Source organism: Anomaloglossus baeobatrachus, chromosome 6 (assembly GCF_048569485.1).
Source record: "Anomaloglossus baeobatrachus isolate aAnoBae1 chromosome 6, aAnoBae1.hap1, whole genome shotgun sequence".
In the NCBI taxonomy this organism is placed as follows: Eukaryota; Metazoa; Chordata; class Amphibia; order Anura; family Aromobatidae; genus Anomaloglossus; species Anomaloglossus baeobatrachus.
This window is the reverse complement of record NC_134358.1, coordinates 427,395,607-427,465,800: the sequence shown is the minus strand read 5'-3', so window position 1 is coordinate 427,465,800 and position 70,194 is coordinate 427,395,607. Positions and strand designations below refer to the sequence as shown.

Sequence of the window (70,194 nt, the reverse complement as noted above, 5' to 3'; positions counted from 1 at the left end):
AGAAAAGGTGGAGAAAAATGTAGAAAAGTGGAGAAAAAATGGAGAAAAGTGGAGAAAAAGTGGAGAAAAAGTGTAGAAAAAGTGGAGAAAAATTGGAGAAAAAGTGGAGAAAAAATGTAGAAAAAGTGGAGAAAAAGTGTAGAAAAAGTGTAGAAAAGTGTAGAAAAAATGTAGAAAAAGTGGAGAAAAGTTGAAAAAAGTGGAGAAAAAATGTAGAAAAGTGGAGAAAAATGTAGAAAAAGTGGAGAAAAAGTGGAGAAAAAGTGGAGAAAAAAGGAGAAAAAGTGGAGAAAAAGTGGAGAAAAAGTGGAGAAAAAATGTAGAAAAGTGGAGAAAAGGTGGAGAAAAAATGTAGAAAAAGTGGAGAAAAATGGAGGAAAATGTGGAGAAAAGTGGAGAAAAAGTGGAGAAAAAATGTAGAAAAAGTGGAGAAAAATGTAGAAAAAGTGTAGAAAAGTGTAGAAAAAGTGTAGAAAAAATGTAGAAAAAGTGGAGAAAAAGTGGAAAAAAGTGGAGAAAAAAATGTAGAAAAAGTGGAGAAAAATTTAGAAAAAGTGGAGAAAAGTGGAGAAAAGTGGAGAAAAAATGGAGAAAAAGTGGAGAAAAGTGGAGAAAAATGGAGAAAAAGTGGAGAAAAGTGGAGAAAAGTGGAGAAAAATGGAGAAAAGTGGAGAAGTGGAGAAGTGGAGAAAAAGTGGAGAAAAAGTGGAGAAAAAATGGAGAAAAAGTGAAGAAAAAGTGGAGAAAAAGTGGAGAAAAATGGAGAAAAAGTGGAGAAAAAGTGGAGAAAAGAGGAGAAAAAGTGGACAAAAAGTGGACAAAAGTGGAGAAAAAGTGGAGAAAAAATGTAGAAAAAGTGGAGAAAAAGAGGAGAAAAGTGGAGAAAAAGTGGAGAAAATGTAGAAAAAGTGTAGAAAAAGTGGAGAAAAAATGTTAGAAAGTGTAAAAAAGTGTAGAAAAAGTGTAGAAAAAATGCAGAAAAGTGGAGAAAAAGTGGAAAAAAGTGGAGAAAAAATGTAGAAAAAGTGGAGAAAAAAATGTAGAAAAAGTGGAGAAAAAGTGGAGAAAAAGTGGAGACAAAATGTAGAAAAGTGGAGAAAAAGTGGAGAAAAATGGAGTAAAACGTGGATAAAAAGTGGAGGAAAATGGAGAAAAGTGGAGAAAAAGTGGAGAAAAAGTGGAGAAATGGAGAAGTTGGAGAAAAAGTGGAGAAAAAGTGGAGAAAAAATGTAGAAAAGTGAAGAAAAAGTGGAGAAAAAGTGGAGAAAAAGTGGAGAAAAGTGGAAAAAAAGTGGAGAAAAAGTGGAGAAAAAATGGAGAAAAAGTGGAGAAAAGGTGGAGAAAAAATGTAGAAAAGTGGAGAAAAAGTGGAGAAAAAGTGGAGAAGAAGTGGAGAAAAAATGGAGAAAAAGTGAGAAAAGTGGAGAAAAGTGGAGAAAAGTGGAGTAAAAATGTAGAAAAAGTGGAGAAAAAGTGGAGAAAAGTGGAGAAAAAATGTAGAAAAAGTGGAGAAAAAGTGGAGAAAAGTGGAGAAAAGGTGGAGAAAAAATGTAGAAAAAGTGGAGAAATTTGGAGAAAAAGTGGAGAAAAGGTGGAGAAAAAATGTAGAAAAAGTGGAGAAAAAGTGGAGAAAAAGTGGAGAAAAAGTGGAGAAAAAATGGAGAAAAGTGGAGAAAAGGTGGAGAAAAAGTGGAGAAGAAGTGGAGAAAAAGTGGAGAAACAGTGGAGAAAAGTGGAGAAAAAATGGAGAAAAAGTGGAGAAAAGGTGGAGAAAAAGTTAAGAAAAAGTGGAGAAAAAGAGGAGAAAAAGTGGAGAAAAAGTGGAGATAAAATGGAGAAAAAGTGGAGAAAAAGTGGAGGAAAAAATGTAGAAAAAGTGGAGAAAAAATGTAGAAAAAGTGGAGAAAAAGTGGAGAAAAAGTGGAGAAAAAAATGGAGAAAAAGTGGAGAAAAAGTGGAGAAAAAGTGGAGAAAAAGTTAAGAAAAAGTGGAGAAAAAGAGGAGAAAAAGTGGAGAAATAATGGAGAAAAAGTGGAGAAAAAATGGAGAAAAAGAGGAGAAAAAGTGGAGAAAAAGTGGAGAAAAAGTGGAGAAAAAATGTAGAAGAAGTGGAGAAAAAGTGGAGAAAAAGTGGAGAAAAAATGTAGAAAAAGTGGAGAAAAAGTGGAGAAAATGTGGAGAAAAAATGTGGAAAAAGTGGAGAAAAAGTGGAGAAAAAGTGGAGATAAAATGTAGAAAAAGTGGAGAAAAAGTGGAGAAAAAGTGGAGAAAAAAATGTAGAAAAAGTGGAGAAAAAATTTAGAAAAAGTGGAGAAAAAGTGGAGAAAAAGTGGAGAAAAAATGGAGAAAAAGTGGAGAAAAAGTGGAGAAAAAGTTAAGAAAAAGTGGAGAAAAAGTGGAGAAAAAGTGGAGAAAAAATGGAGAAAAAGTGGAGAAAAGGTGGAGAAAAAATGTAGAAAAAGTGGAGAAAAAATGGAGAAAAAGTGGAGAAAAAATGGAGAAAAAGTGGAGAAAAAATGTAGAAAAAGTGGAGAAAAAGTGTAGAAAAAGTGTAGAAAAAGTGTAGAAAAAATGTAGAAAAAGTGGAGAAAAAGTTGAAAAAAGTGGAGAAAAAATGTAGAAAAAGTGGAGAAAAAATGTAGAAAAAGTGGAGAAAAAGTGGAGAAAAAGTGGAGAAAAAATGGAGAAAAAGTGGAGAAAAAGTGGAGAAAAAGTGGAGAAAAAATGTAGAAAAAGTGTAGAAAAGGTGGAGAAAAAATGTAGAAAAAGTGGAGAAAAAATGGAGAAAATGTGGAGAAAAAGTGGAGAAAAAGTGGAGAAAAAATGTAGAAAAAGTGGAGAAGAAGTGGAGAAAAAATGTAGAAAAAGTGTAGAAAAAGTGGAGAAAAAGTGTAGAAAAAATGTAGAAAAAGTGGAGAAAAAGTGGAAAAAAGTGGAGAAAAAAATGTAGAAAAAGTGGAGAAAAAATTAGAAAAAGTGGAGAAAAAGTGGAGAAAAAGTGGAGAAAAAATGGAGAAAAAGTGGAGAAAAAGTGGAGAAAAATGGAGAAAAAGTGGAGAAAAAGTGGAGAAAAAGTGGAGAAAAATGGAGAAAAAGTGGAGCAGTGGAGAAGTGGAGAAAAAGTGGAGAAAAAGTGGAGAAAAAATGGAGAAAAAGTGAAGAAAAAGTGGAGAAAAGTGGAGAAAAAATGGAGAAAAGTGGAGAAAAAGTGGAGAAAAAGAGGAGAAAAAGTGGACAAAAGTGGACAAAAAGTGGAGAAAAAGTGGAGAAAAAATGTAGAAAAAGTGGAGAAAAAGAGGAGAAAAAGTGGAGAAAAAGTGGAGAAAAAATGTAGAAAAAGTGTAGAAAAAGTGGAGAAAAAATGTAGAAAAGTGTAGAAAAAGTGTAGAAAAAGTGTAGAAAAAATGCAGAAAAAGTGGAGAAAAAGTGGAAAAAAGTGGAGAAAAATGTAGAAAAAGTGGAGAAAAAATGTAGAAAAAGTGGAGAAAAAGTGGAGAAAAAGTGGAGAAAAAATGTAGAAAAAGTGGAGAAAAAGTGGAGAAAAAGTGGAGAAAAATGGAGAAAACGTGGAGAAAAAGTGGAGGAAAAATGGAGAAAAGTGGAGAAAAAGTGGAGAAAAAGTGGGAAATGGAGAAGTGGAGAAAAGTGGAGAAAAAGTGGAGAAAAAAATGTAGAAAAAGTGAAGAAAAAGTGGAGAAAAAAGTGGAGAAAAAGTGGAGAAAAAGTGGAGAAAAAGTGGAAAAAAAGTGGAGAAAAAGTGGAGAAAAAGTGGAGAAAAAATGGAGAAAAAGTGGAGAAAAAGTTGAGAAAAAGTGGAGAAAAAGTGGAGAAAAAGTGGAGAAAAAATGGAGAAAAAGTGGAGAAAAGGTGGAGAAAAAATGTAGAAAAAGTGGAGAAAAAGTGGAGAAAAAGTGGAGAAGAAGTGGAGAAAAATGGAGAAAAAGTGAAGAAAAAGTGGAGAAAAAGTGGAGAAAAAGTGGAGAAAAAATGGAGAAAAAGTGGAGAAAAAGTGGAGAAAAAGAGGAGAAAAAGTGGACAAAAAGTGGACAAAAAGTGGAGAAAAAGTGGAGAAAAAATGTAGAAAAAGTGGAGAAAAAGTGGAGAAAAAGTGGAGTAAAAATGTAGAAAAAGTGGAGAAAAAGTGGAGAAAAAGTGGAGAAAAAATGTAGAAAAAGTGGAGAAAAAGTGGAGAAAAAGTGGAGAAAAGGTGGAGAAAAAATGTAGAAAAAGTGGAGAAAAAGTGGAGAAAAAGTGGAGAAAAAATGGAGAAAAAGTGGAGAAAAGGTGGAGAAAAAGTGGAGAAGAAGTGGAGAAAAAGTGGAGAAACAGTGGAGAAAAAGTGGAGAAAAAATGGAGAAAAAGTGGAGAAAAGGTGGAGAAAAAGTTAAGAAAAAGTGGAGAAAAAGAGGAGAAAAAGTGGAGAAAAAGTGGAGATAAAATGGAGAAAAAGTGGAGAAAAAGTGGAGGAAAAAATGTAGAAAAAGTGGAGAAAAAATGTAGAAAAAGTGGAGAAAAAGTGGAGAAAAAGTGGAGAAAAATGGAGAAAACGTGGAGAAAAAGTGGAGGAAAAATGGAGAAAAAGTGGAGAAAAAGTGGAGAAAAAGTGGAGAAATGGAGAAGTGGAGAAAAAGTGGAGAAAAAGTGGAGAAAAAAATGTAGAAAAAGTGAAGAAAAAGTGGAGAAAAAGTGGAGAAAAAGTGGAGAAAAAGTGGAAAAAAAAGTGGAGAAAAAGTGGAGAAAAAATGGAGAAAAAGTGGAGAAAAGGTGGAGAAAAAATGTAGAAAAAGTGGAGAAAAAGTGGAGAAAAAGTGGAGAAGAAGTGGAGAAAAAATGGAGAAAAAGTGAAGAAAAAGTGGAGAAAAAGTGGAGAAAAAGTGGAGTAAAAATGTAGAAAAAGTGGAGAAAAAGTGGAGAAAAAGTGGAGAAAAAATGTAGAAAAAGTGGAGAAAAAGTGGAGAAAAAGTGGAGAAAAAGTGGAGAAAAAATGGAGAAAAAGTGGAGAAAAAGTGGAGAAAAAGAGGAGAAAAAGTGGACAAAAAGTGGACAAAAAGTGGAGAAAAAGTGGAGAAAAAATGTAGAAAAAGTGGAGAAAAAGTGGAGAAAAAGTGGAGTAAAAATGTAGAAAAAGTGGAGAAAAAGTGGAGAAAAAGTGGAGAAAAAATGTAGAAAAAGTGGAGAAAAAGTGGAGAAAAAGTGGAGAAAAGGTGGAGAAAAAATGTAGAAAAAGTGGAGAAAAAGTGGAGAAAAAGTGGAGAAAAAATGGAGAAAAAGTGGAGAAAAGGTGGAGAAAAAGTGGAGAAGAAGTGGAGAAAAAGTGGAGAAACAGTGGAGAAAAAGTGGAGAAAAAATGGAGAAAAAGTGGAGAAAAGGTGGAGAAAAAGTTAAGAAAAAGTGGAGAAAAAGAGGAGAAAAAGTGGAGAAAAAGTGGAGATAAAATGGAGAAAAAGTGGAGAAAAAGTGGAGGAAAAAATGTAGAAAAAGTGGAGAAAAAATGTAGAAAAAGTGGAGAAAAAGTGGAGAAAAAGTGGAGAAAAATGGAGAAAACGTGGAGAAAAAGTGGAGGAAAAATGGAGAAAAAGTGGAGAAAAAGTGGAGAAAAAGTGGAGAAATGGAGAAGTGGAGAAAAAGTGGAGAAAAAGTGGAGAAAAAAATGTAGAAAAAGTGAAGAAAAAGTGGAGAAAAAGTGGAGAAAAAGTGGAGAAAAAGTGGAAAAAAAAGTGGAGAAAAAGTGGAGAAAAAATGGAGAAAAAGTGGAGAAAAGGTGGAGAAAAAATGTAGAAAAAGTGGAGAAAAAGTGGAGAAAAAGTGGAGAAGAAGTGGAGAAAAAATGGAGAAAAAGTGAAGAAAAAGTGGAGAAAAAGTGGAGAAAAAGTGGAGTAAAAATGTAGAAAAAGTGGAGAAAAAGTGGAGAAAAAGTGGAGAAAAAATGTAGAAAAAGTGGAGAAAAAGTGGAGAAAAAGTGGAGAAAAGGTGGAGAAAAAATGTAGAAAAAGTGGAGAAAAAGTGGAGAAAAAGTGGAGAAAAGGTGGAGAAAAAATGTAGAAAAAGTGGAGAAAAAGTGGAGAAAAAGTGGAGAAAAAGTGGAGAAAAAATGGAGAAAAAGTGGAGAAAAGGTGGAGAAAAAGTGGAGAAGAAGTGGAGAAAAAGTGGAGAAACAGTGGAGAAAAAGTGGAGAAAAAATGGAGAAAAAGTGGAGAAAAGGTGGAGAAAAAGTTAAGAAAAAGTGGAGAAAAAGAGGAGAAAAAGTGGAGAAAAAGTGGAGATAAAATGGAGAAAAAGTGGAGAAAAAGTGGAGGAAAAAATGTAGAAAAAGTGGAGAAAAAATGTAGAAAAAGTGGAGAAAAAGTGGAGAAAAAGTGGAGAAAAAAATGGAGAAAAAGTGGAGAAAAAGTGGAGAAAAAGTGGAGAAAAAGTTAAGAAAAAGTGGAGAAAAAGAGGAGAAAAAGTGGAGAAATAATGGAGAAAAAGTGGAGAAAAAGTGGAGAAAAAGAGGAGAAAAAGTGGAGAAAAAGTGGAGAAAAAGTGGAGAAAAAATGTAGAAGAAGTGGAGAAAAAGTGGAGAAAAAGTGGAGAAAAAATGTAGAAAAAGTGGAGAAAAAGTGGAGAAAATGTGGAGAAAAAATGTGGAAAAAGTGGAGAAAAAGTGGAGAAAAAGTGGAGATAAAATGTAGAAAAAGTGGAGAAAAAGTGGAGAAAAAGTGGAGAAAAAAATGTAGAAAAAGTGGAGAAAAAATTTAGAAAAAGTGGAGAAAAAGTGGAGAAAAAGTGGAGAAAAAATGGAGAAAAAGTGGAGAAAAAGTGGAGAAAAAGTTAAGAAAAAGTGGAGAAAAAGTGGAGAAAAAGTGGAGAAAAAATGGAGAAAAAGTGGAGAAAAGGTGGAGAAAAAATGTAGAAAAAGTGGAGAAAAAATGGAGAAAAAGTGGAGAAAAAATGGAGAAAAAGTGGAGAAAAAATGTAGAAAAAGTGGAGAAAAAGTGTAGAAAAAGTGTAGAAAAAGTGTAGAAAAATTGTAGAAAAAGTGGAGAAAAAGTTGAAAAAAGTGGAGAAAAAATGTAGAAAAAGTGGAGAAAAAATGTAGAAAAAGTGGAGAAAAAGTGGAGAAAAAGTGGAGAAAAAATGGAGAAAAAGTGGAGAAAAAGTGGAGAAAAAGTGGAGAAAAAATGTAGAAAAAGTGTAGAAAAGGTGGAGAAAAAATGTAGAAAAAGTGGAGAAAAAATGGAGAAAATGTGGAGAAAAAGTGGAGAAAAAGTGGAGAAAAAATGTAGAAAAAGTGGAGAAGAAGTGGAGAAAAAATGTAGAAAAAGTGTAGAAAAAGTGTAGAAAAAGTGTAGAAAAAATGTAGAAAAAGTGGAGAAAAAGTGGAAAAAAGTGGAGAAAAAAATGTAGAAAAAGTGGAGAAAAAATTTAGAAAAAGTGGAGAAAAAGTGGAGAAAAAGTGGAGAAAAAATGGAGAAAAAGTGGAGAAAAAGTGGAGAAAAATGGAGAAAAAGTGGAGAAAAAGTGGAGAAAAAGTGGAGAAAAATGGAGAAAAAGTGGAGCAGTGGAGAAGTGGAGAAAAAGTGGAGAAAAAGTGGAGAAAAAATGGAGAAAAAGTGAAGAAAAAGTGGAGAAAAAGTGGAGAAAAAATGGAGAAAAAGTGGAGAAAAAGTGGAGAAAAAGAGGAGAAAAAGTGGACAAAAAGTGGACAAAAAGTGGAGAAAAAGTGGAGAAAAAATGTAGAAAAAGTGGAGAAAAAGAGGAGAAAAAGTGGAGAAAAAGTGGAGAAAAAATGTAGAAAAAGTGTAGAAAAAGTGGAGAAAAAATGTAGAAAAAGTGTAGAAAAAGTGTAGAAAAAGTGTAGAAAAAATGCAGAAAAAGTGGAGAAAAAGTGGAAAAAAGTGGAGAAAAAATGTAGAAAAAGTGGAGAAAAAATGTAGAAAAAGTGGAGAAAAAGTGGAGAAAAAATGTAGAAAAAGTGGAGAAAAAGTGGAGAAAAAGTGGAGAAAAATGGAGAAAACGTGGAGAAAAAGTGGAGGAAAAATGGAGAAAAAGTGGAGAAAAAGTGGAGAAAAAGTGGAGAAATGGAGAAGTGGAGAAAAAGTGGAGAAAAAGTGGAGAAAAAAATGTAGAAAAAGTGAAGAAAAAGTGGAGAAAAAGTGGAGAAAAAGTGGAGAAAAAGTGGAGAAAAAGTGGAAAAAAAAGTGGAGAAAAAGTGGAGAAAAAGTGGAGAAAAAATGGAGAAAAAGTGGAGAAAAAGTGGAGAAAAATGGAGAAAAAGTGGAGAAAAAGTGGAGAAAAAGTGGAGAAAAATGGAGAAAAAGTGGAGCAGTGGAGAAGTGGAGAAAAAGTGGAGAAAAAGTGGAGAAAAAATGGAGAAAAAGTGAAGAAAAAGTGGAGAAAAAGTGGAGAAAAAATGGAGAAAAAGTGGAGAAAAAGTGGAGAAAAAGAGGAGAAAAAGTGGACAAAAAGTGGACAAAAAGTGGAGAAAAAGTGGAGAAAAAATGTAGAAAAAGTGGAGAAAAAGAGGAGAAAAAGTGGAGAAAAAGTGGAGAAAAAATGTAGAAAAAGTGTAGAAAAAGTGGAGAAAAAATGTAGAAAAAGTGTAGAAAAAGTGTAGAAAAAGTGTAGAAAAAATGCAGAAAAAGTGGAGAAAAAGTGGAAAAAAGTGGAGAAAAAATGTAGAAAAAGTGGAGAAAAAATGTAGAAAAAGTGGAGAAAAAGTGGAGAAAAAATGTAGAAAAAGTGGAGAAAAAGTGGAGAAAAAGTGGAGAAAAATGGAGAAAACGTGGAGAAAAAGTGGAGGAAAAATGGAGAAAAAGTGGAGAAAAAGTGGAGAAAAAGTGGAGAAATGGAGAAGTGGAGAAAAAGTGGAGAAAAAGTGGAGAAAAAAATGTAGAAAAAGTGAAGAAAAAGTGGAGAAAAAGTGGAGAAAAAGTGGAGAAAAAGTGGAGAAAAAGTGGAAAAAAAAGTGGAGAAAAAGTGGAGAAAAAGTGGAGAAAAAATGGAGAAAAAGTGGAGAAAAAGTTGAGAAAAAGTGGAGAAAAAGTGGAGAAAAAGTGGAGAAAAAATGGAGAAAAAGTGGAGAAAAGGTGGAGAAAAAATGTAGAAAAAGTGGAGAAAAAGTGGAGAAAAAGTGGAGAAGAAGTGGAGAAAAAATGGAGAAAAAGTGAAGAAAAAGTGGAGAAAAAGTGGAGAAAAAGTGGAGAAAAAATGGAGAAAAAGTGGAGAAAAAGTGGAGAAAAAGAGGAGAAAAAGTGGACAAAAAGTGGACAAAAAGTGGAGAAAAAGTGGAGAAAAAATGTAGAAAAAGTGGAGAAAAAGTGGAGAAAAAGTGGAGTAAAAATGTAGAAAAAGTGGAGAAAAAGTGGAGAAAAAGTGGAGAAAAAATGTAGAAAAAGTGGAGAAAAAGTGGAGAAAAAGTGGAGAAAAGGTGGAGAAAAAATGTAGAAAAAGTGGAGAAAAAGTGGAGAAAAAGTGGAGAAAAAATGGAGAAAAAGTGGAGAAAAGGTGGAGAAAAAGTGGAGAAGAAGTGGAGAAAAAGTGGAGAAACAGTGGAGAAAAAGTGGAGAAAAAATGGAGAAAAAGTGGAGAAAAGGTGGAGAAAAAGTTAAGAAAAAGTGGAGAAAAAGAGGAGAAAAAGTGGAGAAAAAGTGGAGATAAAATGGAGAAAAAGTGGAGAAAAAGTGGAGGAAAAAATGTAGAAAAAGTGGAGAAAAAATGTAGAAAAAGTGGAGAAAAAGTGGAGAAAAAGTGGAGAAAAAAATGGAGAAAAAGTGGAGAAAAAGTGGAGAAAAAGTGGAGAAAAAGTTAAGAAAAATTGGAGAAAAAGAGGAGAAAAAGTGGAGAAATAATGGAGAAAAAGTGGAGAAAAAGTGGAGAAAAAGAGGAGAAAAAGTGGAGAAAAAGTGGAGAAAAAGTGGAGAAAAAATGTAGAAGAAGTGGAGAAAAAGTGGAGAAAAAGTGGAGAAAAAATGTAGAAAAAGTGGAGAAAAAGTGGAGAAAATGTGGAGAAAAAATGTGGAAAAAGTGGAGAAAAAGTGGAGAAAAAGTGGAGAAAAAGTGGAGATAAAATGTAGAAAAAGTGGAGAAAAAGTGGAGAAAAAGTGGAGAAAAAATTTAGAAAAAGTGGAGAAAAAATTTAGAAAAAGTGGAGAAAAAGTGGAGAAAAAGTGGAGAAAAAATGGAGAAAAAGTGGAGAAAAAGTGGAGAAAAAGTTAAGAAAAAGTGGAGAAAAAGTGGAGAAAAAGTGGAGAAAAAATGGAGAAAAAGTGGAGAAAAGGTGGAGAAAAAATGTAGAAAAAGTGGAGAAAAAATGGAGAAAGAGTGGAGAAAAAGTGGAGAAAAAGTGTAGAAAAAGTGGAGAAAAAATGGAGAAAAAGTGGAGAAAAAATGTAGAAAAAGTGGAGAAAAAGTGTAGAAAAAGTGTAGAAAAAGTGTAGAAAAAATGTAGAAAAAGTTGAAAAAAGTGGAGAAAAAACGTAGAAAAAGTGGAGAGAAAATGTAGAAAAAGTGGAGAAAAAGTGGAGAAAAAGTGGAGAAAAAGTGAAGAAAAAGTGGAGAAAAAGTGGAGAAAAAATGGAGAAAAAGTGGAGAAAAAGTGGAGAAAAAGAGGAGAAAAAGTGGACAAAAAGTGGACAAAAAGTGGAGAAAAAGTGGAGAAAAAATGTAGAAAAAGTGGAGAAAAAGAGGAGAAAAAGTGGAGAAAAAGTGGAGAAAAAATGTAGAAAAAGTGTAGAAAAAGTGGAGAAAAAATGTAGAAAAAGTGTAGAAAAAGTGTAGAAAAAATGCAGAAAAAGTGGAGAAAAAGTGGAAAAAAGTGGAGAAAAAATGTAGAAAAAGTGGAGAAAAAATGTAGAAAAAGTGGAGAAAAAGTGGAGAAAAAGTGGAGAAAAAATGTAGAAAAAGTGGAGAAAAAGTGGAGAAAAAGTGGAGAAAAATGGAGAAAACGTGGAGAAAAAGTGGAGGAAAAATGGAGAAAAAGTGGAGAAAAAGTGGAGAAAAAGTGGAGAAATGGAGAAGTGGAGAAAAAGTGGAGAAAAAGTGGAGAAAAAAATGTAGAAAAAGTGAAGAAAAAGTGGAGAAAAAGTGGAGAAAAAGTGGAGAAAAAGTGGAAAAAAAAGTGGAGAAAAAGTGGAGAAAAAGTGGAGAAAAAATGGAGAAAAAGTGGAGAAAAAGTTGAGAAAAAGTGGAGAAAAAGTGGAGAAAAAGTGGAGAAAAAATGGAGAAAAAGTGGAGAAAAGGTGGAGAAAAAATGTAGAAAAAGTGGAGAAAAAGTAGAGAAAAAGTGGAGAAGAAGTGGAGAAAAAATGGAGAAAAAGTGAAGAAAAAGTGGAGAAAAAGTGGAGAAAAAGTGGAGAAAAAATGGAGAAAAAGTGGAGAAAAAGTGGAGAAAAAGAGGAGAAAAAGTGGACAAAAAGTGGACAAAAAGTGGAGAAAAAGTGGAGAAAAAATGTAGAAAAAGTGGAGAAAAAGTGGAGAAAAAGTGGAGTAAAAATGTAGAAAAAGTGGAGAAAAAGTGGAGAAAAAGTGGAGAAAAAATGTAGAAAAAGTGGAGAAAAAGTGGAGAAAAAGTGGAGAAAAAATGGAGAAAAAGTGGAGAAAAGGTGGAGAAAAAGTGGAGAAGAAGTGGAGAAAAAGTGGAGAAACAGTGGAGAAAAAGTGGAGAAAAAATGGAGAAAAAGTGGAGAAAAGGTGGAGAAAAAGTTAAGAAAAAGTGGAGAAAAAGAGGAGAAAAAGTGGAGAAAAAGTGGAGATAAAATGGAGAAAAAGTGGAGAAAAAGTGGAGGAAAAAATGTAGAAAAAGTGGAGAAAAAATGTAGAAAAAGTGGAGAAAAAGTGGAGAAAAAGTGGAAAAAAAAATGGAGAAAAAGTGGAGAAAAAGTGGAGAAAAAGTGGAGAAAAAGTTAAGAAAAATTGGAGAAAAAGAGGAGAAAAAGTGGAGAAATAATGGAGAAAAAGTGGAGAAAAAGTGGAGAAAAAGAGGAGAAAAAGTGGAGAAAAAGTGGAGAAAAAGTGGAGAAAAAATGTAGAAGAAGTGGAGAAAAAGTGGAGAAAAAGTGGAGAAAAAATGTAGAAAAAGTGGAGAAAAAGTGGAGAAAATGTGGAGAAAAAATGTGGAAAAAGTGGAGAAAAAGTGGAGAAAAAGTGGAGAAAAAGTGGAGATAAAATGTAGAAAAAGTGGAGAAAAAGTGGAGAAAAAGTGGAGAAAAAAATTTAGAAAAAGTGGAGAAAAAATTTAGAAAAAGTGGAGAAAAAGTGGAGAAAAAGTGGAGAAAAAATGGAGAAAAAGTGGAGAAAAAGTGGAGAAAAAGTTAAGAAAAAGTGGAGAAAAAGTGGAGAAAAAGTGGAGAAAAAATGGAGAAAAAGTGGAGAAAAGGTGGAGAAAAAATGTAGAAAAAGTGGAGAAAAAATGGAGAAAGAGTGGAGAAAAAGTGGAGAAAAAGTGTAGAAAAAGTGGAGAAAAAATGGAGAAAAAGTGGAGAAAAAATGTAGAAAAAGTGGAGAAAAAGTGTAGAAAAAGTGTAGAAAAAGTGTAGAAAAAATGTAGAAAAAGTTGAAAAAAGTGGAGAAAAAACGTAGAAAAAGTGGAGAAAAAATGTAGAAAAAGTGGAGAAAAAGTGGAGAAAAAGTGGAGAAAAAATGGAGAAAAAGTGGAGAAAAAGTGGAGAAAAAGTGGAGAAAAAATGTAGAAAAAGTGGAGAAAAGGTGGAGAAAAAATGTAGAAAAAGTGGAGAAAAAATGTAGAAAATGTGGAGAAAAAGTGTAGAAAAAGTGGAGAAAAAATGTAGAAAAAGTGGAGAAAAAGTGGAGAAAAAATGTAGAAAAAGTGTAGAAAAAGTGTAGAAAAAGTGTAGAAAAAATGTAGAAAAAGTGGAGAAAAAGTGGAAAAAAGTGGAGAAAAAAATGTAGAAAAAGTGGAGAAAAAATTTAGAAAAAGTGGAGAAAAAGTGGAGAAAAAGTGGAGAAAAAATGGAGAAAAAGTGGAGAAAAAGTGGAGAAAAATGGAGAAAAAGTGGAGAAAAAGTGGAGAAAAAGTGGAGAAAAATGGAGAAAAAGTGGAGAAGTGGAGAAGTGGAGAAAAAGTGGAGAAAAAGTGGAGAAAAAATGGAGAAAAAGTGAAGAAAAAGTGGAGAAAAAGTGGAGAAAAAATGGAGAAAAAGTGGAGAAAAAGTGGAGAAAAAGAGGAGAAAAAGTGGACAAAAAGTGGACAAAAAGTGGAGAAAAAGTGGAGAAAAAATGTAGAAAAAGTGGAGAAAAAGAGGAGAAAAAGTGGAGTAAAAATGTAGAAAAAGTGGAGAAAAAGTGGAGAAAAAGTGGAGAAAAAATGGAGAAAAAGTGGAGAAAAAGTGGAGAAACAATGGAGAAAAAGTGTAGAAAAAGTGTAGAAAAAATGTAGAAAAAGTGGAAAAAAAGTTGAGAAAAAGTGGAGAAAAAGTCGAGAAAAAATGGAGAAAAACTGGAGAAAAAGTGGAGAAAAAATGGAGAAAAAGTGGAGAAAAAGTGGAGAAAAAGTGGAGAAAAATGGAGAAAACGTGGAGAAAAAGTGGAGAAGAAGTGGAGAAAAAGTGGAGAAAAAATGTAGAAAAAGTGAAGAAAAAGTGGAGAAAAAGAGGAGAAAAAGTGGAGTAAAAATGTAGAAAAAGTGGAGAAAAAGTGGAGAAAAAATGTAGAAAAAATAGAGAAAAAGTGGAGAAAAAGTGGAGAAAAAGTGGAGAAACAATGGAGAAAAAGTGGAGAAAAAGTGGAGAAAAAATGTAGAAAAAGTGGAGAAAAAATGTAGAAAATGTGGAGAAAAAGTGGAGAAAAAATGGAGAAAAAGTGGAGAAAGAGTGGAGAAAAAGTGGAGAAAAAATGGAGAAAAAGTGGAGAAAAGGTGGAGAAAAAGTGGAGAAGAAGTGGAGAAAAAGTGGAGAAAAAGTGGAGAAAAAGTGGAGAAAAAGTGGTGAAAAGGTGGAGAAAAAGTGGAGAAGAAGTGGAGAAAAAGTGGAGAAAAAGTGGAGAAAAAGTGGAGAAAAAGTGGAGAAAAAGTGGAGAAAAAATGGAGAAAAAGTGGAGAAAAAGTGGAGAAAAAGTTAAGAAAAAGTGGAGAAAAAGTGGAGAAAAAGTGGAGAAAAAATGGAGAAAAAGTGGAGAAAAAGTGGAGGAAAAAATGGAGAAAAAGTGGAGAAAAGGTGGAGAAAAAAATGGAGAAAAAGTGGAGAAAAAGTGGAGAAAAAATGTAGAAAAAGTGGAGAAAAAGTGGAAAAAAAAGTGGAGAAAAAGTGGAGAAAAAATGTAGAAAAAGTGGAGAAAAAGTTGAGAAAAAGTGGAGAAAAAGTGGAGAAAAAGTGGAGAAAAAATGGAGAAAAAGGGGAGAAAAGGTGGAGAAAAAATGTAGAAAAAGTGGAGAAAAAGTGGAGAAAAAATGTAGATAAAGTGGAGAAAAAGTGGAGAAAAAGTTGAGAAAAAATGTAGAAAAAGTGGAGAAAAAGTGGATAAAAAGTGGAGAAAAAGTGGAGAAAAAATGGAGAAAAAGTGGAGAAAAGGTGGAGAAAAAATGGAGAAAAAGTGGAGAAAAGGTGGAGAAAAAGTGGAGAAGAAGTGGAGAAAAAGTGGAGAAAAAGTGGAGAAAAAATGGAGAAAAAGTGGAGAAAAAGTGGAGAAAAGGTGGAGAAAAGGTGGAGAAAAAGTGGAGAAGAAGTGGAGAAAAAGTGGAGAAAAAGTGGAGAAAAAGTGGAGAAAAAGTGGAGGAAAAATGGAGAAACATTGGAGAAAAAGTGGAGAAAAAGTGGAGAAAAAGTGGAGAAAAAATGTAGAAAAAGTAGACAAAAAGTGGAGAAAAAATGTAGAAAAAGTGGAGAAAAAGTGGAGAAAAAATGTAGAAAAAGTGGAGAAAAATTGAAGAAAAAGTGGAGAAAAAGTGGAGAAAAAGTGGAGAAAAAGTGGAGAAAAGGTGGAGAAAAAATGGAGAAAAAGTGGAGAAAAGGTGGAGAAAAAGTGGAGAAGAAGTGGAGAAAAAGTGGAGAAGAAGTGGAGAAGAAGTGGAGAAGAAGTGTTTGTTCATGCCAGATGGGAGATAAATAATTTTTTACCGGCGCTGTCATTTACTGTAACGTGATCATCGGTGTACGGTGTATACCTGTGATCATGTGAGCGGGGACCGGAAAAACCGTCCTGAATCGTGATCTCCAGGGTCTCAGCTAGCCCAGAAACCCCGGAGATTTTCTGACGCCGAGGGGCGTTATTCACTTATTTCTGCCTGCTGTTTATAAACGGCAGATCAGAATAAGGCTACATTAACACGACCGATCCATTTTTGCGGTCTTCAAAAAACAGTCCGTTTTTTTTCACGTATGCATCCGTGTGGCATCCGTTTCCGTTCCGTAGACGGTCCGTATGTCATCTGTTTGTCATCCGTGTGCCTTCCTTTTTTTTGTGTACTGCAAAAAAACTGAAGGAGGGTATGCATAAATTTACTCAGGATCCATAGCTTCATCCTACATGAGGCGGTCACATGTTCACTCCAGTGCCATTTTCTACTGCTTTTCACAGCGTAGAGCGCTCTGGTGATTTTCCTGTGCTTGTACACTTCATATCAGTCTTTTCTGTCATTATAATGGCAGAAAGACACATAATGTCCCACTCTCCTGCATTTTGTAATTTTGCACCCTTTGGTGCCTTTCATGTGGCACTAAGGGGTGCTTAGCTTTGTATTTAGCCAAAAAAATGAAAAAAAAAAATGACGTAGGGTTCCCCCTAGTTTTGAAGCCAGCTAGGGTAAAGCAGACGGCTGCAGCCTGCAGACAACAGCTGGCAACCTCACCTTGGCTGGTAATCCAAAATTGAGGGCACCCCACGCTGTTTTTTTAAATTAAATAAATAATTTTAAAAATAAAAACACGTAGGGGTCCCCCCAAAATTGGATCACCAGCCAAGGTAAAGCAGACAGCTGGGGTCTGATATTCTCAGACTAGGGAGGTCCATGGTTATTGGACTCTCCCCAGCCTAAAAATAGCAGGCCGCAGCCGCCCCAGAAGTGGCGCATCCATTAGATGCGCCAATCCTGGTGCTTCGCCCCAGCTCATCCCGCGCCCTGGTGCGGTGGCAAACGGGGTAATATATGGGGTTAATACCAGATGTGTAATGTCACCTGGCATCAAGCCCTGCGGTTGGTGAGGTCAGGCGTCTATCAGATACCCGACATCACCAACCCAGTCAGTAATAAAAAAAAATAGACGACAAACACATTTTTATTTGAAAAAACACTCCCCAATACATTCCCTCTTTAACCAATTTATTAGAAAGAAAAACAAATCCAGGTCTGGTGTAATCCAAGGGGTTGCCATGACGATCCACACTGTCCCAGTGAATGAAGAGCAGGATGTTCCCCATTGGCTGGGAGAGCAGTGCAGTGACCTGAGCTAACATCAATGGGTCAGCCCAAGTCACTGCAGGGCATGACAAGTGCTGCTGTCAGCGAGGTACATTACCTGCGCTGATCTCCAGCACACTGACAGCACCTGTCACTGAGTTCAATGACCGGCGCCTTCACACCAAGTATCGTGAGAGGCCCGTGACGTCACCGCTAGTCAGTCTCGGGTCGGAAGCAAGAGAAGGTGATGTGACAAGCGGCGGCCATGGAGGACAGTGACAGCGCTGAGGTCGGGATGGCGGGACTTCATCACCGCAGGTAAGCAGAGCGGGACCATGTGTGTGTGTGTGTGTGTGTGTGTGTGTGTGTGTACGTGTAAACATGCCGCGGGCAGGAGGGGGCGGAGCGAGCTGAGCGGGGAAGTGTCGGCTTCCTGCACGTAACTAGGATAAACATCGGGTTACTAACCAAAGCGCTTTGCTTGGATACCCGATGTTTATCTTGGTTACCAGCTTCTGGCAGGCTGCCAGCGATGGCTCCTGCACACTGTAGCTGTAAAAAGCCCTGCTTTTTGCTGCTAGAACCGTTCTCGAACGTATCTAGAACTATCGAGCTTTTGCAAAAAGCTCGAGTTCTAGTTCGATCTAGAACAGCCCCCAAAATCACTCGAGCCCCGAACTGGAGAACCTCGAACCGCGAACCGCGCTCAACTCTACTTATTAGTGCCTGCTCCAAATTTGCTAGTGAACTAGCTACATAGGTTTAGTTATAGGCACCTTTTCGTGCCTGCTCCAAATTACCCAGTGAACCACATTTCTAGGTATTGCAACTTATTAGTGCCTGCTTCAAAATACCCAGTGAACCACGTTTCTATGTATTAGTACTTTTTAGTGACTTCCCAATATTACCATCTCAGGAAAAAAATAAAGAATTTATCTTTTGTATCAGGGATCTGACAGGTGTGGGCATAGGGTTGTGGAACACCTGTCTCCAAGGGGAAGGGGCATCAACCATGAGTGGTAAATGATGACGAAGTTGTGGTGGAAGGGTGAATAGGTGGGGTGTTTGAGCGGTGTGTGTAGGACATTCTAATGTTAGTCAAAGCTCTACTGAGCAAACACCGGCTCATCCTATCCCAATGAGAAATGAGAACAACTTTCATTACTGGACAGCCTACTCCACTAGATTTCTTTGGAAGTCGCACATCGCTTCAACTTCAAAATGAGTATGATAGGCAGCATGTGCTAGAGTGGATGGCAAGGACCACATCAAATGGTCTGTCCTCCTCTTTCTGCACCTGCATCACACACAGTTCATTCATCAGAGGTGCCATCCCAATTACACTTGTTTCCCCCTGCGTCACAAATCTCCAAACAGCAAACAGACTGTGGGGAACCACACATGGGCGAGTCTGCAGAATTGTTCACACATTATATCCCATGGGCATCAAAGGTATGCTCCAAACATTCCCAGACTCAAGAGGATAAAAGCAACTGCACTGATGCTCAAAATCTTTAGCAGTTGGATTCTGGCCTAGACAAAGTAGGGTCCAAGCAGAATCCCGACCCTCGTCAGCTGACATTAACCCCAGATGGTGAAGGTGATGATGATGAGACTGAAATACCTGAGTGATTTCAGGTCAGGAAGAAAAGGAGTGGGACAAAATAGAGCATGATGAAGAAATTGTAGATCCCACTTGGTGTGAACCCAGAGGCTCGCAGCTGAGTAGCTCAAAAGATGAGGAGGAGAAGGAGGAAGACGAGGAGGTTACATTGGTGACTCCATGACAAACACCTAGTGATGCAACCATGAAAAGCACTGCATCCTCAGCCACAACTCTGGCCATGGCCAGCGGTGGTCATGGGTCTGTAGATCGCAGAAAGGGTTGCCTAGCCTGGGTCTTTTTTGAGACCACAAAGGATGACCCAACTTTTGTTATCTGCCAATGTTGTAAACAATGACTTATTAAATTAAATTAATTTGACCACCACATGCATTAACCGGCACATGTGTAACCAACATGCATTACTCTGGGGATATTACAGCGCTAAAATGCGTACTACCAGGCCTACCCAACCACTGGCCACCCATTCAAGCAGGTCTAATGCTTCTTCCTCCTTCTGTATCACTATCAAAACTATTCTCACACAGGTCTCCAACCACAGAACCTCCACTTGTTTACCCGCTACAGTCAGAGTGAGTGAAAGCCCATCAGCTATTACAGAAGTGACCATACCTGGGGTTTTTGACCCATGTGAGACAACAAGCACTCCACATATCTCTCAATCCACCATTACATCTCTATTTACACCTCCGTCACAGTCCACCGCCCAAAGTCGTGTACACCTCACTCCATCCTCTCTGTGCTTTATCCTTCAAGCCACACATCCAAGCCCTCTTCACCTCATGCAGACTTTAATTCAAAAATGTCTCCCAGATCCGTGTTTTCCTTAACCAAGAATCAGCAAAAACATTAGTGCATGCCCTCATCATCTCCCGCCTCGACTAGTGCAACCTCCTGCTCTCTGGCCTCCCTTCCAACACTCTTGCACCCCTCCAATCTATCCTAAACTCTGCGGCCCGCTTAATCCACCTCTCCCCTCGCTATTCCCCAGCCTCACCACTCTGCCAATCCCTTTACTGGCTTCCCATCGCCCAACGACTCCAGTCTAAAACATTAACCATGACATACAAAGCCATCCACAACCTGTCTCCTCCTTGCACTGTGACCTAGTCTCCCGGTACCTACCTGCACGCAGTCTCAGATCCTCACAAGATCTCCTTCTCTACTCCTCTCTTATCTCCTCTTCACACAATCGCGTACAAGATTTCTCCCGTGCCTCCGCTATACTCTGGAATGCTCTACCTCAAAACATAGCCTATGACGCTCTCGAGGTCCAGACGTGTGAGTGTGCAAAATTTTGTGGCTGTAGCTGCGACGGTGCAGATGACAATCCCGGACATACACACATACATACATACACACATACAGACACATATACACACATTCAGCTTTATATATTAGATTATAGAATGCTGTATACAAGGACTCACTGGTGAAACAGAAAAGAACAGTACTGTACAACGACTCAACTATCAACGAAACCTATAGGTCGGGGTTCAGGGTTCCCACCACATCTCCAGGTATGGTAATAGTACATCTGCTGATCAAGGGATATATTCTTAGCCATTTAGGCACATTGATTCTTTGGTACCTTGGATCAGCGTCTGTTTGTATCTTTACCTCTGTAAAGTACCCTATTATGGGCCACTTTTTTATAGGTGAGCCCTAGGCTGTGTATATGTTCATATTACCTTTATATATGTACTTTTACCTGCCGTATGTTGTGGTGAGAGCGCCACCTGGTGGCATAAACCATCTGTCTCTACTTTTTATCGCTTTTTTGCTATTTGTATGGAAAAAAACCTTTTCTTATATAAATAAAATTGAAGTGTTTTTGCAACTGAGTCGTTGTACAGTACTGTTCTTTTCTGTTTAATTATTTATCTGTATATGGCTCGATCCATATTTAAAAGATGGCACGGGATTGGTCGTGTCTTTTGGTATTCTGTACTTAAGGACTCACTGGTGCAGCCCGCAGTTTCTAAGGGAAAATTCTGGTGACTGGTTACCTTTAAAGCTGAGAATGAAGGCTTTTTCCAAATACCTTCTGTAGCCAATTCTGCCTGTTAGCAGCACCACTGCAATACCAGGTATTGCCATCAGCAATACCGACGGGGGCAGAATCCCGGAGGAGCTCCCCCGAGTAGCAGCAGAGACTTGGTTTACTCCTGTGTCAGAGTCTGCATAATGATCGCATCGACATCCACACGGCCTGATTGAGTACGCTGACCTCTCCTGAATCTGCACACCTGCCCTGCACCACGCTCCCCTACATCTCCACCATCCAGAGTCCCGGGCCTACCCTACCCATGGAGGGAACGTCATCTGGCTGCCCCGCTCCATCTCCCCGGGTACTCCCATTGGCAGCGGCGGTACTCCCCTGACTGCGAACCATGGGTGGCGTCACGAACACTAACCCCCCTGTAAATAGTCTCCTTTTTATTTTTGAGTGGCTGTAAGCTCCCGGATCCGGAGACCCTCGAACCACAGCAAACCCGGATCCGAGCAGATATTCCACACAGATTTAACTAAATTGGCCAAGTAATGTGCTCCGTCTGTCTCTTTCCAGTTCTGTCTCTTTCCAGGTCTGTCTCTTTCCCCGTCTGTCTCTTTCACCGTCTGTCTCTTTCCCCGTCTGTCTCTTTCCCCGTCTGCCTGTCTCTGTCTGTCTCTTTTTTTGTCTGTCTCTATCTCTCTGTCTCTTTCCCCATCTGTCTCTTTCTAGGTCTGTCTCTTTCCCAGGTCGGTCTCTTTCCCCGTCTGTTTCGTCGTCTCTTTGTCTGTGCCTTTTCCTGTCTGTCTCTTTCCCTGTTTGCCTGTCTCTGTTTGTCTCTTTCCTTGTCTGTCTCTATTTTTCTGTCTCTTTCCCCATCTGTCTCTATCAAGGTCTGTTTCTTTCCCCATCTATCTTTGTCTGTCTCTCTGGCTGTCTCCTCCTTCCCTGTCTGCCTGTCTCTGTCCCTGTCTGCATGTCTGTCTGTCTCTTTCCCCATCTGTATCTCCCCATTTGTCTCTTTTCCCATCTGTCTCTTTTCAGGTCTGTCTCTTTCCAGGTCTGTCTCTTTCCCTGTCTGTCTGTTTCCCTGTCTGTTGTTGTTAACAAAATAGAATGTATTAACATTCCCGGGATAGAATGTATAAATAGAATGTATTAACGCCCGGGATAGTAACTGTCTCTCTGTTTCTCTCCCATTCTCTGTCTGTCTCCCCCTCTGCATATATCTCTCTGTCTCTCTATCTCTTTGTCTGTCTGTCTCTTTCCCTGTCTGTCTCTGACTGTCTCTGTCTCTTTCTCCTTCTGTCTCAATCTCTTTCCCTGTCTCTTTCTCCTTCTGTCTCAATCTCTTTCCCTGTCTATCTATCTCTTTCCCTGTCTGTCTATCTATCTCTGTCACTTTCCTTGTCTGTCTCTTTCCCTATCTGTCTCTTTCCCTCTCTTTCCCTGTCTGTCTCTTTCCCTCTCTTTCCCTGTCTGTCTCTTTCCCTCTGTCTCTTTCCCTGTGTCTGTCTCTTTGTCTGTCTCTTTACCTGTCTGTCTCTTTCCCTTTCTTTCCCTGTCTGTCTGTTTCCCTGTGTCTGTCTCTGTCTCTTTGTCTGTGTCTGTCTCTTTCCCTGTCAGTCTGTCTCTTTCTCTGTGTTTGTCTCTTTGTGTCTGTCTCCTACCCTGTCTATGTCTGTTTCTTACCCTGTCTGTGTCTGCCTCTTTCCCTGTCTGTGTCTGTCTCTTTCCCTGGCTGCATTGTGACACGCCAACATTCCATATAAGGGCGTGGCTGCGCATTCTTCTGAAGTTCTGGCTGCACTGTGGCTCCCAGCTCCATTCGCTTTAATGGAGGCAGGTTTTTTGGCGAATAACTGTAAAGCGCGGGGTTAAAATTTCCCCTCAAAACATAGCCTATGACGCTCTCGCGGTCCAGACGTGTGAGTGTGCAAAATTTTGTGGCTGTAGCTGTGACGGTGCAGATGCCAATCCCGAACATACACACATACACACACACACACACACACACACATTTAGCTTTATATATTAGATATTAGATTGATATTCCGTTAATGTCACTAATATTCAGTTGAGATCAAAACAAAATAAATCAATTTGAATTTTCAATTATTTCATTTTGTTATTTAAAAATTGCATAGAATGAAGAAAAGATGTTCCTTAAGGGGCCTTTGGTTTGTGCAGATGTTTCTTGCTGGACAGGAGGCCACAGGTAGATGGTACATGTCATAGTTTCATAGTACTTAAGGTTGAAGGTAGAGTTATGTACATGAAGTTCAACCCATGACCAAAACTAACATGTTGATCCAGAGGAAGGCAAAAAACCCCATGGGGCAGATAGTAAGCACCACATTAGGGGAAAAAATTCCTTCCCGACTCCACATACGGCAATCAGATTAGTTCCCTGGATCATCACCCCATCACAGAATCTAGTGCACATAACCATTAAGTCCTTCCATACACTGTAGCATTGATGTAGGACATGCTGCAGTCTCTTCAGGGTGCTAGATGTTGTGGTTTTCTACTTTAGAGATGTCTAAGGTGCCTTGGTGACAGAGTCCAAAAATCCAGCTTTCTCTGAGAGTGTAAGCAGCCCTGGATAATCCACGTCGGCAAGATGATATCATCCGACGGAAGGCAGATCCTGTCAGAAGAGATATAAAACTAATGTAATGGGACTCCATATTAGAGGACAATGCTGTGGTGTCATTATGACTGGACAGTGGAGGAATCTTCTCCATACAAGGGTTCGAGATCATCATCAGCCATCTTATACATGTGACAATCCCTACCACTGACAGATCACATCTGCTCCACAGGAATTCTCCTCACTAACGTAATACAAAGTATTGTCACACTTACCTCGTCTACTTTCTCCCTCTTCTACTTTCTCTGTTTTTTGCTGTTTTCTCAGTTTTACAGCAGATTTCTTCTTCTGAACTGGAGTTTCTAATCAAAAGGTCAGAAATAAATTTTGATTATAAAGTCCTAAAAGATTAGCTTTGTATTTTTACAGTTATGCGAACTGATTAACCCCTTTTCCCCAGGGCAATTTTCCGTTTTTCATTTCTGGTTTTCCCCGCCGCAGCCATTTAAATGTCTGATCCACCTGCGCCTGTAAAGGTCCAGTCACACTAAGCAACTTACCAGCGATCCCAACAACGATAGGGATCGCTGGTAAGTTGCTAGGAGGTTGCTGGTGAGATGTCACACTGCGACGCTCCAGCGATCCCACCAGCAACCTGACCTGGCAGGGATCGCTGGAGCGTCGCTACACGAGTTGCTGGTGAGCTCACCAGCAACCAGTGACCAGCCCCCAGCGCCGTGTGGAAGATGCTGCGCTTGGTAACTAAGGTAAATATCGGGTAACCAACCCGATATTTACCTTGGTTACCAGTGCACGGAGCTACAGAACAGAGCAGAGAACAGGGAGCAGCGCACACTGAGCGCTGGCTCCCTGCTCTCCTAGTTACAGCACACATCGGGTTAATTACCCGATGTGTGCTGCAGCTAAATGTGCACAGAGCAGGGAGCAGCGCACAATGCTTAGCGCTGGCTCCCTGCTCTCCTAGCTACAGCACACATCGGGTTAATTAACCTGATGTGTCCTGCAGCTACATGTGCACAGAGCAGGAGCCGGCACTGACAGTGAGAGCGGCGGAGGCTGGTAACAAAGGTAAATATCGGGTAACCAAGGACAGGGCTTCTTGGTTACCCGATGTTTACATTGGTTACCAGCCTCTGCAGAAGCCGGCTCCTGCTGCCTGCACATTTAGTTGTTGCTGTCTAGCTGTCACACACAGCGATCTGTGCTTCACAGTGGGACAGCAACAACTAAAAAATGGCCCAGGACATTCAGCAACAACCAACGACCTCACAGCAGGGACCGGGTTGTTGCTGGATGTCACACACAGCAACATCGCTAGCAACGTCACAAAAGTTGTTCGTTAGCAGCGATGTTGCTAGCGATGTTGCTTAGTGTGACGGGGCCTTAAGCCACATATGTATCCTGATCAGATCAGCAGACAAGTGCGGGGATTAATGGAGCCGGCGGTAATAAGCACCTGTAGTTTTTCTGTGTGACGCCATGTGGTACCTTCCCAAGGATCTACAATATGTCTGCTTATTAATATGACATCACTCATAGCAAGCCAAAGTGTTATTTTATAACCAGATAAAACTTTGGCGTAACTTTAAAGAGGACCTGTCCCAGGTGAAAAGTGTCCAGGATTCATTTTTATTTCATTCCTGCTGCCCCCCTAAGCTTTTTCTTGTTTTGTTAAACTCCCGATATGGTTATAGAGATATGGGCTGTATTATTTTGTGCTCATTTTTATGATCTGTACCATGTGGCCGTGACTCATAATAGGATGTCCTATAAATCAGTACATACCTGAGAATGACTCGCTGTTTTTAGCAGTGACACACAGATTTCCACCATCGGTTTTGGAAGGGGAACATTCTTTCTGCCTGTTTAGTAGAAGAAAGTCAAGTAAATTACAAAAACAACATAGAAGGTTGAAAATATGCCTGTAAGCCCAATTGGGACAACATGGTGGGGATACCCCACTAAAGAACCCATTCTACTAGCAAGAATGGAGTCTAACTAGTAATATTGGCCTGTAAGCTGCTAGAAATGAATGGCTGGTGGCAATAATTAGCTGTTATTACAATGTTATCTATAGCCAGACCCACAGAGATCAGCAATCATGGGCAAAACTAAATATCATAAAAATAAGCATAAGAAGAAGAAGAAAAATTTACGTACATGTCTGAGTGTTTTTCTCTGTTCTCTGGGGAACTCCCTGGAGGTGACATAAGAGCTTCATTGTTCAACCTCACAGTATTGGTGGTATATAGCTAAAACAAATAGAGAAATATAAAATAGATTGATTTTAAAACTTTTTTTTGTCATTATAGGCTTTATACATTTTATTGGCCAGATACTTACTTTAGAAAACCTTTGAGAAGATGATTCAAAATTTTTGACTTCCATATAGTCATTATCCTCACTTGTGTCCTCCTCATCGGAATCCACAGGTATGTCTTCCATAAAGAAAGCTGCAAAGTAAAAGTGTTATTAGAGGTTATTAGTATAAAACCTGGTCAGACAGTCACCGTGTTATCACTAATAATTGATTATGGGAACTGATTGTCATATTGAATGAAAGACAAGACACACAGCAGTTTTCTGCAGATGACTAGTGATGGGTGAACCTGCAGATACTCAGGATCGTCGGGTCCAATCGGATTTTTTAAATAAACAAGAACAGTTTGGGACCGTAATTAATTCTGAATATCTGCCTGGACGCCAATCCCTATATAAGTCTAAGGGGATATTGTGTTTTAAAATGGTGGTAGAAAGGGCTAGTGGGATCAGAGCAGGAGCATTATACTTGCCGAGTCTCCTATGCACTGTAACACTACTTCCAGGGCAGATCAATAATCCTCATTATATTCACTGATTCCCCCACTCACCGGCAACCCCGAAAGTTATGTTACAGCTGCGCGGGAGACTTGGTAAGTATGACAAAGATCCTGCTTTATTCCCTATTTTCTCTTTTTTCCTTTTCTTTTTTTTTTTAATTAGCTGGCTGGCCAAATCTGGATAGTTGCATAGAGTTCCCTGGGAACCCCATGTCCAGGGTCGGTGCATGGATCCTGAATTTTACAGTCCGGGTTCGCCCATCTCTGCAGATGATGTCTCATTTTACTTACTGGTAAAGTAGCGAGTGTCCTCCTCTGACTTTAGTTCAGGAACAGAAAGGGGCTTCTTATTTAGAAGTTTGTCAAACTTTAAGCCACTCATAAATGGATGAGTTTTTATCTCATTTGCTCCTCCTGGAAAAGGAAGACAAGATAGAATGTGAAACAGTCATTGTCAGAGAAACTGCTCCATATCTCTACTAAATTGTATTTATTGTTTGTTATTCTGAACTGAAGATAAAACAGAGCAGACATGAAGGAATTGACTTAGCATGAAGAATAGGGAATGGACAAGTAGAGTAGAGACCCTCAGTGCCGGTCCTCATGGGCACCATCGTGTCTCTGCTCACAGAGGGGTAATAATTGATTTATAGTACAATTGTAATATTACCTGTCCCAAGTCTACGTGCTGGATCTTTTCTCAGCAGCTCAGTGATGAATTCACGAGCTTTTTTCGGAGGAGGGTGATAGTGAAAGGTCCAAGGTATGTCATCTGTTATATAAAAAGTAAATATTACATAAAATAAAACATTTTCATTTATTTTCATAAAATCATGTTTCCTAACAAAGCTAGAAATTAATCACAGACCAATCAAACCAAATAACAGTGAAATAACAATAGCAACCATATTATTATTCTTACCATACAGGACACTACGTAAAATCTCCCTCTCGGACGCTCCATTAAATGGTTCATATCCATAAAGAAATGTATATAGGATGACGCCTAATGACCACCAGTCAACAGGCCTTCCATATCCTTTCATTAAGATGACTTCTGGGGCCATGTAACTAGTAGTGCCAGCAGTCTGGAAACAAACAGAAGAATGAGATGATCAATATATAGAATTGCAACCAATCACATCAGAGGAAACGTTTTCTAGATGATAAATCAGACAAGAATAAAGAGATAAGATTTGCAAAGTACAAGATCCCAAATGTAAAGCCGACCTCTTTATCACGGAACTCTCTGGTGATATCTGTAGTCAAAGCCTTGTAGATGGCTGATGTTGGTCTCATGAGGCCGAGTTTGGAAACTCCAAAATCCGTAACTTTTATATGTCCGGTTGCTGTTATCAGGAGGCTGTAAAAGAAAAGATGGTGTCAGCCCTCAGTAATAACCCATAGACTGTATAATAAATTGTAACTTTCTTCCCCTTCATTATACTACAAGGGGCACTTACTTCTCTGGCTTCAGATCTCTGTGCACCACACCATAGCTGTGCAGGTATTCCACTGCAAGAGCTGTCTCTGCAATGTACATTCGGGCCATGGGAACTGGTAAAGGACCCCTGCGCCTTATTAGACTGCTACAGTCTGATCCTACAGGAGAAAACAAATATGAGAGCTGAGAGTTTGTTACAATGTAAAAGACACATGATGAAGGTGAATGAAATATAATCGTAGATATTGAGACAGGATGTCATATATAGAGATATACTGTGTAATGTAAAGCGTATACTGTATACTACAGAGTGACCCTATACAAACAGACACAGCCGGGCCTCATCTACAAATCTCATGTATTTCTCTGAGATAGTTCCCATCTCTACAAATAAAAACAAGTCTTGCTTTCACCCTTAGCAGAAATGGCTGCTATGCTCAGTGATGATATAAACCGGAGACTTTCACAGAGATAAATGATATTTCAGGCATCTTAGTAATAGATAACTTATAGTGAACGCAGTGTGGATATACAGTTAGGTCCAGAAATATTTGGACAGTGACACAATTTTCGCGAGTTGGGCTCTGCATGCCACCACATTGGATTTGAAATGAAACCTCTACAACAGAATTCAAGTGCAGATTGTAACGTTTAATTTGAAGGTTTGAACAAAAATATCTGATAGAAATTGTAGGAATTGTACACATTTCTTGACAAACACTCCACATTTTAGGAGGTCAAAAGTAATTGGACAAATAAACCAAACCCAAACAAAATATTTTTATTTTCAATATTTTGTTGCGAATCCTTTGGAGGCAATCACTGCCTTAAGTCTGGAACCCATGGACATCACCAAACGCTGCGTTTCCTCCTTCTTAATGCTTTGCCAGGCCTTTACAGCCGCAGCCTTCAGGTCTTGCTTGTTTGTGGGTCTTTCCGTCTTAAGTCTGGATTTGAGCAAGTGAAATGCATGCTCAATTGGGTTAAGATCTGGTGATTGACTTGGCCATTGCAGAATGTTCCACTTTTTTGCACTCATGAACTCCTAGGTAGCTTTGGCTGTATGCTTGGGGTCATTGTCCATCTGTACTATGAAGCGCCGTCCGATCAACTTTGCGGCATTTGGCTGAATCTGGGCTGAAAGTATATCCCGGTACACTTCAGAATTCATCCGGCTACTCTTGTCTACTGTTATGTCATCAATAAACACAAGTGACCCAGTGCCATTGAAAGCCATGCATGCCCATGCCATCACGTTGCCTCCACCATGTTTTACAGAGGATGTGGTGTGCCTTGGATCATGTGCCATTCCCTTTCTTTTCCAAACTTTTTTCTTCCCATCATTCTGGTACAGGTTGATCTTTGTCTCATCTGTCCATAGAATACTTTTCCAGAACTGAGCTGGCTTCATGAGGTGTTTTTCAGCAAATTTAACTCTGGCCTGTCTATTTTTGGAATTGATGAATGGTTTTCATCTAGATGTGAACCCTTTGTATTTACTTTCATGGAGTCTTCTCTTTACAGTTGACTTAGAGACAGATACACCTACTTCACTGAGAGTGTTCTGGACTTCAGTTGATGTTGTGAACGGGTTCTTCTTCACCAAAGAAAGTATGTGGCGATCATCCACCACTGTTGTCATCCGTGGACGCCCAGGCCTTTTTGAGTTCCCAAGCTCACCAGTCAATTCCTTTTATTCCTTTTTTCTCAGAATGTACCCGACTGTTGATTTTGCTACTCCAAGCATGTCTGCTATCTCTCTGATGGATTTTTTCTTTTTTTCCAGCCTCAGGATGTTCTGCTTCACCTCAATTGAGAGTTCCTTAGACCGCATGTTGTCTGGTCACAGCAACAGCTTCCAAATGCAAAACCACACACCTGTAATCAACCCCAGACCTTTTAACTACTTCATTGATTACAGGTTAATGAGGGAGACCCCTTCAGAGTTAATTGCAGCCCTTAGAGTCCCTTGTCCAATTACTTTTGGTCCCTTGAAAAAGAGGAGGCTATGCATTACAGAGCTATGATTCCTAAACTCTTTCTCTGATTTGGATGTGAAAACTCTCATATTGCAGCTGGGAGTGTGCACTTTCAGCCCATATTATATATATAATTGTATTTCTGAACATGTTTTTGTAAACAGCTAAAATAACAAAACTTGTGTCACTGTCCAAATATTTCTGGACCTAACTGTATAAGCGTTCCTGTGGTAAAATTCTGGTTATATGTAGGGTGCTAGAATTAAGCAGACATGGGCTGGATATAGATACAATGGATGAGTCCTACCTGGTGCATACTCCATGACCATACACAGATGACGTTTAGTAGAAAAGGAGCAGAACACGGAGGCCACAAAGGGACAATCAGCGAATGTGGCGATGTCCCTCTCCAGAAAGGCCCGTTCAAGACTCCTTGGCTTTTTCAGGTTTTGCTTGTCCATCTTTTTCATAGCGCATATCTGGTTAGTTTCTTTATGGCGCACTAAGTGGACGGACCTGGATAGGAGGAAAATCCATGATTTATTACGACGTCTTACTAACCATCTGTCTATAAACCTCATCTAATGATCTTCTACACTAATGGTTAATCCTACATGTACAGATGTACAACCAACACTAGAAATCCATAAAATAACACTCCTTAAGCGATCACCTATGGAGGGTCCTCATCCATGTCACATCCCAACTGACCTGAATACTGACAGATGTGGACAGTGACATGGACTCATAATTTTTCTATGGGAACATTATATGAGCATGACAAACAGACATAGGCATCGCATTATGGAGCCCTGGGAAATAAATATTATACTAAAGTAAAGCTTACCCAAAACCTCCAGAGCTGATCAGTTTGATTGGATTAAAGTCGCTCTTACAAGGATTGCTCCTCGGGTTTAATGATCTTATTAAGGCCTAAAAGGAATGAAATATTATATTAAGACTTGAAATTGCAAAAAAATAAACACTCCAGATGCAGGAACATCTTCCTTCCATATTATGTCCCCGCAAATTACAATGTAGTAGATGTAGAGGACATGATACATGCTGAACCATCCACCGACACTGTTATATAATAGGGGGTATATAATTGTACTGCGGGGGATGATAAGGGACATCACACAGAGGAGGCAGGAATAATAATGCCAGCATACATAATATAGGTCTGATCAACATGAACAATAGAGAAATCCCATTGTGATATGGGTTATGTCATGGGATGTGTAATTCTTACCCCGTCATCTGATGATATACAGACGTCTGATACTTACACTGGCAGATTCCTGAATGATCTTTGGTGTCTTACATATTCCACATTTAGTATTTGGCTGCACAGTTTTATCTAAAACAATAATATATTATAGAGATATAATGTATTAGTCTATATCAGTAGATACATGTGTGATTGCTCAAGATCAGATCGAATCCCCAACAATAACATGATTGGGTCCTATGAGCAGAGAAGAGCCCAGAGGAGAGAAGCAAAATTTTATGACCCCCTCAATTATAGACTATAGGGGATCACATGAGCCGTCACCGGTCTCATACAGATTATGAAGAGTAAATCTACATATCCTCTGCCGTTCTCTATTACTTGATATTTGAATGTAAATTATTCATGATCAACTTACCTCTTCTGAAAAGAGTGCTTAGCCCCCACTGACGACTATCTGGGTCAGGGATATTTCGGTTTTGCCCCACATTGGAGTCACATTCTGATGTTTCCTGATGGATATAATATATATAATTAATATAACATTTCACAAATACTAAATTACCGTATATATGAGACATTGAGTTCTAAACTTGGATTTACTGGACCATTTCAGTATTGGACGGACTATAATACGGCCACTGCCTCCAGTAAATCCACATTGATATATAAGGGACTTGTATATACAACTGTTCTCTAATAACTTCTATAATCAGAATTGCAGCATTTATAAGAAGGAAGATTGTGATGATTGAGACAGAAGTGGAAATACAAACTCCGCAAGGCTGAGTACAGACTGTCATCCCCAATGATGGAGCCGCAAGAGACCGGTGGCTTGGAGCCAAAAGCGAGACCTCGAACATCATAAATCTGCGCTTCTGCTATATGACCGGTCATTTGAAAAAAGTCAGACATAGACAACAAGAACATGAGATCTAGAAGATGATAATCCTTACCAGAAGCTCCATTGAGCGGACCAGGTGGTCCAGGACATTTAGGACATTTTGAGCCAGCTGTTTAAAAAAGGCCAAGTCTCCACTTTGGGATTTTTCTTCAGCCTATAGAGATGAAAATAAACAAGAAAGGAAAATCATGAGGGACAGTACAGAATAAAGGAGGCCATTTATGTCACCACATTACTGCTATCTGCACTAAGATGACTACATGACGGACAACAAGGAATTTGATCACTTGTAAACCGTTATATCCACAGGTCCACCATACATATCCAGTGTGTGGAAATAAGACACATGACTGCTTGTGATCTATGTAAAGTGGCAAAAGCAGCCTTTTTTAATTTTACAGCTCAAACACGGGGTGTCTGCAACAATGGTGACACTCCAATTATACATAGCCAATGGGGCTAAACCAGAAAAAATCAACACCTAATTAAAATTGAGACACCCTTGCATTCACCGCACTGATACAAGGAGTAAGGTATTAATTTACCATATTAATATCTCTATCCTCGCAGTACCTAAGTCCACTAGTTACATTGGGATGTAACTAAAGTCACTATTCCCACCACAAACATCTTGTGTCCAAAGGATATCACAGTAAACTAACCTCTGACTCAGACCTATAACCCACCGCTGTGCAATTAAGCAAGAAAATGTGCTTATTCTTAAAGATTTAACAAATTCTATCCCCCCCCCCTGCAATCATAACCTTCCCACCCATAATTCACTTAATTCTTTAGGTCCCTTGTCATATAGCCTGTGTGCCCTATTTCGAATAGCCGGCTATTCTTATCAGGGTATTTGTTACAGATTAAGCTTAAATTTCTATTCCATTACTATTATTTTTCTGTGATTTGTGAAGATTTCCTGTTTTTACCTGTAGTCCTAATGTCCTGATGTTCTCTTGTAAATGCTCAAGATATTCTGAGCTGATAAGACCATGTTTGTATTTGGTCAGGCAGTCACTCACTAACTTCATAACCAGCCGGTAACTGAAGCTGAGGACGCCACAGGGTAGTGGTAGCACAATCTCAGGGGCATAGGTGGTAAGAATCCCCTGGAGTAGTGCTAACATCTGAGGTTTGTCTGAAAGAATTCCAGACATTTCAAATAAATCCAAGCGCAGTCAGTAAATCACTAGCTAAGTAGCTTATCACCAACAACAATGAGCACAAAGTGTCAAAGTGAAAATGAGAGTGAAAACACATGTATAAGTTCTGATGGTCAATTGTGATGACATAATGGAACCTTGTGTTCTAATCTGACAGGTCACCTTACCTTATAAGGAAGTTGCCTAGCAACCCTTAAGATGGCAACAATATAGCTGAGCATTAGTACCAAATGCAGGCATGGAGGACAGAGCTATGGGCGCTTTCTGTTCTGATCAGTTATGGTATTTTATGTTGTAAGATAAATTATTTATATCTATTATATTCAATAAAAGTTATAGTGTTTTGTGTCAATTAGAAATTCATTATTATGGAATAACCCTTTATCATTGGTGCACATCTATCATTTGTTCATAAATGGGAACACACTGTATGTTGTTAGTGTAGTTTTTAACAATAGTAGATTTTATTTCATATCATTAAAAGGTATATTTTATTCACATACTAATTTTATCTTTTCACCCCAATATAATATAGGGGAGCAGTGAGGACATCATACTGTGTGTGACTTTGTCGGCCCATAATACTGTGCATTGAGGATCTGTGGGGGGGGGCATCATATTTTATAGAGGAGAGCAATACATAGGGGGACTCAGGGGACATTTGTATTGTACATGGGAGGTACTCAGGGGACATTATCATTGCACATGGGAGCACTCAGGGGATATTATTATTATTGTACATGGGAGGTGCTCAGGGGACATTTTCATTGTATATGGGGGGGGCACATGGGGCATTATTCTTGTACATGAGAGTATTCAGGGGACATAAATTTAAGTGAGCAATTAAGAAGTTTAACTTTTGTAGGGTACTCAGGGAATACTGACTGTCACAAAGGCACATGGTCATTATTACTTTTTACTACGCATAATCAAGGCACTGTTTTTTATTGCTATTACACAGGGCAATATTTTCTAATGATAAATTTTAACATCTAAATAGCAAACTGGAGGCATTTTACTTTATAAGGGGCACAGTGATGGGCATTATTATGTGGGGCACTAACAGGAGCTCAGTTATCATGCCACACAGCAGTTGCAGTTTGTGCAGGTTGGTAATAGATGAGGACGGCATTGCAAAATTGAGAAATCAAATGTGTCTTTCTTAAGAAGTCATGGCTGGAAGAAGTTGTTATATTGGTCTGGCTCAGATGCAAAAAGCTTGAAAAGTGAATTATTCCACAAAAAGTCATGTTTAAGTCTCTTTCTATAACTGTAGTGTAATTTCTTAAAATATTCTGTAGGCCTGGTATATCCCACTGTATGATCACCTATATGATCACTATATGATATGATATTAAGGCAGTAATATCGGTTTTGTCTTTGTAGAGATTTATTTACAGTAAACACGAGGCCATCTGCTGAGGTTCCACTAGACCCATGATTAATGTGCACAACCTTAGTTGCAAAGTTGGTTATCTACTTAGGCATCCCAGATGTTTCACCTTCCCTGTAAGGTATTAATATCAAACATTAATACTAGAGATGAGCAAACTTTTTCAATAAAGGTTCCCCAATTTTAAGTTCAATACGAGCCTTAGCCTTTTCGGCTTCGATTAATAACAGAAGCACTTTCCCCAACGTTGGTTTTGTTCGATAACTGATCGTGTTTTCCAAAAATGCTTTTCTAATGACATGTTATGCTTTTGGATAGGATTGGGGTGCTGTATGATGAAGGGGGGGATGTGTTTAATGAGTGGAGGAAGTGGGGTCTCAGGAGAAACCTGAGGAGCGGCGCCTTTTTGTTCTTAACTTTATTTGTTCCTGCAGCCAATCGCAGTGAGGAAAACAACCACAAGGTTCAGAAACAAGGGCTTGTGTCACTGGCTGCCTAAGACACATGTCCCTCTGCATATAAAATGAGGACATGCAGCGTAATTTTACAGATTAGGGAAGGTGCTGCTGCCGCTGCTGCTACACAGCTTAGCTAGGGATTATTCATAGGTAGTTGAGATAGATAGTAGAGCATAGTGTACAAAAGGGACATGCAGTATAGGGAAAGCTGTGTGCCACAAATTAGCAATTCATGATATAAATAGAGATTGCTACTTATGAGTGCCTATTAAAGAGTTGCCAGTGAACGATCAAAATAGGTATTGCTAATTATTACTGCCTTCTCCAAATTAGCCAGTGAACACATTTCTAGGTACTTTACTTATTAGTACCTGCTCTAAATTTGGTAGTGAACTAGTTAAATAGGTCTTGTCACTTTTCACTTCCTGCTCCAAATTACACAGTGAACCACATTTCCAGGTATTACAACTTATTTGTGTCCGCTAAATTACCCAGTGAACGCCATTTCTAGGTATGGTTACTTAGTAGTGTGTGCTCTAAATTTGCTAGTGCACTAGCTAAATATGTCTTGGCACTTTTAGTGCCTGCTGTAAATTACCCAGTGAACCATATTTTCAGGTATTGCTACTTATTACTGCTTGCTCCAAATTACCCAGTAAACCACATTTCTAGGTATTGTTACTTAGTACTGTCTGCTCTAAATTTGCTAGTGAAGCAGCTAAATAAATCTTGTCACTTTCAGTGTCTACTACAAATTACACAATGAACCACATTTCTAGGTAGTGCTACTTCTTAGTGCCTACTCCAAATTACCCAGTGAACTATATTTCTATTTTGTTACTTATTAGTAGAGATGAGCGAACCGGTCCCGGTTCGGCTCGAGGTCGGTTCGTCGAGCAGAGGTCCCGTTCGAGTTCGGTTCGTCGAACGTTCGACGAACCAAACTCGAACCAATAGGCTATAATGGGAGGCAGTCACAAACACATATAAATGCATGATAAATGTACACAAACAGTTAATAAACATTGCCATAACACTTACCGGTCCCCGCGATCCCTCCTGCACTCTGTCTCCTTCCGCTATTCCATCCGATGATCGCTGAATCCTCCCGGTGACCGGCACTGCCAGCAGAGATGCAGGACCTATCGTGACGTCAAAATAGCCATGTGACCAGTCACGTGGCTATTATCTCATTGGCTACAGACTGGTCACATGACTATGACGCGTCATGTAGGACCTGCGAGTGCATCTCTCCGGTACACGGTGCACATTTGTGTATCGCCGTGTACCGGCGACATGCTCTAGCACACGGTCGATTCCCCGTTCCGTTAGGGACCGGCTGACACAGCCGGTCATTAACGGAGATCACCGTTGCCATAGCAACGCAGTTAGCGGTGACGTCACCGCTAACCGCGGCTCCGAGAGCACCGTTGCTATGGTAACGCGTCTGTCAGCGTTACCGCTGACAGCCAGTAGCACTGATCACTCACGGAGTGAAGGCTGCACGCTGCTTCTCGTGCAGCTTTCACGGAGTGAATGCTCCACGGGAAGCAGCGTCTTCCCCCATGCAGCAGTGATGTAGCAGAGCTGCATTTGTTGAACGAGAAAGACAGAAGAGCAGGATCGTGGAGGGCTGACAGGGGGTAATAAAGATGGAGTCTCTAATGTGTCTGTGTATTTATTTCTATTAAAGTATTTTTTCTCTGTGTGGTGTCTTTTTTTACCCCTTTATTGGAGATTCTTAATGGCCGGGTCAAACGTGCCTGACATTAAGAATCTCTGGCTTAATACTGGCTAGTAAAACAAAGCCAGTATTAACTCATAATTACCCAACAAGCCACCCGGCTCCAGGGCTGTTGGAAGAGTTGGATACAGCGCCAGATGATGGCGCTTCTATGAGAGCGCCATTTTCTAGGACGGCTGCGGACTGAAATTCGCAGCAGAGGCGCCCAGAAACCTCGGGTTAACCTGTGCTGCGGATTCCAATCCCCAGCTGCCTAGTTGTACCCGGCTGGACACAAAAATGGGGCGAAGCCCACGTCATTTGTTTTTTAATTATTTCATGAAATAAGTGAAATAAATAAAAAAAAAAGGGCTTCCCTATATTTTTGCTTCCCAGCCGGGTACAAATAGGCAACTGGGGGTTGGAGGCAGCCCGTGGCTGCCTGCTGTACCTAGCTAGCATACAAAAATATGGCAAAGCCCACGTCATTTTTTTGGTGGGCAAAAAAGTCTGCATACAGTCCTAGATGGAGTATGCTGAGCCTTGTAGTTCTGCAGCTGCTGTCTGCTCTTCTCCATACAGACAGACAGCAGCTGCAGAACTACAAGGCTCAGCATACTCCATCCAGGACTGTATTCAGAAGTTTTTTGCCCCCTGAAAAAATTATGTGGGCTTCGCCATATTTTTTTATGCTAGCCAGGTACAGCAGGCAGGTACGGCTGCCCCCAACCCCCAGTTGCCTATTTGTACCCGGCTGGGAACCAAAAATAAAGGGAAGCCCTTTTTTTATTATTTCATGAATTTCAATTTCATGAAATAATTAGAAAACAAATGACGTAGGCTTCGCTCCATTTTTGTGTCCAGCCAGGTACATCTAGGCAGCTGGGGATTGGAATCCGCAGCACAGGTTGGCCTGAGCTTTCTGGGCCCCACTGCTGCGAATTGCAGTCTGCAGCCGCCTCAGAAAATGGCACTTTCATAGAAGCGCCATATTCTGGCGCTGTATCGAACTCTTCCAGCACCTGCCTGCTATACCTGGCTAGCATACAAAAATATGGTGAAGCTCACGTCCTTTTTTTGTAGTTTTTTGGCAAAAAAAATAAAAAATGCTTCCCTGGATTTTCCATTGCCAGTGAAGGTAACACCAAGCAGTGGGGGTTAGCAGCCAGTAGCTGCTTGGATTACCCTTAGCTAGCAATACAAAAAATGCAGTGGGAGCCCATATATATTTTTTTTAATTATTTATTTAAATAACTAAAAACAAAATGGGCTTCCCTGTATTTTGATTGCTGGACATCACAGTGCTGTAAAAATAAATCTTTAAAAAAAATGACGTAGCGGTCCGCGGTATTTTTGATTATCAGCGCAGATAAATAAGACTGCTATGGGTTGCCACCCCCATCTGCCTGTCGTTACCTTGGTTGGCAATCAAAATACAGGGAAGCCCATTCATTTTTTCTATTTAAAAAATAGTTAAAAAAAAAATGACGTTGGGTCCCCCCATTTTTGATAGCCAGCTAGGGTAAAGCAGACGTCTGTAGCCTGAAAACCACAGCTGGCAGCTTTACCGTGGTTGGGGATCCAATGTGGAGGTCCCCCCAGGCTCTTTTTTTATAATTATTTTATAAATATTAATAATTACACAAAAAAAGTAGGGTCCCCTCCAAATTGGATCACCAGCCAAGGTAAAGCGGACAGCTGTGGTCTGGTATTCTCAGGGTGGGAAGGTCCATAGTTATTGGGCCTTCACAGCCTAAAAATAGCAGGCCGCAGGCACCCCAGACGTGGCGCATCCACTAGATGCGCCAATCCTGGCGCTTCACCCCAGCTCATCCCGTGCCCTGGTGCAGTGGCAAACGGGGTAATAAATCGGGTTGATACTAGCTGTAAAGTCACCTGAGATCAAGCTCAGCAGTTTGTGATGTCATGGCGTCTATTAGATACCCAACATCATAAACTGTCAGTACTAACAAAAAAAAAAAAACTCGACAAAAGAAATTTATTTGAAAAAACAGTCCCCAAAACATTTCCTCTTTGACCAATTTATTGTAAGAAAAAAAATAAAGGGGTCCCACGACGACTCTGGACCGTCTAGAATATGGGGGGGAGACACTCAGGGAACGTATCCCCCATTTTCTAGGAGTGCGGACCCTTCATATGAGGAGTGTGGGTGCAATGAATCTGCACTCACTCTCCCCGGGTCCACAGCAGCAGAGTCCATGTCGTAATGGTTGCTACCAAAGCTGCAATGCCCTGCTCATGAGGTAAGGGCATGCCTAATCAGGAGAACTACTGTAGAGGAAGCTCTGCTCACTGGTATATAGGTGTCAGAGGTAATAATAGATAACATTAGTGAGTAACCTCAGCACTCTAAATCTCCCAGACTAAGTCAGTAAGTCACAACGGATAGTAATGCAAAATCACTCTTTATTGGTCCGTATTGAGAAATTTTTTTTTTCATAAGCATATATGTTTTTGTCCAAAACAAGTTACAAATGACGTTTCGGCCTGAGCCTTCGTCAGATTGGACTTATCTGCATGTAATCATGAAAAATGACAATAATCAGTATCACATAAGAGTGAGAGAACAATAACATAAACTCGAACAATGTAGAGGTACAATTGGGATGCAGCAAAAAAATTGCAACACAGCAAGAAATGAAACACATGATACAAATGTCATAATACAGAACAAGGACAATATAGTAATGACAAATATGGGGTCAGAGTAGGCTTAGACAGCTCTGGTACGAAAGAGATGTCAATCATAAAGTAACATGTGCAGTAGGTGTAGAGCTACACTATGCATGGCAGAGCTAATAGGTAGACCGACCATAGGAAGAGAACGGAGAAAAAGTGGAGAAAAAGTGGAGAAAAAATGTAGAAAAAGTGGAGAAAAAGTGGAGAAAAAATGTAGAAAAAGTGGAGAAAAAGTGGAGAAAAAGTGGAGAAAAAATGTAGAAAAAGTGGAGAAAAAGTGGAGAAAAGGTGGAGAAAAGGTGGAGAAGAAGTGGAGAAAAAGTGGAGAAAAAGTGGAGAAAAAATGGAGAACAAGTGGAGAAAAAGTGGAGAAAAAGTGGAGAAAAAAATGTAGAAAAAGTGGAGAAAAGGTGGAAAAAAAATGTAGAAAAAGTGGAGAAAAAGTGGAGAAAAAATGTAGAAAAAGTGGAGAAAAAGTGGAGAAAAGTGGAGAAAAAATGTAGAAAAAGTGGAGAAAAAGTGGAGAAAAAGTGGAGAAAAAATGGAGAAAAAGTGGAGAAAAAGTGGAGAAAAAATGTAGAAAAAGTGGAGAAAAGGTGGAGAAAAAATGTAGAAAAAGTGGAGAAAAAGTAGAGAAAAAATGGAGAAAAAGTGGAGAAAAGGTGGAGAAAAAGTGGAGAAGAAGTGGAGAAAAAGTGGAGAAAGTGGAGAAAAAGTGGAGAAAAAATGGAGAAAAAGTGAAGAAAAAGTGGAGAAAAAGAGGAGAAAAAGTGGAGAAATAATGGAGAAAAAGTGGAGAAAAAGTGGAGAAAAAGAGGAGAAAAAGTGGAGAAAAAGTGGAGAAAAAGTGGAGAAAAAATGTAGAAGAAGTGGAGAAAAAGTGGAGAAAAAGTGGAGAAAAAAATTAAGAAAAAGTGGAGAAAAAGTGGAGAAAAAGTGGAGAAAAAATGGAGAACAAGTGGAGAAAAAGTGGAGAAAAAGTGGAGAAAAAAATGGAGAAAAAGTGGAGAAAAGGTGGAGAAAAAATGTAGAAAAAGTGGAGAAAAAGTGGAGAAAAAAATGTAGAAAAAGTGGAGAAAAAGTGGAGAAAAGTGGAGAAAAAATGTAGAAAAAGTGGAGAAAAAGTGGAGAAAAAGTGGAGAAAAAATGGAGAAAAAGTGGAGAAAAAGTGGAGGAAAAAATGTAGAAAAAGTGGAGAAAAGGTGGAGAAAAAATGTAGAAAAAGTGGAGAAAAAGTGGAGAAAAAGTGGAGAAAAAATGGAGAAAAAGTGGAGAAAAAGTGGAGAAAAAATGTAGAAAAAGTGGAGAAAAGGTGGAGAAAGAATGTAGAAAAAGTGGAGAAAAAGTGGAGAAAAAATGTAGAAAAAATGGACAAAAAGTAAAGAAAAAGTGGAGAAAAAGTGGAGAAAAAATGGAGAAAAAGTGGGGAAAAAGTGGAGAAAAAGTAGCGAAAAAGTGGAGAAAAAATGGAGAAAAAGTGGAGAAAAAGTGGAGAAAAAGTGGAGAAAAAATGGAGAAAAAGTGGAGAAAAAGTGGAGAAAAAGTAGAGAAAAAGTGGAGAAAAAATGGAGAAACAGTTGAGAAAAAGTAGAGAAAAAATGGAGAAAAAGTGGAGAAAAGGTGGAGAAAAAGTGGAGAAGAAGTGGAGAAAAAGTGGAGAAAGTGGAGAAAAAGTGGAGAAAAAATGGAGAAAAAGTGAAGAAAAAGTGGAGAAAAAGAGGAGAAAAAGTGGAGAAATAATGGAGAAAAAGTGGAGAAAAAGTGGAGAAAAAGAGGAGAACAAGTGGAGAAAAAGTGGAGAAATAGTGGAGAAAAAATGTAGAAGAAGTGGAGAAAAAGTGGAGAAAAAGTGGAGAAAAAATGTAGAAAAAGTGGAGAAAAAGTGGAGAAAATGTGGAGAAAAAATGTGGAAAAAGTGGAGAAAAAGTGGAGAAAAAGTGGAGAAAAAGTGGAGATAAAATGTAGAAAAAGTGGAGAAAAAGTGGAGAAAAAGTGGAGAAAAAAATGTAGAAAAAGTGGAGAAAAAATTTAGAAAAAGTGGAGAAAAAGTGGAGAAAAAGTGGAGAAAAAATGGAGAAAAAGTGGAGAAAAAGTGGAGAAAAAAATTAAGAAAAAGTGGAGAAAAAGTGGAGAAAAAGTGGAGAAAAAATGTAGAAAAAGTGGAGAAAAGGTGGAGAAAAAATGTAGAAAAAGTGGAGAAAAAATGGAGAAAAAGTGGAGAAAAAGTGTAGAAAAAGTGGAGAAAAAATGGAGAAAAAGTGGAGAAAAAATGTAGAAAAAGTGTAGAAAAAGTGTAGAAAAAGTGTAGAAAAAGTGTAGAAAAAATGTAGAAAAAGTGGAGAAAAAGTTGAAAAAAGTGGAGAAAAAATGTAGAAAAAGTGGAGAAAAAATGTAGAAAAAGTGGAGAAAAAGTGGAGAAAAAGTGGAGAAAAAGTGGAGAAAAGGTGGAGAAAAAGTGGAGAAGAAGTGGAGAAAAAGTGGAGAAAAAGTGGAGAAAAAGTGGAGAAAAAGTGGAGAAAAAATGGAGAAAAAGTGGAGAAAAAGTTAAGAAAAAGTGGAGAAAAAGTGGAGAAAAAGCGGAGAAAAAATGGAGAAAAAGTGGAGAAAAAGTGGAGAAAAAATGGAGAAAAAGTGGAGAAAAGGTGGAGAAAAAAATGGAGAAAAAGTGGAGAAAAAGTGGAGAAAAAATGTAGAAAAAGTGGAGAAAAAGTGGAAAAAAAGTGGAGAAAAAGTGGAGAAAAAGTGGTGAAAAAATGGAGAAAAAGTGGAGAAAAAGTTGAGAAAAAGTGGAGAAAAAGTGGAGAAAAAGTGGAGAAAAAATGTAGAAAAAGTGGAGAAAAGGTGGAGAAAAAATGTAGAAAAAGTGGAGAAAAAGTGGAGAAAAAATGTAGATAAAGTGGAGAAAAAGTGGAGAAAAAGTGGAGAAAAAATGTAGAAAAAGTGGAGAAAAAGTGGAGAAAAAGTGGAGAAAAAATGGAGAAAAAGTGGAGAAAAGGTGGAGAAAAAATGGGGAAAAAGTGGAGAAAAGGTGGAGAAAAAGTGGAGAAGAAGTGGAGAAAAAGTGGAGAAAAAGTGGAGAAAAAATGGAGAAAAAGTGGAGAAAGAGTGGAGAAAAAGTGGAGAAAAAATGGAGAAAAAGTGGAGAAAGAGTGGAGAAAAAGTGGAGAAAAAGTGGAGAAAAGGTGGAGAAAAAGTGGAGAAGAAGTGGAGAAAAAGTGGAGAAAAAGTGGAGAAAAAGTGGAGAAAAAGTGGAGAAAAAATGGAGAAAAAGTGGAGAAAAAGTGGAGAAAAAGTTAAGAAAAAGTGGAGAAAAAGTGGAGAAAAAGCGGAGAAAAAATGGAGAAAAAGTGGAGAAAAAGTGGAGAAAAAATGGAGAAAAAGTGGAGAAAAGGTGGAGAAAAAAATGGAGAAAAAGTGGAGAAAAAGTGGAGAAAAAATGTAGAAAAAGTGGAGAAAAAGTGGAAAAAAAGTGGAGAAAAAGTGGAGAAAAAGTGGTGAAAAAATGGAGAAAAAGTGGAGAAAAAGTTGAGAAAAAGTGGAGAAAAAGTGTAGAAAAAGTGGAGAAAAAATGGAGAAAAAGTGGAGAAAAGGTGGAGAAAAAATGTAGAAAAAGTGGAGAAAAAGTGGAGAAAAAATGTAGATAAAGTGGAGAAAAAGTGGAGAAAAAGTGGAGAAAAAATGTAGAAAAAGTGGAGAAAAAGTGGAGACAAAGTGGAGAAAAAGTGGAGAAAAAATGGAGAAAAAGTGGAGAAAAGGTGGAGAAAAAGTGGAGAAGAAGTGGAGAAAAAGTGGAGAAAAAGTGGAGAAAAAATGGAGAAAAAGTGGAGAAAAAGTGTAGAAAAAGTGGAGAAAAGGTGGAGAAAAGGTGGAGAAAAAGTGGAGAAGAAGTGGAGAAAAAGTGGAGAAAAAGTTGAGAAAAAGTGGAGAAAAAGTGGAGGAAAAATGGAGAAAAATTGGAGAAAAAGTGGAGAAAAAGTGGAGAAAAAATGTAGAAAAAGTGGACAAAAAGTGGAGAAAAAATGTAGAAAAAGTGGAGAAAAAGTGGAGAAAAAATGTAGAAAAAGTGGAGAAAAAGTGAAGAAAAAGTGGAGAAAAAGTGGAGAAAAAGTGGAGAAAAAATGGAGAAAAAGTGGAGAAAAGGTGGAGAAAAAGTGGAGAAGTGGAGAAAAAGTGGAGAAGAAGTGGAGAAGAAGTGTTTGTTCATGCCAGATGGGAGATAAATAATTTTTTACCGGCGCTGTCATTTACTGTAACGTGATCATCGGTGTACGGTGTATACCTGTGATCATGTGAGCGGGGACCGGAAAAACCGTCCTGAATCGTGATCTCCAGGGTCTCAGCTAGCCCTGAAACCCCGGAGATTTTCTGACGCCGGGGGGCGTTATTCACTTATTTCTGCCTGCTGTTTATAAACGGCAGATCAGAATAAGGCTACATTAACACGACTGATCCATTTTTGCGGTCTGCAAAAAACAGTCCGTTTTTTTTCACGTATGCATCCGTGTGGCATCCGTTTCCGTTCCGTAGACGGTCCGTATGTCATCTGTTTGTCATCCGTGTGCCTTCCGTTTTTTTTGTGTACTGCAAAAAAACTGAAGGAGGGTATGCATAAATTTACTCAGGATCCATAGCTTCATCCTACATGAGGCGGTCACATGTTCACTCCAGTGCCATTTTCTACTGCTTTTCACAGCGTATAGCGCTCTGGTGATTTTCCTGTGCTTGTACACTTCATATCAGTATTTTCTGTCATTATAATGGCAGAAAGACACATAATGTCCCACTCTCCTGCATTTTGTAATTTTGCACCCTTTGGTGCCTTTCATGTGGCACTAAGGGGTGCTTAGCTTTGTATTTAGCCAAAAAAATGAAAAAAAAAAATGACGTAGGGTTCCCCCTAGTTTTGTAGCCAGCTAGGGTAAAGCAGACAGCTGCAGCCTGCAGACCACAGCTGGCAACCTCACCTTGGCTGGTAATCCAAAATTGAGGGCACCCCACGCTGTTTTTTTAAATTAAATAAATAATTTAAAAAAAAATTAAACACGTAGGGGTCCCCCCAAAATTGGATCACCAGCCATGGTAAAGCAGACAGCTGGGGTCTGATATTCTCAGACTAGGGAGGTCCATGGTTATTGGACTCTCCCCAGCCTAAAAATAGCAGGCCGCAGCCGCCCCAGAAGTGGCGCATCCATTAGATGCACCAATCCTGGTGCTTCGCCCCAGCTCATCCCGCGCCCTGGTGCGGTGGCAAACGGGGTAATATATGGGGTTAATACCAGATGTGTAATGTCACCTGGCATCAAGCCCTGCGGTTGGTGAGGTCAGGCGTCTATCAGATACCCGACATCACCAACCCAGTCAGTAATAAAAAAAAATAGACGACAAACACATTTTTATTTGAAAAAACACTCCCCAATACATTCCCTCTTTAACCAATTTATTAGAAAGAAAAACAAATCCAGGTCTGGTGTAATCCAAGGGGTTGCCATGACGATCCACACTGTCCCAGTCAATGAAGAGCAGGATGTTCCCCATTGGCTGGGAGAGCAGTGCAGTGACCTGAGCTAACATCAATGGGTCAGCCCAAGTCACTGCAGGGCATGACAAGTGCTGCTGTCAGCGAGGTACATTACCTGCGCTGATCTCCAGCACACTGACAGCACCTGTCACTGAGTTCAATGACCGGCGCCTTCACACCAAGTATCGTGAGAGGCCCGTGACGTCACCGCTAGTCAGTCTCGGGTCGGAAGCAAGAGAAGGTGATGTGACAAGCGGCGGCCATGGAGGACAGTGACAGCGCTGAGGTCGGGATGGCGGGACTTCATCACCGCAGGTAAGCAGAGCGGGACCATGTGTGTGTGTGTGTGTGTGTGTGTGTGTACGTGTAAACATGCCGCGGGCAGGAGGGGGCGGAGCGAGCTGAGCGGGGAAGTGTCGGCTTCCTGCACGTAACTAGGATAAACATCGGGTTACTAACCAAAGCGCTTTGCTTGGATACCCGATGTTTATCTTGGTTACCAGCTTCTGGCAGGCTGCCAGCGATGGCTCCTGCACACTGTAGCTGTAAAAAGCCCTGCTTTTTGCTGCTAGAACCGTTCTCGAATGTATCTAGAACTATCGAGCTTTTGCAAAAAGCTCGAGTTCTAGTTCGATCTAGAACAGCCCCCAAAATCACTCGAGCCCCGAACTGGAGAACCTCGAACCGCGAACCGCGCTCAACTCTACTTATTAGTGCCTGCTCCAAATTTGCTAGTGAACTAGCTACATAGGTTTAGTTATAGGCACCTTTTCGTGCCTGCTCCAAATTACCCAGTGAACCACATTTCTAGGTATTGCAACTTATTAGTGCCTGCTTCAAAATACCCAGTGAACCACGTTTCTATGTATTAGTACTTTTTAGTGACTTCCCAATATTACCATCTCAGGAAAAAAATAAAGAATTTATCTTTTGTATCAGGGATCTGACAGGTGTGGGCATAGGGTTGTGGAACACCTGTCTCCAAGGGGAAGGGGCATCAACCATGAGTGGTAAATGATGACGAAGTTGTGGTGGAAGGGTGAATAGGTGGGGTGTTTGAGGGGTGTGTGTAGGACGTTCTAATGTTAGTCAAAGCTCTACTGAGCAAACACCGGCTCATCCTATCCCAATGAGAAATGAGAACAACTTTCATTACTGGACAGCCTACTCCACTAGATTTCTTTGGAAGTCGCACATCGCTTCAACTTCAAAATGAGTATGATAGGCAGCATGTGCTAGAGTGGATGGCAAGGACCACATCAAATGGTCTGTCCTCCTCTTTCTGCACCTGCATCACACACAGTTCATTCATCAGAGGTGCCATCCCAATTACACTTGTTTCCCCCTGCGTCACAAATCTCCAAACAGCAAACAGACTGTGGGGAACCACACATGGGCGAGTCTGCAGAATTGTTCACACATTATATCCCATGGGCATCAAAGGTATGCTCCAAACATTCCCAGACTCAAGAGGATAAAAGCAACTGCACTGATGCTCAAAATCTTTAGCAGTTGGATTCTGGCCTAGACAAAGTAGGGTCCAAGCAGAATCCCGACCCTCGTCAGCTGACATTAACCCCAGATGGTGAAGGTGATGATGATGAGACTGAAATACCTGAGTGATTTCAGGTCAGGAAGAAAAGGAGTGGGACAAAATAGAGCATGATGAAGAAATTGTAGATCCCACTTGGTGTGAACCCAGAGGCTCACAGCTGAGTAGCTCAAAAGATGAGGAGGAGAAGGAGGAAGACGAGGAGGTTACATTGGTGACTCCATGACAAACACCTAGTGATGCAACCATGAAAAGCACTGCATCCTCAGCCACAACTCTGGCCATGGCCAGCGGTGGTCATGGGTCTGTAGATCGCAGAAAGGGTTGCCTAGCCTGGGTCTTTTTTGAGACCACAAAGGATGACCCAACTTTTGTTATCTGCCAATGTTGTAAACAATGACTTATTAAATTAAATTAATTTGACCACCACATGCATTAACCGGCACATGTGTAACCAACATGCATTACTCTGGGGATATTACAGCGCTAAAATGCGTACTACCAGGCCTACCCAACCACTGGCCACCCATTCAAGCAGGTCTAATGCTTCTTCCTCCTTCTGTATCACTATCAAAACTATTCTCACACAGGTCTCCAACCACAGAACCTCCACTTGTTTACCCGCTACAGTCAGAGTGAGTGAAAGCCCATCAGCTATTACAGAAGTGACCATACCTGGGGTTTTTGACCCATGTGAGACAACAAGCACTCCACATATCTCTCAATCCACCATTACATCTCTATTTACACCTCCGTCACAGTCCACCGCCCAAAGTCGTGTACACCTCACTCCATCCTCTCTGTGCTTTATCCTTCAAGCCACACATCCAAGCCCTCTTCACCTCATGCAGACTTTAATTCAAAAATGTCTCCCAGATCCGTGTTTTCCTTAACCAAGAATCAGCAAAAACATTAGTGCATGCCCTCATCATCTCCCGCCTCGACTAGTGCAACCTCCTGCTCTCTGGCCTCCCTTCCAACACTCTTGCACCCCTCCAATCTATCCTAAACTCTGCGGCCCGCTTAATCCACCTCTCCCCTCGCTATTCCCCAGCCTCACCACTCTGCCAATCCCTTTACTGGCTTCCCATCGCCCAACGACTCCAGTCTAAAACATTAACCATGACATACAAAGCCATCCACAACCTGTCTCCTCCTTGCATCTGTGACCTAGTCTCCCGGTACCTACCTGCACGCAGTCTCAGATCCTCACAAGATCTCCTTCTCTACTCCTCTCTTATCTCCTCTTCACACAATCGCGTACAAGATTTCTCCCGTGCCTCCGCTATACTCTGGAATGCTCTACCTCAAAACATAGCCTATGACGCTCTCGAGGTCCAGACGTGTGAGTGTGCAAAATTTTGTGGCTGTAGCTGCGACGGTGCAGATGACAATCCCGGACATACACACATACATACATACACACATACAGACACATATACTCACATTCAGCTTTATATATTAGATTATAGAATGCTGTATACAAGGACTCACTGGTGCAGCCCGCAGTTTCTAAGGGAAAATTCTGGTGACTGGTTCCCTTTAAAGCTGAGAATGAAGGCTTTTTCCAAATACCTTCTGTAGCCAATTCTGCCTGTTAGCAGCACCACTGCAATACCAGGTATTGCCATCAGCAATACCGACGGGGGCAGAATCCCGGAGGAGCTCCCCCGAGTAGCAGCAGAGACTTGGTTTACTCCTGTGTCAGAGTCTGCATAATGATCGCATCGACATCCACACGGCCTGATTGAGTACGCTGACCTCTCCTGAATCTGCACACCTGCCCTGCACCACGCTCCCCTACATCTCCACCATCCAGAGTCCCGGGCCTACCCTACCCATGGAGGGAACGTCATCTGGCTGCCCCGCTCCATCTCCCCGGGTACTCCCATTGGCAGCGGCGGTACTCCCCTGACTGCGAACCATGAGTGGCGTCACGAACACTAACCCCCCTGTAAATAGTCTCCTTTTTATTTTTGAGTGGCTGTAAGCTCCCGGATCCGGAGACCCTCGAACCACAGCAAACCCGGATCCGAGCAGATATTCCACACAGATTTAACTAAATTGGCCAAGTAATGTGCTCCGTCTGTCTCTTTCCAGTTCTGTCTCTTTCCAGGTCTGTCTCTTTCCCCGTCTGTCTCTTTCACCGTCTGTCTCTTTCCCCGTCTGTCTCTTTCCCCGTCTGCCTGTCTCTGTCTGTCTCTTTTTTTGTCTGTCTCTATCTCTCTGTCTCTTTCCCCATCTGTCTCTTTCTAGGTCTGTCTCTTTCCCAGGTCGGTCTCTTTCCCCGTCTGTTTCGCCGTCTCTTTGTCTCTGCCTTTTCCTGTCTGTCTCTTTCCCTGTTTGCCTGTCTCTGTTTGTCTCTTTCCTTGTCTGTCTCTATTTTTCTGTCTCTTTCCCCATCTGTCTCTATCAAGGTCTGTTTCTTTCCCCATCTATCTTTGTCTGTCTCTCTGGCTGTCTCCTCCTTCCCTGTCTGCCTGTCTCTGTCCCTGTCTGCATGTCTGTCTGTCTCTTTCCCCATCTGTATCTCCCCATTTGTCTCTTTTCCCATCTGTCTCTTTTCAGGTCTGTCTCTTTCCAGGTCTGTCTCTTTCCAGGTCTGTCTCTTTCCAGGTCTGTCTCTGTCTGTCTCTTTCCAGGTCTGTCTCTTTCCAGGTCTGTCTCTGTCTGTCTCTATCCCTGTCTGTCTCTTTCACCGTCTGTCTCTGTCTGTCTCTTTCACCATTTGTCTCTGTCTGTCTCTTTTCCTGTCTGTCTCTATCTCTCTGTCTCTTTCCCTGTCTGTCTCTCTGTCTGTCTCTGTCTGTCTCTCTGTCTGTCTGTCTGTCTCTCTCTGTCTCTCTCTATCCGTTTCCCCACCGACATCTTATTACCTCACATATAAGCTTCTTATACTATGAATGTCATTTGTTCCTATAGCAACCAATCACAGCTCCTACTAATAACCTGTAGTCCCAGGCTCCATTTACTTTAATGGAACCATGATTTTTGGAGGGTAACTGTAAAGCGCGGGGTTAAATATTCCTGTCAAAACATAGTCTACGATGTTCCCTGGCTCACATGAGGTGTCTGTGCAAAATTTTGTGATTGTAAATGCGACAGTGCGGATACACTTTTCGTTTCACTTTTTCCCCATTATGTAGATAGCGGGAAAGTTGATTGGTAAATTGGAACGCGCGGGATTAAAATTTCACCTCACAACATAGCCTATGATGCTCTCTGGGTCCAGATGTGTGAGTGTGCAAAATTTTGTGGCTTAACTGCGACGGTGCAGATGCCAATCCCGGACATACATACACACACACACACATTCAGCTTTATACTGTACTAGCTGTACTATGCGGCTTCGCCCGGGTTAATAAGTGTTGTTAACAAAATAGAATGTATTAACATTCCCGGGATAGAATGTATAAATAGAATGTATTAACGCCCGGGATAGTAACTGTCTCTCTGTTTCTCTCCCATTCTCTGTCTGTCTCCCCCTCTGCATATATCTCTCTGTCTCTCTATCTCTTTGTCTGTCTGTCTCTTTCCCTGTCTGTCTCTGACTGTCTCTGTCTCTTTCTCCTTCTGTCTCAATCTCTTTCCCTGTCTCTTTCTCCTTCTGTCTCAATCTCTTTCCCTGTCTATCTATCTCTTTCCCTGTCTGTCTATCTATCTCTGTCACTTTCCTTGTCTGTCTCTTTCCCTATCTGTCTCTTTCCCTCTCTTTCCCTGTCTGTCTCTTTCCCTCTCTTTCCCTGTCTGTCTCTTTCCCTCTGTCTCTTTCCCTGTGTCTGTCTCTTTGTCTGTCTCTTTACCTGTCTGTCTCTTTCCCTTTCTTTCCCTGTCTGTATGTTTCCCTGTGTCTGTCTCTGTCTCTTTGTCTGTGTCTGTCTCTTTCCCTGTCAGTCTGTCTCTTTCTCTGTGTTTGTCTCTTTGTGTCTGTCTCTTACCCTGTCTATGTCTGTTTCTTACCCTGTCTGTGTCTGCCTCTTTCCCTGTCTGTGTCTGTCTCTTTCCCTGGCTGCATTGTGACACGCCAACATTCCATATAAGGGCGTGGCTGCGCATTCTTCTGAAGTTCTGGCTGCACTGTGGCTCCCAGCTCCATTCGCTTTAATGGAGGCAGGTTTTTTGGCGAATAACTGTAAAGCGCGGGGTTAAAATTTCCCCTCAAAACATAGCCTATGACGCTCTCGCGGTCCAGATGTGTGAGTGTGCAAAATTTTGTGGCTGTAGCTGTGACGGTGCAGATGCCAATCCCGGACATACACACATACACACACACACACACACACATTTAGCTTTATATATTAGATATTAGATTGATATTCCGTTAATGTCACTAATATTCAGTTGAGATCAAAACAAAATAAATCAATTTGAATTTTCAATTATTTCATTTTGTTATTTAAAAATTGCATAGAATGAAGAAAAGATGTTCCTTAAGGGGCCTTTGGTTTGTGCAGATGTTTCTTGCTGGACAGGAGGCCACAGGTAGATGGTACATGTCATAGTTTCATAGTACTTAAGGTTGAAGGTAGAGTTATGTACATGAAGTTCAACCCATGACCAAAACTAACATGTTGATCCAGAGGAAGGCAAAAAACCCCATGGGGCAGATAGTAAGCACCACATTAGGGGAAAAAATTCCTTCCCGACTCCACATACGGCAATCAGATTAGTTCCCTGGATCATCACCCCATCACAGAATCTAGTGCACATAACCATTAAGTCCTTCCATACACTGTAGCATTGATGTAGGACATGCTGCAGTCTCTTCAGGGTGCTAGATGTTGTGGTTTTCTACTTTAGAGATGTCTAAGGTGCCTTGGTGACAGAGTCCAAAAATCCAGCTTTCTCTGAGAGTGTAAGCAGCCCTGGATAATCCACGTCGGCAAGATGATATCATCCGACGGAAGGCAGATCCTGTCAGAAGAGATATAAAACTAATGTAATGGGACTCCATATTAGAGGACAATGCTGTGGTGTCATTATGACCGGACAGTGGAGGAATCTTCTCCATACAAGGGTTCGAGATCATCATCAGCCATCTTATACATGTGACAATCCCTACCACTGACAGATCACATCTGCTCCACAGGAATTCTCCTCACTAACGTAATACAAAGTATTGTCACACTTACCTCGCCTACTTTCTCCCTCTTCTACTTTCTCTGTTTTTTGCTGTTTTCTCAGTTTTACAGCAGATTTCTTCTTCTGAACTGGAGTTTCTAATCAAAAGGTCAGAAATAAATTTTGATTATAAAGTCCTAAAAGATTAGCTTTGTATTTTTACAGTTATGCGAACTGATTAACCCCTTTTCCCCAGGGCAATTTTCCGTTTTTCATTTCTGTTTTTCCCCGCCGCAGCCATTTAAATGTCTGATCCACCTGCGCCTGTAAAGGTCCAGTCACACTAAGCAACTTACCAGCGATCCCAACAACGATAGGGATCGCTGGTAAGTTGCTAGGAGGTTGCTGGTGAGATGTCACACTGCGACGCTCCAGCGATCCCACCAGCAACCTGACCTGGCAGGGATCGCTGGAGCGTCGCTACACGAGTTGTTGGTGAGCTCACCAGCAACCAGTGACCAGCCCCCAGCGCCGCGTGGAAGATGCTGCGCTTGGTAACTAAGGTAAATATCGGGTAACCAACCCGATATTTACCTTGGTTACCAGTGCACGGAGCTACAGAACAGAGCAGAGAACAGGGAGCAGCGCACACTGAGCGCTGGCTCCCTGCTCTCCTAGTTACAGCACACATCGGGTTAATTACCCGATGTGTGCTGCAGCTAAATGTGCACAGAGCAGGGAGCAGCGCACAATGCTTAGCGCTGGCTCCCTGCTCTCCTAGCTACAGCACACATCGGGTTAATTAACCCGATGTGTCCTGCAGCTACATGTGCACAGAGCAGGAGCCGGCACTGACAGTGAGAGCGGCGGAAGCTGGTATCAAAGGTAAATATCGGGTAACCAAGGACAGGGCTTCTTGGTTACCCGATGTTTACATTGGTTACCAGCCTCTGCAGAAGCCGGCTCCTGCTGCCTGCACATTTAGTTGTTGCTGTCTCGCTGTCACACACAGCGATCTGTGCTTCACAGTGGGACAGCAACAACTAAAAAATGGCCCAGGACATTCAGCAACAACCAACGACCTCACAGCAGGGACCGGGTTGTTGCTGGATGTCACACACAGCAACATCGCTAGCAATGTCACAAAAGTTGTTCGTTAGCAGCGATGTTGCTAGCGATGTTGCTTAGTGTGACGGGGCCTTAAGCCACATATGTATCCTGATCAGATCAGCAGACAAGTGCGGGGATTAATGGAGCCGGCGGTAATAAGCACCTGTAGTTTTTCTGTGTGACGCCATGTGGTACCTTCCCAAGGATCTACAATATGTCTGCTTATTAATATGACATCACTTGTAACAAGCCAAAGTGTTATTTTATAACCAGATAAAACTTTGGCGTAACTTTAAAGAGGACCTGTCCCAGGTGAAAAGTGTCCAGGATTCATTTTTATTTCATTCCTGCTGCCCCCCTAAGCTGTTTCTTGTTTTGTTAAACTCCCGATATGGTTCCAGAGATATGGGCTGTATTATTTTGTGCTCATTTTTATGATCTGTACCATGTGGCCGTGACTCATAATAGGATGTCCTATAAATCAGTACATACCTGAGAATGACTCGCTGTTTTTAGCAGTGACACACAGATTTCCACCATCGGTTTTGGAAGGGGAACATTCTTTCTGCCTGTTTAGTAGAAGAAAGTCAAGTAAATTACAAAAACAACATAGAAGGTTGAAAATATGCCTGTAAGCCCAATTGGGACAACATGGTGGGGATACCCCACTAAAGAACCCATTCTACTAGCAAGAATGGAGTCTAACTAGTAATATTGGCCTGTAAGCTGCTAGAAATGAATGGCTGGTGGCAATAATTAGCTGTTATTACAATGTTATCTATAGCCAGACCCACAGAGATCAGCAATCATGGGCAAAACTAAATATCATAAAAATAAGCATAAGAAGAAGAAGAAAAATTTACGTACATGTCTGAGTGTTTTTCTCTGTTCTCTGGGGAACTCCCTGGAGGTGACATAAGAGCTTCATTGTTCAACCTCACAGTATTGGTGGTATATAGCTAAAACAAATAGAGAAATATAAAATAGATTGATTTTAAAACTTTTTTTTGTCATTATAGGCTTTATACATTTTATTGGCCAGATACTTACTTTAGAAAACCTTTGAGAAGATGATTCAAAATTTTTGACTTCCATATAGTCATTATCCTCACTTGTGTCCTCCTCATCGGAATCCACAGGTATGTCTTCCATAAAGAAAGCTGCAAAGTAAAAGTGTTATTAGAGGTTATTAGTATAAAACCTGGTCAGACAGTCACCATGTTATCACTAATAATTGATTATGGGAACTGATTGTCATATTGAATGAAAGACAAGACACACAGCAGTTTTCTGCAGATGACTAGTGATGGGTGAACCTGCAGATACTCAGGATCGTCGGGTCCAATCGGATTTTTTAAATAAACAAGAACAGTTTGGGACCGTAATTAATTCTGAATATCTGCCTGGACGCCAATCCCTATATAAGTCTAAGGGGATATTGTGTTTTAAAATGGTGGTAGAAAGGGCTAGTGGGATCAGAGCAGGAGCATTATACTTGCCGAGTCTCCTATGCACTGTAACACTACTTCCAGGGCAGATCAATAATCCTCATTATATTCACTGATTCCCCCACTCACCGGCAACCCCGAAAGTTATGTTACAGCTGCGCGGGAGACTTGGTAAGTATGACAAAGATCCTGCTTTATTCCCTATTTTCTCTTTTTTCCTTTTCTTTTTTTTTTTAATTAGCTGGCTGGCCAAATCTGGATAGTTGCATAGAGTTCCCTGGGAACCCCATGTCCAGGGTCGGTGCATGGATCCTGAATTTTACAGTCCGGGTTCGCCCATCTCTGCAGATGATGTCTCATTTTACTTACTGGTAAAGTAGCGAGTGTCCTCCTCTGACTTTAGTTCAGGAACAGAAAGGGGCTTCTTATTTAGAAGTTTGTCAAACTTTAAGCCACTCATAAATGGATGAGTTTTTATCTCATTTGCTCCTCCTGGAAAAGGAAGACAAGATAGAAAGTGAAACAGTCATTGTCAGAGAAACTGCTCCATATCTCTACAATTTATGTTATTCTGAACTGAAGATAAAACAGAGCAGATATGAAGGAATTGACTTAGCATGAAGAATAGGGAATGGACAAGTAGAGTAGAGACCCTCAGTGCCGGTCCTCATGGGCACCATCGTGTCTCTGCTCACAGAGGTGTAATAATTGATTTATAGTACAATTGTAATATTACCTGTCCCAAGTCTACGTGCTGGATCTTTTCTCAGCAGCTCAGTGATGAATTCACGAGCTTTTTTCGGAGGAGGGTGATAGTGAAAGGTCCAAGGTATGTCATCTGTTATATAAAAAGTAAATATTACATAAAATAAAACATTTTCATTTATTTTCATAAAATCATGTTTCCTAACAAAGCTAGAAATTAATCACAGACCAATCAAACCAAATAACAGTGAAATAACAATAGCAACCATATTATTATTCTTACCATACAGGACACTACGTAAAATCTCCCTCTCGGACGCTCCATTAAATGGTTCATATCCATAAAGAAATGTATATAGGATGACGCCTAATGACCACCAGTCAACAGGCCTTCCATATCCTTTCATTAAGATGACTTCTGGGGCCATGTAACTAGTAGTGCCAGCAGTCTGGAAACAAACAGAAGAATGAGATGATCAATATATAGAATTGCAACCAATCACATCAGAGGAAACGTTTTCTAGATGATAAATCAGACAAGAATAAAGAGATAAGATTTGCAAAGTACAAGATCCCAAATGTAAAGCCGACCTCTTTATCACGGAACTCTCTGGTGATATCTGTAGTCAAAGCCTTGTAGATGGCTGATGTTGGTCTCATGAGGCCGAGTTTGGAAACTCCAAAATCCGTAACTTTTATATGTCCGGTTGCTGTTATCAGGAGGCTGTAAAAGAAAAGATGGTGTCAGCCCTCAGTAATAACCCATAGACTGTATAATAAATTGTAACTTTCTTCCCCTTCATTATACTACAAGGGGCACTTACTTCTCTGGCTTCAGATCTCTGTGCACCACACCATAGCTGTGCAGGTATTCCACTGCAAGAGCTGTCTCTGCAATGTACATTCGGGCCATGGGAACTGGTAAAGGACCCCTGCGCCTTATTAGACTGCTACAGTCTGATCCTACAGGAGAAAACAAATATGAGAGCTGAGAGTTTGTTACAATGTAAAAGACACATGATGAAGGTAAATGAAGTATAATCGTAGATATTGAGACAGGATGTCATATATAGAGATATACTGTGTAATGTAAAGCGTATACTGTATACTACAGAGTGACCCTATACAAACAGACACAGCCGGGCCTCATCTACAAATCTCATGTATTTCTCTGAGATAGTACCCATCTCTACAAATAAAAACAAGTCTTGCTTTCACCCTTAGCAGAAATGGCTGCTATGCTCAGTGAGGATATAAACCGGAGACTTTCACAGAGATAAATGATATTTCAGGCATCTTAGTAATAGATAACTTATAGTGAACGCAGTGTGGATATACAGTTAGGTCCAGAAATATTTGGACAGTGACACAATTTTCGCGAGTTGGGCTCTGCATGCCACCACATTGGATTTGAAATGAAACCTCTACAACAGAATTCAAGTGCAGATTGTAACGTTTAATTTGAAGGTTTGAACAAAAATATCTGATAGAAATTGTAGGAATTGTACACATTTCTTTACAAACACTCCACATTTTAGGAGGTCAAAAGTAATTGGACAAATAAACCAAACCCAAACAAAATATTTTTATTTTCAATATTTTGTTGCGAATCCTTTGGAGGCAATCACTGCCTTAAGTCTCGAACCCATGGACATCACCAAACGCTGCGTTTCCTCCTTCTTAATGCTTTGCCAGGCCTTTACAGCCGCAGCCTTCAGGTCTTGCTTGTTTGTGGGTCTTTCCGTCTTAAGTCTGGATTTGAGCAAGTGAAATGCATGCTCAATTGGGTTAAGATCTGGTTATTGACTTGGCCATTGCAGAATGTTCCACTTTTTTGCACTCATGAACTCCTGGGTAGCTTTGGCTGTATGCTTGGGGTCATTGTCCATCTGTACTATGAAGCGCCGTCCGATCAACTTTGCGGCATTTGGCTGAATCTGGGCTGAAAGTATATCCCGGTACACTTCAGAATTCATCCGGCTACTCTTGTCTACTGTTATGTCATCAATAAACACAAGTGACCCAGTGCCATTGAAAGCCATGCATGCCCATGCCATCACGTTGCCTCCACCATGTTTTACAGAGGATGTGGTGTGCCTTGGATCATGTGCCATTCCCTTTCTTTTCCAAACTTTTTTCTTCCCATCATTCTGGTACAGGTTGATCTTTGTCTCATCTGTCCATAGAATACTTTTCCAGAACTGAGCTGGCTTCATGAGGTGTTTTTCAGCAAATTTAACTCTGGCCTGTCTATTTTTGGAATTGATGAATGGTTTTCATCTAGATGTGAACCCTTTGTATTTACTTTCATGGAGTCTTCTCTTTACAGTTGACTTAGAGACAGATACACCTACTTCACTGAGAGTGTTCTGGACTTCAGTTGATGTTGTGAATGGGTTCTTCTTCACCAAAGAAAGTATGTGGCGATCATCCACCACTGTTGTCATCCGTGGACGCCCAGGCCTTTTTGAGTTCCCAAGCTCACCAGTCAATTCCTTTTATTCCTTTTTTCTCAGAATGTACCCGACTGTTGATTTTGCTACTCCAAGCATGTCTGCTATCTCTCTGATGGATTTTTTCTTTTTTTCCAGCCTCAGGATGTTCTGCTTCACCTCAATTGAGAGTTCCTTAGACCGCATGTTGTCTGGTCACAGCAACAGCTTCCAAATGCAAAACCACACACCTGTAATCAACCCCAGACCTTTTAACTACTTCATTGATTACAGGTTAATGAGGGAGACCCCTTCAGAGTTAATTGCAGCCCTTAGAGTCCCTTGTCCAATTACTTTTGGTCCCTTGAAAAAGAGGAGGCTATGCATTACAGAGCTATTATTCCTAAACTCTTTCTCTGATTTGGATGTGAAAACTCTCATATTGCAGCTGGGAGTGTGCACTTTCAGCCCATATTATATATATAATTGTATTTCTGAACATGTTTTTGTAAACAGCTAAAATAACAAAACTTGTGTCACTGTCCAAATATTTCTGGACCTAACTGTATAAGCGTTCCTGTGGTAAAATTCTGGTTATATGTAGGGTGCTAGAATTAAGCAGACATGGGCTGGATATAGATACAATGGATGAGTCCTACCTGGTGCATACTCCATGACCATACACAGATGACGTTTAGTAGAAAAGGAGCAGAACACGGAGGCCACAAAGGGACAATCAGCGAATGTGGCGATGTCCCTCTCCAGAAAGGCCCGTTCAAGACTCCTTGGCTTTTTCAGGTTTTGCTTGTCCATCTTTTTCATAGCGCATATCTGGTTAGTTTCTTTATGGCGCACTAAGTGGACGGACCTGGATAGGAGGAAAATCCATGATTTATTACGACGTCTTACTAACCATCTGTCTATAAACCTCATCTAATGATCTTCTACACTAATGGTTAATCCTACATGTACAGATGTACAACCAACACTAGAAATCCATAAAATAACACTCCTTAAGCGATCACCTATGGAGGGTCCTCATCCATGTCACATCCCAACTGACCTGAATACTGACAGATGTGGACAGTGACATGGACTCATAATTTTTCTATGGGAACATTATATGAGCATGACAAACAGACATAGGCATCGCATTATGGAGCCCTGGGAAATAAATATTATACTAAAGTAAAGCTTACCCAAAACCTCCAGAGCTGATCAGTTTGATTGTATTAAAGTCGCTCTTACAAGGATTGCTCCTCGGGTTTAATGATCTTATTAAGGCCTAAAAGGAATGAAATATTATATTAAGACTTGAAATTGCAAAAAAATAAACACTCCAGATGCAGGAACATCTTCCTTCCATATTATGTCCCCGCAAATTACAATGTAGTAGATGTAGAGGACATGATACATGCTGAACCATCCACCGACACTGTTATATAATAGGGGGTATATAATTGTACTGCGGGGGATGATAAGGGACATCACACAGAGGAGGCAGGAATAATAATGCCAGCATACATAATATAGGTCTGATCAACATGAACAATAGAGAAATCCCATTGTGATATGGGTTATGTCATGGGATGTGTAATTCTTACCCCGTCATCTGATGATATACAGACGTCTGATACTTACACTGGCAGATTCCTGAATGATCTTTGGTGTCTTACATATTCCACATTTAGTATTTGGCTGCACAGTTTTATCTAAAACAATAATATATTATAGAGATATAATGTATTAGTCTATATCAGTAGATACATGTGTGATTGCTCAAGATCAGATCGAATCCCCAACAATAACATGATTGGGTCCTATGAGCAGAGAAGAGCCCAGAGAAGAGAAGCAAAATTTTATGACCCCCTCAATTATAGACTATAGGGGATCACATGAGCCGTCACCGGTCTCATACAGATTATGAAGAGTAAATCTACATATCCTCTGCCGTTCTCTATTACTTGATATTTGAATGTAAATTATTCATGATCAACTTACCTCTTCTGAAAAGAGTGCTTAGCCCCCACTGACGACTATCTGGGTCAGGGATATTTCGGTTTTGCCCCACATTGGAGTCACATTCTGATGTTTCCTGATGGATATAATATATATAATTAATATAACATTTCACAAATACTAAATTACCGTATATATGAGACATTGAGTTCTAAACTTGGATTTACTGGACCATTTCAGTATTGGACGGACTATAATACGGCCACTGCCTCCAGTAAATCCACATTGATATATAAGGGACTTGTATATACAACTGTTCTCTAATAACTTCTATAATCAGAATTGCAGCATTTATAAGAAGGAAGATTGTGATGATTGAGACAGAAGTGGAAATACAAACTCCGCAAGGCTGAGTACAGACTGTCATCCCCAATGATGGAGCCGCAAGAGACCGGTGGCTTGGAGCCAAAAGCGAGACCTCGAACATCATAAATCTGCGCTTCTGCTATATGACCGGTCATTTGAAAAAAGTCAGACATAGACAACAAGAACATGAGATCTAGAAGATGATAATCCTTACCAGAAGCTCCATTGAGCGGACCGGGTGGTCCAGGACATTTAGGACATTTTGAGCCAGCTGTTTAAAAAAGGCCAAGTCTCCACTTTGGGATTTTTCTTCAGCCTATAGAGATGAAAATAAACAAGAAAGGAAAATCATGAGGGACAGTACAGAATAAAGGAGGCCATTTATGTCACCACATTACTGCTATCTGCACTAAGATGACTACATGACGGACAACAAGGAATTTGATCACTTGTAAACCGTTATATCCACAGGTCCACCATACATATCCAGTGTGTGGAAATAAGACACATGACTGCTTGTGATCTATGTAAAGTGGCAAAAGCAGCCTTTTTTAATTTTACAGCTCAAACACGGGGTGTCTGCAACAATGGTGACACTCCAATTATACATAGCCAATGGGGCTAAACCAGAAAAAATCAACACCTAATTAAAATTGAGACACCCTTGCATTCACCGCGCTGATACAAGGAGTAAGGTATTAATTTCCCATATTAATATCTCTATCCTCGCAGTACCTAAGTCCACTAGTTACATTGGGATGTAACTAAAGTCACTATTCCCACCACAAACATCTTGTGTCCAAAGGATATCACAGTAAACTAACCTCTGACTCAGACCTATAACCCACCGCTGTGCAATTAAGCAAGAAAATGTGCTTATTCTTAAAGATTTAACAAATTCTATCCCCCCCCCTGCAATCATAACCTTCCCACCCATAATTCACTTAATTCTTTAGGTCCCTTGTCATATAGCCTGTGTGCCCTATTTCGGATCGCCGGCTATTCTTATCAGGGTATTTGTTACAGATTAAGCTTAAATTTCTATTCCATTACTATTATTTTTCTGTGATTTGTGAAGATTTTCTGCTATTTACCTGTAGTACTAATGTCCTGATGTTCTCTTGTAAATGCTCAAGATATTCTGAGCTGATAAGACCATGTTTGTATTTGGTCAGGCAGTCACTCACTAACTTCATAACCAGCCGGTAACTGAAGCTGAGGACGCCACAGGGTAGTGGTAGCACAATCTCAGGGGCATAGGTGGTAAGAATCCCCTGGAGTAGTGCTAACATCTGAGGTTTGTCTGAAAGAATTCCAGACATTTCAAATAAATCCAAGCGCAGTCAGTAAATCACTAGCTAAGTAGCTTATCACCAACAACAATGAGCACAAAGTGTCAAAGTGAAAATGAGAGTGAAAACACATGTATAAGTTCTGATGGTCAATTGTGATGACATAATGGAACCTTGTGTTCTAATCTGAAAGGTCACCTTACCTTATAAGGAAGTTGCCTAGCAACCCTTAAGATGGCAAAAATATAGCTGAGCATTAGTACCAAATGCAGGCATGGAGGACAGAGCTATGGGCGCTTAATGTTCTGATCAGTTATGGTATTTTATGTTGTAAGATAAATTATTTATATCTGTTATATTCAATAAAAGTTATAGTGTTTTGTGTCAATTAGAAATTCATTATTATGGAATAACCCTTTATCATTGGTGCACATCTATCATTTGTTCATAAATGGGAACACACTGTATGTTGTTAGTGTAGTTTTTAACAATAATAGATTTTATTTCATATCATTAAAAGGTATATTTTATTCACATACTAATTTTATCTTTTCACCCCAATATAATATAGGGGAGCAGTGAGGACATCATACTGTGTGTGACTTTGTCGGCCCATAATACTGTGCATTGAGGATCTGTGGGGGGGGCATCATATTTTATAGAGGAGAGCAATACATAGGGGGACTCAGGGGACATTTGTATTGTACATGGGAGGTACTCAGGGGACATTATCATTGCACATGGGAGCACTCAGGGGATATTATTGTTATTGTACATGGGAGGTGCTCAGGGGACATTTTCATTGTATATGGGGGGGGCACATGGGGCATTATTCTTGTACATGAGAGTATTCAGGGGACATAAATTTAAGTGAGCAATTAAGAAGCTTAACTTTTGTAGGGTACTCAGGGAATACTGACTGTCACAAAGGCACATGGTCATTATTACTTTTTACTACGCATAATCAAGGCACTGTTTTTTATTGCTCTTACACAGGGCAATATTTTCTAATGATAAATTTTAACATCTAAATAGCAAACTGGAGGCATTTTACTTTATAAGGGGCACATTGATGGGCATTATTATGTGGGCCACTAACAGGAGCTCAGTTATCATGCCACACAGCAGTTGCAGTTTGTGCAGGTTGGTAATAGATGAGGACGGCGTTGCAAAATTGAGAAATCAAATGTGTCTTTCTTAAGAAGTCATGGCTGGAAGAAGTTGTTATATTGGTCTGGCTCAGATGCAAAAAACTTGAAAAGTGAATTATTCCACAAAAAGTCATGTTTAAGTCTCTTTCTATAACTGTAGTCTAATTTCTTAAAATATTCTGTAGGCCTGGTATATCCCACTGTATGATCACCTATATGATCACTGTATGATATGATATTAAGGCAGTAATATCGGTTTTGTCTTTGTAGAGATTTATTTACAGTAAACACAGGGCCATCTGCTGAGGTTCCACTAGACCCATGATTAATGTGCACAACCTTAGTTGCAAAGTTGGTTATCTACTTAGGCATCCCAGATGTTTCACCTTCCCTGTAAGGTATTAATATCAAACATTAATACTAGAGATGAGCAAACTTTTTCAATAAAGGTTCCCCAATTTTAAGTTCAATACGAGCCTTAGCCTTTTCGGCTTCGATTAATAACAGAAGCACTTTCCCCAACGTTGGTTTTGTTCGATAACTGATCGCGTTTTCCAAAAATGCTTTTCTAATGACATGTTATGCTTTTGGATAGGATTGGGGTGCTGTATGATGAAGGGGGGGATGTGTTTAATGAGTGGAGGCAGTGGGGTCTCAGGAGAAACCTGAGGAGCGGCGCCTTTTTGTTCTTAACTTTATTTGTTCCTGCAGCCAATCGCAGTGAGGAAAACAACCACAAGGTTCAGAAACAAGGGCTTGTGTCACTGGCTGCCTAAGACACATGTCCCTCTGCATATAAAATGAGGACATGCAGCGTCGGTGCCATTTTGTGAATTTTACAGATTAGGGAAGGTGCTGCTGCCGCTGCTGCTACACAGCTTAGCTAAAGATTATTCATAGGTAGTTGAGATAGATAGTAGAGCGATAGTGTACAAAAGGGACATGCAGTATAGGGAAAGCTGTGTGCCACAAATCAGCAATTCATGATATAAATAGAGATTGCTACTTATGAGTGCCTGCTAAAGAGTTGCCAGTGAACGATCTAAATAGGTATTGCTAATTATTACTGCCTTCTCCAAATTAGCCAGTGAACACATTTCTAGGTACTTTACTTATTAGTACCTGCTCTAAATTTGGTAGTGAACTAGTTAAATAGGTCTTGTCACTTTTCACTTCCTGGTATTACAACTTATTTGTGTCCGCTAAATTACCCAGTGAACGCCATTTCTGGTATGGTTACTTAGTAGTGTGTGCTCTAAATTTGCTAGTGCACTAGCTAAATATGTCTTGGCACTTTTAGTGCCTGCTGCAAATTACCCAGTGAACCATATTTTCAGGTATTGCTACTTATTACTGCTTGCTCCAAATTACCCAGTAAACCACATTTCTAGGTATTGTTACTTAGTAGTGTCTGCTCTAAATTTGCTAGTGAAGCAGCTAAATAAATCTTGTCACTTTCAGCGTCTACTACAAATTACACAATGAACCACATTTCTAGGTAGTGCTACTTCTTAGTGCCTACTCCAAATTACCCAGTGAACTACATTTCTATTTTGTTACTTATTAGTGCCTGCTCCAAATTTGCTAGTGAACTAGCTACATAGGTTTAGTTATAGGCACCTTTTCGTGCCTGCTCCAAATTACCCAGTGAACCACATTTCTAGGTATTGCAACTTATTAGTGCCTGCTTCAAAATACCCAGTGAACCACGTTTCTATGTATTAGTACTTTTTAGTGACTTCCCAATATTACCATCTCAGGAAAAAAATAAAGAATTTATCTTTTGTATCAGGGATCTGACAGGTGTGGGCATAGGGTTGTGAAACACCTGTCTCCAAGGGGAAGGGGCATCAACCATGAGTGGTAAATGATGACGAAGTTGTGGTGGAAGGGTGAATAGGTGGGGTGTTTGAGGGGTGTGTGTAGGACGTTCTAATGTTAGTCAAAGCTCTACTGAGCAAACACCGGCTCATCCTATCCCAATGAGAAATGAGAACAACTTTCATTACTGGACAGCCTACTCCACTAGATTTCTTTGAAAGTCGCACATCGCTTCAACTTCAAAATGAGTATGATAGGCAGCATGTGCTAGAGTGGATGGCAAGGACCACATCAAATGGTCTGTCCTCCTCTTTCTGCACCTGCATCACACACAGTTCATTCATCAGAGGTGCCATCCCAATTACACTTGTTTCCCCCTGCGTCACAAATCTCCAAACAGCAAACAGACTGTGGGGAACCACACATGGGCGAGTCTGCAGAATTGTTCACACATTATATCCCATGGGCATCAAAGGTATGCTCCAAACATTCCCAGACTCAAGAGGATAAAAGCAACTGCACTGATGCTCAAAGTCTTTAGCAGTTGGATTCTGGCCTAGACAAAGTAGGGTCCAAGCAGAATCCCGACCCTCGTCAGCTGACATTAACCCCAGATGGTGAAGGTGATGATGATGAGACTGAAATACCTGAGTGATTTCAGGTCAGGAAGAAAAGGAGTGGGACAAAATAGAGCATGATGAAGAAATTGTAGATCCCACTTGGTGTGAACCCAGAGGCTCGCAGCTGAGTAGCTCAACAGATGAGGAGGAGAAGGAGGAAGACGAGGAGGTTACATTGGTGACTCCATGACAAACACCTAGTGATGCAACCATGAAAAGCACTGCATCCTCAGCCACAACTCTGGCCATGGCCAGCAGTGGTCATGGGTCTGTAGATCGCAGAAAGGGTTGCCTAGCCTGGGTCTTTTTTGAGACCACAAAGGATGACCCAACTTTTGTTATCTGCCAATGTTGTAAACAATGACTTATTAAATTAAATTAATTTGACCACCACATGCATGAACCGGCACATGCGTAACCAACATGCATTACTCTGGGGATATTACAGCGCTAAAATGCGTACTACCAGGCCTACCCATCCACTGGCCACCCATTCAAGCAGGTCTAATGCTTCTTCCTCCTTCTGTATCACTATCAAAACTATTCTCACACAGGTCTCCAACCACAGAACCTCCACTTGTTTACCCGCTACAGTCAGAGTGAGTGAAAGCCCATCAGCTATTACAGAAGTGACCATACCTGGGGTTTTTGACCCATGTGAGACAACAAGCACTCCACATATCTCTCAATCCACCATTACATCTCCATTTACACCTCCCTCACAGTCCACCACCCAAAGTCGTGTACACCTCACTCCATCCTCTCTGTGCTCTATCCTTCAAGCCACACATCCAAGCCCTCTTCACCTCATGCAGACTTTAATTCAAAAATGTCTCCCAGATCCGTGTTTTCCTTAACCAAGAATCAGCAAAAACATTAGTGCATGCCCTCATCATCTCCCGCCTCGACTAGTGCAACCTCCTGCTCTCTGGCCTCCCTTCCAACACTCTTGCACCCCTCCAATCTATCCTAAACTCTGCGGCTCGCTTAATCCACCTCTCCCCTCGCTATTCCCCAGCCTCACCACTCTGCCAATCCCTTTACTGGCTTCCCATCGCCCAACGACTCCAGTCTAAAACATTAACCATGACATACAAAGCCATCCACAACCTGTCTCCTCCTTGCCTTGCATCTGTGACCTAGTCTCCCGGTACCTACCTGTACGCAGTCTCAGAACCTCACAAGATCTCCTTCTCTACTCCTCTCTTATCTCCTCTTCACACAATCGCGTACAAGATTTCTCCCGTGCCTCCGCTATACTCTGGAACGCTCTACCTCAGCATATCAGACTCTCCCCTACCGTGGAAAGCTTCAAGAGGAACCTGAAGACCCATCTCTTCCAACGAGCCTACAACCTACACTAAACCTCAGTCCAGTACACCACTACGCAACCAGCTCTGTCCTCACATATTGTACCATCACCCATTCCCAGTAGACTGTGAGCCCTCGCGGGCAGGGTCCTCTCTCCTCCTATACCAGTCTGTTTTGTATTGTTAATGATTGTTGTACATATACCCTCTTTCACTTGTAAAGCGCTATGGAATAAATGGTGTTATAATAATAAATAATAATAATATATACCAGAATGGGACCAGGAGGGGGAATATAAACATCAGGTAGCACCCAGGTTGGGACATATATACCAGGACGGGGACAAATAAACCAGGATGGGCACATGCTGTATATAACAAGCATAATACAAATTTCTGGCAACGTGGGATTGTGAGAAAATAAAATTTTTTGTTTTATTTTAGTGATTTCTGCAAAACGTCACACCATCATTTTTTGCCAACGTTTTGGCTCTTATATTCAGAGCCTTCGTCTTCGCAAAATTGATCCTGAGGTTGACTATGAGAGACTTGCAGAAATAGTTGTCTGAGGCAGTAATGAGTGCCTTGTTATTAGGACAAGGAAGCAACAAAATTAATAACAGGGCTGCAGTGAATCTGTGGTGAGGCAAGATAATGGAGTGCTGGTACCTTAGGAGAGCAGCTGGGTGCCTGGGAGGAATATCCGGTGTGAAGGCTGCTCTCCTAAGGTGCCAGCACTCCATTACCTAGATCTCCATGTATAATGCAGCACCCCTAGGCCTCCATGTACTGTATAACTAGACCTCCATGTATAATGAAGCACCCCCAGGCCTCCATGTATAATAATGCAGCCAGCCTCCCCTCCCCAGGCCTCCATGTTTAATAATGCAGCCAGCCTCCTCAGGCCTCCATGTATAATAATTCAGCCAGCCTCCCCAGGCCTCCCTGTATAATAATTCAGCCAGCCTCCCCAGGCCTCCATGTTTAATAATGCAGCCAGCCTCCCCAGGCCTCCATGTATAATAATGCAGCCAGCCTCCCCAGGCCTCCATGTATAATCCCAATTCCTATTACAAAGGTATTTATTACATAAATTTATGCATATTGATCTTTAAGGAACAAGAGATGGAGGCACAACAATAAAAGTCAATAAACAACAAAATTAAGCATACAATCACGCAGTACCTGCTGAATATCTGCCAAAGATCAACCAGCTATATTATAGATGGCATAGGCTTATTATATGTCACATCAGCACATACAGTCAGGGCCAGAAATATTTGGACAGTGACACAAGTTTTGTTATTTTAGCTGTTTACAAAAACATGTTCAGAAATACAATTTTATATATAATATGGGCTGAAAGTGCACACTCCCAGCTGCAATATGAGAGTTTTCACATCCAAATCGGAGAAAGGGTTTAGGAATCATAGCTCTGTAATGCATAGCCTCCTCTTTTTCAAGGGACCAAAAGTAATTGGACAAGGAACTCTAAGGGCTGCAATTAACTCTGAAGGCGTCTCCCTTGTTAACCTGTAATCAATGAAGTAGTTAAAAGGTCTGGGGTTGATTACAGGTGTGTGGTTTTGCATTTGGAAGCTGTTGCTGTGACCAGACAACATGCGGTCTAAGGAACTCTCAATTGAGGTGAAGCAGAACATCCTGAGGCTGAAAAAAAAAGAAAAAATCCATCAGAGAGATAGCAGACATGCTTGGAGTAGCAAAATCAACAGTCGGGTACATTCTGAGAAAAAAGGAATTGACTGGTGAGCTTGGGAACTCAAAAAGGCCTGGGCATCCACGGATGACAACAGTGGTGGATGATCGCCGCATACTTTCTTTGGTGAAGAAGAACCCGTTCACAACATCAACTGAAGTCCAGAAAACTCTCAGTGAAGTAGGTGTATCTGTCTCTAAGTCAACAGTAAAGAGAAGACTCCATGAAAGTAAATACAAAGGGTTCACATCTAGATGCAAACCATTCATCAATTCCAAAAATAGACAGGCCAGAGTTAAATTTGCTGAAAAACACCTCATGAAGCCAGCTCAGTTCTGGAAAAGTATTCTATGGACAGATGAGACAAAGATCAACCTGTACCAGAATGAAGGGAAGAAAAAAGTTTGGAGAAGAAAGGGAACGGCACATGATCCAAGGCACACCACATCCTCTGTAAAACATGGTGGAGGCAACGTGATGGCATGGGCATGCATGGCTTTCAATGGCACTGGGTCACTTGTGTTTATTGATGACATAACAGCAGACAAGAGTAGCCGGATAAATTCTGAAGTGTACAGGGATATACTTTCAGCCCAGATTCAGCCAAATGCCGCAAAGTTGATCAGACGGCGCTTCATAGTACAGATGGACAATGACCCCAAGCATACAGCCAAAGCTACCCAGGAGTTCATGAGTGCTAAAAAGTGGAACATTCTGCAATGGCCAAGTCAATCACCAGATCTTAACCCAATTGAGCATGCATTTCACTTGCTCAAATCGAGACTTAAGACGGAAAGACCCACAAACAAGCAAGACCTGAAGGCTGCGGCTTTAAAGGCTTGGCAAAGCATTAAGAAGGAGGAAACCCAGCGTTTGGTGATGTCCATGGGTTCCAGACTTAAGGCAGTGATTGCCTCCAAAGGATTCGCAACAAAATATTGAAAATAAAAATATTTTGTTTGGGTTTGGTTTATTTGTCCAATTACTTTTGACCTCCTAAAATGTGCAGTGTTTGTAAAGAAATGTGTACAATTCCTACAATTTCTATCAGATATTTTTGTTCAAACCTTCAAATTAAACGTTACAATCTGCACTTGAATTCTGTTGTAGAGGTTTCATTTCAAATCCAATGTGGTGGCATGCAGAGCCCAACTCGCGAAAATTGTCCACTGTCCAAATATTTCTGGACCTAACTGTATATGGCTGTGTAACCCAGTCCCACAGGGCAACCGTCCAAACAATAATCGACTATATTGGGCTCAATTTATTATTTATATAAACACCATATATAGCCTACACAGACCACAGCAGTAATTTTAATAATAGCTGGGCATTATATGCATCTCTTTTTAGATTTACTGTATGTGCAACAGTTACCCTGTGTACTGGGGACACAAGAATCAGTATCCATTTAGCTGATGGGCTAAAAACACTCAAAATTTGATAAGGATACAGCAAGTGTTAATGCAAGCCCATGCCTTTGATCATATACTCATATACTCAGGCAGGCACAATGTTCCCAGTGCAGCACAGGGTGGCTGTCAGATAGGGTTAATAAGATTACCCCATTATCAAAGACAGCCAGCTATTTACAAAAAACGCCAATATAAGATATCTGACAACCAACCTGTTAACTGGTTAAAGGTGGCTTTACACACTGCAACATCGCAAACGACATCGCTGTAACGTCACCGGTTTTGTGACATAATAGCGACCTCCCCAGCGACATTCCAGTGTGTGAAACACATCAGCGACCTGGCCCCTGCTGTGAAGTTGCTGATCGCTACAAATCGTTCAGGACCATTCTTTGGTCCTTTGTTTCCCGCTGTGCAGCATGATCGCTAGAAAGTCTCAGTGTGTAAAGAGGACTTAAATGTGCAGGCAGCAGGAGCCGGCTTCTGCGGAGGCTGGTAACCACGGTAAACATCGGGTAACCAAGAAGCCCTGTCCTTGGTTACCCGATATTTACCTTTGTTACCAGCCTCCGCCACTCTCACTGTCAGTGCCGGCTCCTGCTCCTTGCACGTGTAGCAGAGTACACATCGGGTAATTAACCCCATGTGTGCTGTAACTAGGAGAGCAGGGAGCCAGCGCTAAGCAGTGTGCGCTGCTCCCTGCTCTCTACACGTGTAGCTACAGCACACATCGGGTAATTAACCCGATGTGTGCTGTAACTAGGAGAGCAGGAAGCCAGCGCTAAGCAGTGTGCGCTGCTCCCTGCTCTCAGCACGTGTAGCTACAGCACACATTGGGTAATTAACCCGATGTGTACTGTAGCTAGGAGAGCAGGGAGCCAGCGCTAAGCATTGTGCGCGGCTCCTGCTCTGTGCACATGTAGCTGCAGCACACATCGGGTAATTAACCCGATGTGTACTGTAGCCAGGAGAGCAGGGAGCCAGCGCTAAGCAGTGTGCACTGCTCCCTGCTCTCTGCACGTGTAGCTGCGTGCGCTGGTAACCAAGGTAAATATCGGGTTGGTTACCCGATATTTACCTTAGTTACCAAGCGCAGCATCGCTTCAGTGCGTCGCTGCTGGCTGGGGGCTGGTCATTGGTTGCTGGTGACAGCTCACCAGCAACCCGTGTAGCGATGCTCCAGCGATCCCTGCCAGGTCAGGTTGCTGGTGGGATCGCTGGAGCGTCTGACTGTGTGACCTTGTAAGGGGTAGTCGGACCCCTGGTAGTGAAGGAGCGGTTTTTCCCCCCCTGAAGACGCCAAAGTAGTATGGTGGCAAATTGTAAATGTTGATGGTAAAATGTTACCTGTCATAAACTGTTTCCCCACTAGGTGCCAGTGTAGAGCAGTGGTTCCCCTGGTAACAGTGGCAGGGAAGGAAGGGGCAGGGCAGCCTAGGTGGGGAAGGAAGGGTTCTGAATGCAGAGTCCAGTGTGCAGTGAGATGTGAGAGGCGAGCAAGCTCGGTCTGAGGTGACGGGGCAGACTGTGGGAGTGAGACGAGGCAGTCAGCCTGAGTGAGTACTCTTGGCTAGAAAGCAGAGGAAACCCATGAGAAACGGTGGAAGAGTTGGGACTAGTCTGGAGCCGGTGGTGTGTACTAGAGTGGAGTGCAGCTATCAGGGGGATAACAAGTGGCCCCTGCAGGCGAAGGTTAGTGCCCTGACAAAGAAGTGGAGAGGTGAGAACTTATCCAGAGCCGGTAGTGTGTGCTGGATCTGCCCTACAGTAAATCCGGGTTAGAGCGCAGCTACTAGGGGGTTAACGTATGTCCCCTGCAGGCAAAGGAAAGTGCCCATAGAGAAAAAGGAAACTGTTTTTGTAGAAAAGGACCTGTAACTTGTAACGTACTAAAGTAAACCTGCTGCAAACAAAAAGATGGAAGCTTTGTTTAATAAATCGGTGTTTGGTTTACCCGCTGCCTGCAATTGTCTCTTTCCTGAAAGTGAAAAAGGAGCTGGAGAGCTGAGAAAGAACGCTGTCATGAATGGGCCCCATGCATCCACACTCTGCCCCAACAACACACCTGTTTTGCAAGTAACGGCCGGACCGGGGTTCAGCCTGCGGCCCACAAGGCGAGGGGACCCGACTACACCCCCTGAGGCGCCCCCTGCCCCCGTTACATTTTGGCGTAGTCGGCAGGATCAAGCCCGCAGAAGAGAAACCCCGAGCAGAGACCAAGTGGTGCCTGATGTACTGAACAGGCCACAAGATGGCGGCAAGATGGCGGCCGTCCTCATGGATTTAGTGAAGGCGCGAAAAGTGGGCGCCAAACGAAAAGCGCTGGGCTGGCCTGTAAG

The 70,194-nt window shown here is 40.8% G+C and overlaps 2 protein-coding genes across 2 annotated transcripts; both read right to left on the bottom strand.

The window, feature by feature from the left end:
• Positions 1-22,122: 22,122 nt before the first annotated feature.
• Positions 22,123-26,971, bottom strand: LOC142244406 (microtubule-associated serine/threonine-protein kinase 3-like). The gene is made up of 10 exons (XM_075316623.1): positions 26,844-26,971; positions 26,611-26,743; positions 26,303-26,468; positions 26,051-26,152; positions 25,672-25,794; positions 24,905-25,014; positions 24,722-24,813; positions 24,347-24,423; positions 22,816-22,902; positions 22,123-22,597 (listed from the first exon to the last, which is right to left on the bottom strand). The coding sequence occupies exons 1-10, from the start codon at positions 26,930-26,932 to the stop codon at positions 22,458-22,460; spliced, it is 1,119 nt and encodes a 372-aa protein (XP_075172738.1). The 5' UTR covers positions 26,933-26,971; the 3' UTR covers positions 22,123-22,457.
• A 22,916-nt stretch (positions 26,972-49,887) lies between these two features.
• On the bottom strand, positions 49,888-54,724 carry LOC142244405 (microtubule-associated serine/threonine-protein kinase 3-like). The gene is made up of 10 exons (XM_075316622.1): positions 54,597-54,724; positions 54,364-54,496; positions 54,056-54,221; positions 53,804-53,905; positions 53,437-53,559; positions 52,670-52,779; positions 52,487-52,578; positions 52,112-52,188; positions 50,581-50,667; positions 49,888-50,362 (listed from the first exon to the last, which is right to left on the bottom strand). The coding sequence occupies exons 1-10, from the start codon at positions 54,683-54,685 to the stop codon at positions 50,223-50,225; spliced, it is 1,119 nt and encodes a 372-aa protein (XP_075172737.1). The 5' UTR covers positions 54,686-54,724; the 3' UTR covers positions 49,888-50,222.
• Between the last annotated feature and the right edge of the window lie 15,470 nt (positions 54,725-70,194).

Bases quoted from the DNA above. Each gene is read 5' to 3' on its own strand.
- LOC142244406 (XM_075316623.1), bottom strand. From the start codon at position 26,932: ATGGCCCGAATGTACATTGCAGAGACAGCTCTTGCAGTGGAATACCTG. The intron at 26,469-26,610 runs GTCGGCTTTACA...GTTTGTTTCCAG, and splicing joins GAGAGTTCCGTGATAAAGAG to ACTGCTGGCACTACTAGTTA. The intron at 22,598-22,815 runs GTAAGTGTGACA...CTCTTCTGACAG, and splicing joins AGAGGGAGAAAGTAGACGAG to GATCTGCCTTCCGTCGGATG.
- LOC142244405 (XM_075316622.1), bottom strand. From the start codon at position 54,685: ATGGCCCGAATGTACATTGCAGAGACAGCTCTTGCAGTGGAATACCTG. The intron at 54,497-54,596 runs GTAAGTGCCCCT...TTTCTTTTACAG, and splicing joins AGAGATCTGAAGCCAGAGAA to CCTCCTGATAACAGCAACCG. The intron at 50,363-50,580 runs GTAAGTGTGACA...CTCTTCTGACAG, and splicing joins AGAGGGAGAAAGTAGGCGAG to GATCTGCCTTCCGTCGGATG.